This window comes from Apium graveolens, chromosome 5 (genome assembly GCF_009905375.1).
Source record: "Apium graveolens cultivar Ventura chromosome 5, ASM990537v1, whole genome shotgun sequence".
NCBI classification, from domain to species: domain Eukaryota; kingdom Viridiplantae; phylum Streptophyta; class Magnoliopsida; order Apiales; family Apiaceae; genus Apium; species Apium graveolens.
Window position 1 is genome coordinate 267,934,586 of NC_133651.1, and position 72,089 is coordinate 268,006,674.

The 72,089-nt window shown below is 36.8% G+C and overlaps 1 protein-coding gene and 1 long non-coding RNA gene across 4 annotated transcripts; both read left to right on the top strand.

The window, feature by feature from the left end:
- Positions 1 to 3,216: 3,216 nt before the first annotated feature.
- On the top strand, positions 3,217 to 4,448 carry LOC141661739 (uncharacterized). Of its 2 annotated transcripts, none has more exons than XR_012550115.1 (3): positions 3,217 to 3,473; positions 3,688 to 3,775; positions 3,848 to 4,448. It is a non-coding gene; the product is annotated as an uncharacterized LOC141661739 (long non-coding RNA). The 2 variants fall into 2 exon arrangements; XR_012550116.1 differs by lacking the exon at positions 3,217 to 3,473 and adding an exon at positions 3,499 to 3,598.
- Positions 4,449 to 30,025: 25,577 nt separating this feature from the next.
- LOC141659029 (uncharacterized) lies at positions 30,026 to 36,032 on the top strand. Of its 2 annotated transcripts, none has more exons than XM_074465749.1 (11): positions 30,026 to 30,346; positions 31,936 to 32,018; positions 32,112 to 32,247; positions 32,480 to 32,976; positions 33,070 to 33,117; positions 33,386 to 33,560; positions 34,002 to 34,114; positions 34,188 to 34,284; positions 34,433 to 34,652; positions 34,962 to 35,121; positions 35,287 to 36,032. In XM_074465749.1, exons 1-11 carry the CDS (start codon positions 30,121 to 30,123, stop codon positions 35,761 to 35,763), a joined length of 2,232 nt encoding a protein of 743 aa, XP_074321850.1. In that variant the 5' UTR covers positions 30,026 to 30,120; the 3' UTR covers positions 35,764 to 36,032. The 2 variants fall into 2 exon arrangements, with proteins under 2 accessions (XP_074321850.1, XP_074321851.1); XM_074465750.1 differs by having other exon boundaries at positions 30,027 to 30,346; positions 32,096 to 32,247.
- Positions 36,033 to 72,089: the final 36,057 nt, after the last annotated feature.

The following is a 72,089-nucleotide window of genomic DNA, read 5'->3' on the forward strand; positions in this document are numbered from 1 at the left end:
TTGCTATACTTGTTAGTGAGTTTTACAACAATTACTACAAATGCAGTTGTAGAAAAATGATGGCTGAATATTTTATTGCAGTTTTAAGATATTTTTTGAGTCTATGTGATGACATGAGGAGCTCCCTGTAAGAAATGTTTGAGGATAAACAGTAGTGCCATAATGGAAAAGTAGATTGAGAGTTTTTCGAAATTCGAATAGCTTTTACTTTGTTATTTAATCTTGAATGATGATATAAAAAAATAAGAATTTTGTTTTGCTTTTTTGCCTACATAGGTTGTGTGCTTTTTGAATAACATATATATTCAAATTTAGTTTTGATTCTAATTTTAATTTTCATGATTATTTAAACTCGGTCTAATTTTTTGATTCATTTAACTCACTTGAAAGTACATTGTTACATAATCAAAGTAATCAAGCTAAGTTTTATTTAAAATAAATTAACCAGGCTCAATGTCTTAAACAGTTCTGGACAGCAAATCCACATAGAATTTGATTGTTGAATCAATATCAATATCAATATATTCCTAATCTTTGCTAGCATTCAGGTATCCATTTACAATCTTGGGTCAACTCATTTTAGAAAATAAACAAGCATTGCATTATTATTATGGACTATCCATTACTTTGGATCGACCCGATTCCTCCATGGGTCTGGCTACACACGTATCTTAAAAATAGGATGATTTCATAAGTGTATCGTCCTATCTCTCTTCATTTACGAGCCAGCCATGCGTATTTGACATTCAAAAAACAAAACCAACTCTCTCAAACATATATGGAAACTGTTGATTTACGTCCAAGATAACTTATACCAAGAATAGATACATGGAAACTCTGAATTTTTCCAACCCTTTTCATTGTTGTTCAATTCAACGTTTTTAAGCCACATTCCAAGACGGCTCAAGTAAGACCTTCTCTTTTCATATGTTTTATATCAATCTCTTAGATTTCAGAGAAGATTTGATATTTTAATGTTTTGTATCACAATGTCGTAAACGAGTACAGAACAATCCATTATCTCCTCCATCTGCACCGAATGGTATGTCAATTCATAACGAAATAAGTCTCTGCATTTAAATTTTATAAATGAAGGATTTTTGGTCCATTATCTTGCAATATTATTTTTGTCGTATCCAGAATAAGAACAAGTATATTGTCTACCACAGCCATGAGTGATGATAGTCATTTTCCAAATTCTTCAATCTCTTAAAACAGAGATCTCAAAGTTTGTTCGTCATTAAATAATGGTTTGTTTTATTTCAATTATTATTTTATATTAGATTAATTAATTTTTTCTTATTGATTATTGATTTTGAATACAAATTATGTTACTCATGTATGGTATATTAAGTGGTTATGGCATTGAATTCAGATCGTTTATCAAAAAACCAAACTTCTCCATTGTATCCTAAGACGTTATGAACTGAAGTGATATGTCCAGCAAGTGGTACAAACCATTTACAGAGCTCCTCAGGTTTGTATATGGTGGATATTAAACTTAGGGATGTACATATATGTATCAGTGTTAGGATTTTTTTTAATTATTATGCAGGGACTTATAATTCACTCTCACACGTACTCACAATTTCTCTCAATACTTTGAACATAGGATTTAAAGGTCGTTTTGTTCTCACTGCAAATATTCTTTCTCCATTTCAGAGAAGACTGAATGGACTTGATTTTACTCAGTCAAACGGAAGATCATCGTCAGGTTATTATAGTATTTTAGTCATTACTGATTAGTAGTATGGTGTTCATTATCCTTTTACCAGGATCTTATGTTTGTACACCCGTTGTTATAATACAAAATTATGTATCAGGTGTATGTCATCCAATTTAAAATCAGCATCGCTTAAAAATACAAGGTGTATGATTAATGACACTTTTATCTCGACTTATCCAGAATGCTCCATTTGCTAAGATGAATCATCCTAATTATCAACAACCTGCATCAAGAATAAATCCAGTAATCCATCGCAAGAAGGAGAACCGTGTTCTCAACATAGGCATTTAAGATTTTTAACCTAAACCTATTTAAACTTTGAAAATTTATTCTTATTCATATTATTATAGGAGATAATAATCTGTTAAAATTTGTTCACATGTACATGATTACAAGTGCATCAGAAGTCTAATTTGAACATAAATCAGTCAACTTTATCCTTGCATGTTGGAAAGTCATGCACAAGCCAAACAAAGTCAATATAAGAGACGTGTAACGGTTCATATGCCAGAGTGTGAGCAAATTGGTATCAAAAGGCCACGTATTCCAATATACCGCTTAACCTTTATTACACAATATTGGACAAGTATTGCAACCTTATAATGATGTTTTCTTTCGGTTATACTCAGTTTGGTTTCCACATTCAGACGTATGTCCCCATCTTTATGAACCTTAACAGTTTAATCCATGTATGTGATTACAATTAGCTTAACATTTTCTAATATTAATTTCAAATAACAATAATTCACTAAGACCGCCAAATAAAAAACAGATCTTCAATGTCTGGTAAAAAGAATTTGTTTCAAGTATTCAACGATGATGCTGAGATATCAATCGAACACATGCCAGACTATGAGCAATATATTTCTGGTAAAATCAATTTAAGACAAAATTTAGTCAGTTTTTTAGTTTTTTAAAATTTTGTATTTACCAGTCAAATTAAAATCATGTATTTAATTAAAATCACTTTATTCACATTAAACAATGCATACCTAGTACAAATGTCTCTTGCCCGAGGACCTGCAATTTTTTGATACATATACATTAGATTAGATTATGGTTCAAGGGGTGAGATATTCTGTGCCTGCAACTAATGGATGTCACAAGTTTCAGTATGCCTTATATTTCCGTAGGTAGATGCTAATGCTAAAGTTGGACATATAGTAAAAAAAAACTTTCCTGATTTCACTTATTTATGTCTTTACATCAAGACCAGCCAGATTAAATAAATGAACCTGTGAATGAGGTGTTTGGTGTTATAAATTAACACTTGCAACAAGCACATACACTTTCAATAAGAGACCTTTTTTTTTTTTGAAAAGTATAGATAAGGTTACCCAAATCAATTAATCATGAAAATATAGATAAGTTATATTCCACTATTTTTTCCTTTTGACTAAGCCATAGATAATATTTCCATCAAGTTTGAACTTATATGAAGATAATGGATATGAAAAAAGATAAATATAAGTTGTAGATATCTTTGACTAGCTACCAAAATCAGCTTGAGACCATAAGAGATAGTTAAGAAGAAGCAGAGTTACAATTGGTGAAAATAAAAACAGAAAAGTACGAGTTAGAGACCGTTGTAGCTAAGCACCAAGATCAACTTGGGATGGTAGGAGGTCCATTTAAAAGTAGGAGAGACAAAGTTGGTGGACTTGCTGGCTCAATTATCTACGACAAATGAAGCAAGCAAGACAAGCCTTTGGAACAGAACTTCACGGTGCCATGTACTCATTTATAGGTGATCATGCTTGCAATGCATATCAGACACTCTCAATATGCTCAGATGTCTTTCTTACTTTGTACTATTTTATACTTAAATCCTTCCCATCTTAGAAGATGGTTGAAATGAATATATAGTTTAGAGTAATGTTTTCTTGGTTTGCCCTTCTGCTAGAAAACTTTATTTGTGTGTCTCCATTTCAGTATTGTTAACCGAAATCTATTTCTTGCAGGTTTTGTTTCTAATGACAATAGCTTAAAATTTTTCTATATCCTCTCCAGCTCTTGATTAGGAGGTTCATATGTTGTGTAAATAATTAGGTACAAGACTTTAACTTATAGCTGATGTGAAATCTTTATAAATATATCTTTTTAATTTTGTTTCCTATCCAGAAAATTGGGGACTTCATATAAAAATATATTTTATATGGAGTCCCCAATTTGAGGAGATGTACATTTGCAGGAGACAGGGTGAGAAAGTGTCAGAGACGGGGTGAGAAAGTGGCAAAGTTATGGGAGTTTCAAAGGTCCCAGGAACATAAAGTTTTGAACTTTGGGATCATATTGTCTGAAAAATATTGAGATAAATAAGTAGAGAATTGTTGAACTGCTTTACCAGCTTTAATACCATCATTAAAGCGCTCATTGGTCATAGTGGCATCATTCTATGTATAACATGTTAGCATTGGTTTTGTCAGTTCTTATGATTGGCATCATCTTTATATATATAGCAGCTGTTTTTTATTAATGCGTCAATCAGAGAGTGTACTTGTAATTTTTTTCCACTTAGATCCCAAGGTTTTGTTTTTGATTTTTTTTGCAAATTTTGAACTTCACAGGGCCTCTATTAGTATTTCACTTTATACAATGGCCAAATATTTCAAACTAACACTTTTCTGTAATTCCATCATATTATGATTGTAAATGTATTGAATATAAAATACATATATTAAACTGTTATATTTATACAAACAATTTTGATTGATTTATTATACATGCACTAGTTATGTAAATTTATAATAAGTTATAATTTTTTTAATACAATATATTCAAACTATTATAAATAGGATATTCTTTGTGTGATGCAATATTTTCAAAATATTAAAAAAATTAATTTATAATTTCAACTATTTAATTTCAAATATTATTGATTGCATCAAAGAGTTTAATGGCATATGCATTATTTTTAGTAATGTATCTCCGGATTAATTTTATGATTTTTTTTAAAATAAACACATTTATTTTATTGAAATAAAATATTGAAGGCCTAATTTTTTTTTTAAAAAACTAATGTTTGATTTTCAATGTTAGTAAAATGAGTTACACTATATTTATTTGAAAATCTAATTTTTTTAAAGAAAATCAAATGAATATATTTTATGTCCATAAATACAATTATTTGAGCAATTAACATATATACAATTATATGAGAAAGTGGGGTTGAGCAACACTAAAACTTAGAGATTCCAATATAACCATTAAATTATGATAATATTATGAATTATTTTTGATAATGATGTTGGTGAAGTTATAAAAAGTTTATAAATAAATCTCAAAAGAAAATAATTTTTTCCTTAAATAGATTAGTATTATAGATTAGTAAAATTATATTATTTATTTGTACAAATCTCATCAACTTACTATAGATATATTATATTTATTTTAAAGCATAGCCATATTAAATTTAAAACCCAAATTTTCAAGAAGATATTATTAACATTTCATTTAAATATTTTGAATAAATAAAATAATTAGGATCACAAAATTCTTCATAATTTAATAAATTCATCACATTAACAAAAATAATATTTTAGAAATATTATGAGGAAGGCTAAAATATATTTTTATTTAATATAATATGTTTATGTAACCCTTTTTATTAAAATTATTTTTATATATTCAGTTTTTAAAATTTAATTTTTATGCTTAAATACAATATATTGTTAGGAATATATGTGCATTAGTTTGATGATATGTTTAACAAAACACTTAAGTAGAAGTTTAGTGTTTGCAGCCTAAACGGATAAGACCACTTTGGCTATCCGTTGATGGTGCAGCTTTACTTAGAAATAAGTCTAGTGTTGTAGCACATTTCAGTCTCTGTATTTAAGATATAATTCTTAGAAGTTGAGAGAAAATATAAGTCATGTTGACTACTAGAAGATATGCAAATAGGAAGGCCAATTGTAAATATTTCATGCCTTGTAATTTTGTATAAATGAAGTGGTATCAACGGATATCTTAAAGACCTTCAACGGATGAGAAACAAAGCTTCAACGGATGTCTCTAAAGCTTCAACGGATAGAGCTTCAACTGCTAACACATCAACGGATAAAGCCATCAACGGATGAAGGCTTCAACGGATGTTCTGTTAAATAGCAGTTGATAAGTGGTAGTTGTAACAGCAGACAGAGACACATGGGTTGACAGAGATAACTGAAATGTGGAAGCCTAATTTCAGGAACATCAGAAAAAGCAGTCGTTCTACTCTAGTACAAAGAGGCAATAGTCAACAAAGTACTTGAGTGATATGGAGAAGAAACAAGTGGAGAACTTATTTTATTATTGTATTTTTATCTTTGTCTTCACTTGTAAACTTGGTGATATATAAACCGAGTAGCAGCTAGTAATTAGAAAAGAAGTTTTTCCAGTGCTGTTTAGAAAAATCTTGAGAGAAAAATTATTTAGTTTGTACTAGGATGCAGCTGTGATCAACATCTAGAATCACAGATTTTCTGAAATACCATCTCTGGTGGAACAACAATCCACCAGAAAAGTTTTTAAGGTCTGTTGTGTTCTTTACATTAGTACTTGAATATATATCTGTCTGTATTAGCTTAAAGCAATTCACACACTTGTTTATCTTGAACACAAAGCCTTTAAAACTGCTCAAAACTTGAAAAAGTTTTGAGATTTACATTCAACCCCCCTTCTGTAAATCTCATTGTTAGTCCACTAGGAATAACAATTGGTATCAGAGCAAGCTCTTGACACACAAAGAGTTTAAAGATCTTGGAAACTAACAAAGATGAGTAAGAAGGATATTGGAGTAAAAATCCCAGTTCTTGACAAAGATAGTTATCACCATTGGAAGGTGAAAATACACCTTCATCTACTCTCCCAAGATGAAGGTTATGTAAACTGCATTGAGAATGGTCCTCACATTCCCCACAAAGTAGCCACAGTTGCTACGGCCACAATTGCTGTTGGTCAATCCATTCCAAAACCTAGAGCAGAATGGACAATGGAAGACACAGAAGAAGTCCACAAGGATAAGAAGGCTATGAACATTTTGTTTAATGGTCTTGACAAGGATATGTTTGATAATGTGATAAATTGCACAACTGCCAAAGAGGTTTGGGACACAGTTCCGCTACTGTGTGAAGGTACAGAACAAGTAAAAGAAAACAAAATGCAGCTTCTCATTCAACAGTATGAGTATTTTCATTTTGAAGAAAATGAATCTTTAAATGACACATTCAATAGATTCCAAAAGCTGTTGAATGGACTGAAGCTGTATGGTAGAGTGTACCAGGTGAAGGATTCAAATCTTAAATTTTTAAGATCCTTGCCAAAGGAATGGAAACCCATGACTGTCTCCTTGAGAAACTCTCAAGATTATAAGGACTTCACTCTTGAAAGATTATATGGAATCTTGAAGACTTATGAACTAGAGCTGGAACAGGATGAGGTATTGGAGAAGGGAAGAAAGAAAGGAGGTTCAGTTGCCTTGGTAGCTGAAAATGAGAAAGAATGCAGACAAGAAACTGTGAGATCTACATCAAACTCCAAAGATGGCACAAGCAAATCAGAATCAAGCAAGGGTAAGGAGCTAGTTGCTGAGAATGAAGACAACTCCAGCCAAGATGACTCTGATGGTATTGATGAGCATCTTGCATTTCTGTCCAGGAGATTTGCAAAGATGAAATTTAGAAAAAACACTAGAGCCACTAAACCTCATAAGAACATGGTGGACAAATCCAAGTTCAAGTGTTTCAATTGTGGTATAAGTGGACACTTTGCAAGTGAGTGCAGAAAGCCAACTTCTGAAAAGAAGAAATTTGACCAAGTAGATTACAAAAAGAAATATTTTGATCTGCTCAAGCAAAAGGAGAGGGCTTTCATTACTCAAGAAAAAGACTGGGCAGCTGATGGAGAAGAAGTGGATGAAGATGTGGAATATGTCAACTTGGCTCTCATGGCTGATTCTGAGGAAAATGAAGTTAGTTCATCAAGCAACCAGGTAATCACTACTGATTTAACACAGCTTACTAAAGAAGAGTGCAATGATGCTTTTAATGACATGTCTACTGAATTGTATCATTTGCGTGTGTCTCTTAAATCTCTTGCTAAAGAAAATAGTAGGATTAAAGAGAACAATCTATTTTTAAGTAATAGAAATGCTGTGTTAGAAGATAAGTTGATTGACCTAGAGAAAACTAAGCTACAATGTATATCTGTTGAAAATGAACTAGCTGAATCTGTTAAGAAAGTAGAAATACTTTCCAATCAATTAGAGAGAGAGCAAGAGGTGATTAAAGCCTGGAAGACATCTAGGGATGTTAGTGCTCAAATTTCCAAGGTCCAAGGAATTAAATCATTCTGTTAGACTGCCTGGGATAAAAACAAAAAGAAACTGGAATTAATTGATGGGCTGTCAACGGATGTGGAATCAACGGATGATGAAAGTTATCCGTTGAAGGAAGAAAAGGAGCATCCGTTGAAGGTTCCTCAATTAAAACAGGCAGATGTTTCTAAAAGTGAAAATCTAAAGAAACTCAACAAAAAGTTTGGTTCAACTTCCAAGAACTTTGTCAAAGAAGAAGCAAGCACATCCAAAGATTTCAGTAAGGTGAATATAGGACACATGACCTTAGAACAGTTAAAGAATAGGCTCAAAGTGGTTGAGGATAAAAAGGAAACTAAAAGGAAATCTAATAGAAATGGGAAGGTAGGGGTTAACAAACATAACAATTACACACCTGATAAGGCTCCTAGAAAAAGCTGTGTGCATTGTAGTAGTGTTAATCATCTATCTGCTAATTGCAAATCTATTAAGAAAACTCCCATACTTGTGCCCTCTTTCATACCTAATATGTCTGCATCACCTCTGCATGCTATGCCTGTTATGTCTCAACAGAATCCTTATGCACTTTTGCAAACATGCCATATTTTAACAATCCTTATCTTGCTGCATTTAGTATGCCTCAAATGCCATACAATATGCCAATATGGAATAACATGCTTGCACAATCCATGCCTTATCAAATTCCAAATGTGCTAAATGATTCTGTGACTAACCCTACACCTCAACCAACTACATCTAAGATCAAGGTTGACTCAAAGTTACCTAAGTCTAAAGATGCAGGAGGAATGAAGTCTAGGAGAAAGGCTAACAGGAATGGACCCAAGGAAACTTGGGTACCAAAATCAACTTGATTGATTTTATGGTGTGCAGGGAAAAAGAAGAAATCTATGGTACTTGGACAGTGGCTGTTCAAGACACATGACAGGAGATTTCTCCCTGCTCACTGAGTTTAAGGAGAGAGCTGGCCCTAGCATAACCTTTGGAGATGACAGCAAAGGGTTTACTATGGGATATGGCTTGATTTCAACAAGGAATGTCATCATTGATGAAGTTGCATTAGTTGATGGTCTCAAGCACAACTTACTGAGTATCAGTCAACTATGTGATAGAGGGAATACAATTTCCTTCAATTCAGAAGCCTGTATTGTCACCAGTAAGAAAGACAGTAAAGTGGTTCTAACTGGAGTTAGAAAAGGGAATGTGTACTTAGCTGACTTCAACTCAACAGATGCAGAATCTATTACTTGTCTCTTCAGCAAAGCAAGTTCAGTTGAGAGTTGGCTATGGCACAAGAAGCTATCTCATCTGAATTTCAAGACAATGAATGATCTAGTCAAAAAGGATTTAGTTAGAGGAATTCCTCTAGTTGAATTCTCAAGGGATGGTTTGTGTGATGCTTGTCAGAAAGGCAAACAAAGGAAAGCATCATTCAAAAAGAAGCTTGAAACAACAATTGATGAACCATTACAGCTGCTACATATGGATTTGTTTGGACCAGTCAATATATTGTCAATTACAAGAAAAAGATATTGCTTAGTGATTGTAGATGATTTCTCAAAGTTTTCATGGGTCTATTTTCTTGGATCAAAGGATGAAGCAAGTGAAATCATTATCAATCACATCAGGCAAGTCAATAATCATCCTGACTTGAAGGTTAGGAATATCAGGAGTGACAATGGAACTGAGTTCAAGAATTTGTCAATAAGGCTGTTCTGTGAAGAAAATGGAATCATGCATGAGTTCTCAGCTCCAAGAACACCTCAGCAAAATGGGGTAGTTAAAAGAAAGAACAGATCTTTGATTGAGGCTGCCAGAACAATGCTTGAAGAATCAAAGTTACCCTCATATTTCTGGGCTGAAGCTGTTAATTGTGCCTGCTACACTCAGAATATTTCTTTGATCAATCAAACTAAAGGCATGACTCCTTATCAGTTGTTCAAGAGAAGAAAACCAACTCTAAACTTTCTTCATGTCTTTGGATGTAAATGCTTTATACTGAGAAATCAATCTGACCATAAAGGGAAGTTTGATACAAAGGCTGATGAAGGGATATTTGTTGGTTACTCAGCTGGAAAATCTTTTAGGGTCTACAATCTAAGAACCAACATTGTTATGGAATATGTGCATGTTGTGTTTGATGATAAAAAGATTGATGGACTAACAGATGAGGGACACAATGAGAGACTCAAATTTGACAACATTGAGATATATTGTGATGATAGTGAAGAGGAGATTGATGGAGATGACACTTCAAAAGGGATTCAAAATATGCCCTTGGATAATGCACAAAATTCTGCATCCGTTGATAGAGGCAATGCAGTATCCGTTGAAAGACATAGTGCATCATCCGTTGAAGTACAAAATAAAGCATCCGTTGATCATAGTTCATCAACGGATAATCGATTTACATCATCAGTTGATAGAACTCCAAATTCCCTGCAAAGAACCAACAACTCAGGGGGAGTTTCAACTAATCAACACTCTGTCTCACATCATGACAATACTGAGGCCACCTCATCTAGAGCACATCTTCCACCTCAAAGGAAATGGACCAAGAATCATCCCTTTGAACTGATCATTGGTGATGCATCATCTAAAGTGCAAACAAGAAAAGCTACTCAAGATGAATGTCTGTATAGTAGTTTTCTATCTCAGGAGGAACCTAAGAAAGTGGAAGAAGCTTTAATGGATCCAGATTGGATATTAGCTATGCAGGAAGAGCTGAACCAATTTGAGAGAAACAAAGTTTGGAAGCTGGTACCCAAACCAAAGAACAAGAGTCCTATTGACACAAAATGGGTATTCAGAAATAAGATGGATGAAAATGGCATTGTCATAAGGAATAAAGCCAGATTGGTTGCTAAAGGCTATTCTCAACAAGAGGGAATAGATTTTGATGAAACATATGCTCCTGTTGCAAGACTTGAAGCCATCAGAATTTTTCTAGCCTATGCAGCCCATGCCAATTTTAAAGTCTATCAAATGGATGTCAAGAGTGCATTTCTAAATGGGAAATTGGAGGAAGAAGTCTATGTAAGTCAACCTCCAGGGTTTGAAGATCCAAATTTTCCAGACTATGTGTATTATATGTTGAAAGCACTCTATGGACTGAAGCAAGCACCTAGAGCCTGGTATGAAACCCTATCAAAATTCCTTTTGGAGAATCACTTCACTAGAGGTACTGTTGATAAAACTCTCTTCTTTAGGAATGTTAATGGCTCTAGTATACTTGTTCAAATTTATGTAGATGACATAATATTTGGTTCTAAAGATAATAAACTTTGCAAAAAGTTTGCTAAGCTAATGCAAAGTAAGTATGAAATGAGCCTGATGGGAGAACTAACCTATTTTCTTGGTTTACAAGTTAAACAAGTTAGTGATGGAATTTTCATTAGTCAAACTAAATATATTCATGATCTTCTAAAAAGGTTTGACTTAATGGAATGTTCATCTGCAAAAACTCCCATGGCCACTGCCACCAAACTTGAATTGAATAAGACTGAAAGGTCTGTGGACATTACAAGTTATAGAGGCATGGTTGGTTCACTTTTATATTTAACTGCCAGTAGACCAGATATAATGTTTGCTACATGTCTGTGTGCTAGATTTCAAGCTGATCCTAGGGAGTCTCACTTAATTGCTATCAAGAGGATTTTCAGATATCTCAAGGGTACACCAAATTTAGGTATTTGGTATCCTAGAGAATCTGGCTTTGATCTAATTGGTTATTCAGATGCAGACTATGCAGGTTGCAAAATAGACAGGAAAAGTACAACAGGCTCCTGCCAATTCCCGGGAAACAAGCTTGTATCATGGTTTAGCAAAAAGCAAAATTCAGTCTCTACTTCTACAGCTGAGGCTGAATACATTGCTGCTGGAAGTTGCTGCTCTCAAGTGTTATGGATGAGGAATCAACTCCTTGATTATGGACTTCATGTTGATAGAATTCCTATCTTTTGTGACAACACAAGTGCCATAGCCATAATAGAGAATCCTGTGCAGCACTCGAGGACCAAGCACATTGATATCAAGTACCACTTCATCAGAGAGCATGTCATGAATGGTACAGTGGAACTACATTTTGTTCCAAGTGAACAACAAATTGCAGACATATTTACCAAGCCACTTGATGAATCAACATTCACAAGATTGGTAAGTGAGCTAGGTATGCTTAATTACTCATAAAATTTATGTCCTTATTGCAATTTGAATTGAAGCCTGAAATGTATTAGTTGCTAGAACAAATTTGACTTCTTAACAAAGATTATTCCATCAACGGATATTTCCTATCCGTTGAAAGTCAAAATTGTTCTGTCAACGGATGTTCATTATCCGTTGAAAGACATATACATTTCTGGAATTTTTATCCGTCAACGGATAAAACTGAAGTACCTTTCAACGGATGACAGTTTACTTTATCCGTTGAAATGTCACATCAGTCGATTCAGGTATTTCACAGCCGTTGATTCTATTTTCTTAACCGTTGATACTCATACATACAGCTGTATGTATTTGTTTTAAAGGTAGTTTTTAGAATACTTACAGTTTATTCTTAAACGGATGAAATTCACTAACATATATTTATTGTTTAATCTTTTATTTATACTTTTTAATTTGAGAAAGTATATAAGCCCTTCTGATTTTTCCTTTTTTACTTTACGCTTTCTTGAAATTTCAAAGCTTTTACCATTTTCTCTCTGCAAATCCTTCAAGTTATTCTCTGCAACTTCTACTTACAACAATGGCGCCTGTAGTAAAAATTATGTCTCAATCTGGGTTCATCTATGAGAAGAACAATTTCATAGCTTTGGTAGCAAAGAATGAAGCCCACTCAGATTATCACAAAATGATGGACTTCATCAAAAACTGTAAACTTAGCTATGCAATGCTGGAAGCCCCAACGATTTACTGTGAAGTAGTTGAGGAGATTTGGACAACTGCTGAGTTCAACTCCATAGATATGACCATCTCTTTCACTCTCAAAGGTAAAAATCACTGTGTTAACTGTGATGATTTACTAGCATGTTTTAAATTGCCTGAGAACAATGCAATGACACCACACACTGATAATGATGTATCCAACATGTTAGATTCCATAGGTTATTCTCTTAACTCTGCTAGTTTAGGGAGTATTAAAAGAAAAGGCCTTAGGAAAGAATGGAGTTTTCTTGGGGATGCCTTTATCAAGGTTTTCTCTGGGAAAATTAGTAATTTTGATGCCATAACTTCATCTCTTGTTAATATGCTCTATATGCTTGTTTCTGATAGGTATTTTAACTTTAGCAATTATGTTATGCTAGAATTGGGTACTAGATTAGGTAACAAAGCTAATAGACCTAATAACATCTATTATGCTAGATTCTTTATGTTATTGGCTAACCATGTTGCTGAAGGTTTGGTCATAACCAATGAGAATAACAAACTCAAGTGCTGGGCACAAGAGAAAAGAGTTCTTACAGATTTATTGAGAATGGATCTCAACAGCAGTGTACCATTGGTATATTTACCAATCATGGATGCACCTCAGGTAAGTGAGGTAATTGTTTCTACAACTCCTACTTCTTCCAACCCCTCTATTTCTTTATCTTCTAGTGTGCCCATGGAATCTGTGACAATGCCCCAACAGATTCCTACCAAGGTCACCAAAACTAAACTTTCAAAATCAAAGACAAAGAAAACCACCTCAGTTGTTTCTCAAAAGACAATAGTTGTAACACCTACCCTTAACCCTGAGGGGACTGAACAGGGTGTGAGTGGTGATGGGAGGGGTGAACATCAAAGAAACCCCCAGGATAAGGAAGGAGAGATAAGTGTTTCCCAAGCTAGCCAAACCACAGTTTCTCAAAAAGCTGTGGTGGTTGAAAAGGTTACTAGCACATCCCTAGCTGCATTCTCCCAAAAGGATGTAACTATTGAAAATAGTTCCCAACCAGGAACACAGATCAAACGAGGGAGGGACACAGAAGCCAAACACTCACCAACAAAAGCTTTTATTAGAAGAAAGAGGGCTATAACCCAATCTTCTACACAGGGTGCACACACTGCACAGATACATCCATCTGTATCTATGCCTTCTCAAACTCAGTTTGATGTGGCTCCAACAAATGTGGAGTCACAGCCCCATTCTCTCACAATTAACACACATCAATCACCACACACTTCATCACCATCTCTGGATGTGGATATGTTATTCCCATCAATTCCTGATTCTCCCTCTTTACAACTCAGGGAGGAGCCCCACTCAAATACAGGTGATCATCATCTTTTAGATGATTTGTTGGATCACCCACAAATTCTTTCAGATGTAATTGAAGGATCTGTGTCACCAAAACTCAAATCAATCCACACAGATTCAACAGTTATATCACTTTCAATTTCTACTTCTTTTCCTTCTTCAACGGATATCACTCATCCGTTGACAAGTGGTTGTTCTTCAACGGATAAGCTTAACAGCAGTTATCCGTTGATACCATCAGTGTCACCTTCAACGGCTATTTCATATCCGTTGATAGTCTCTACACACACAACTGAAACAATTCCAAGTATAGAAGACATGATTACTGTACAATCACTTTTAGGACTGAGGGAAGGGAGTGACAATTTGAGTGAGAGGCTGGGTTGCACCCAGGAAAAAGGAGAGATTGAGAGCTCAAATATGCATGCTATTTCTTCCATCATGGCAAAAGTAAGTGAGAGGAGTACCACCTTAGTAGGTGAAGGTGAGAAAGTGAGGAGTGTGAGCCAGGGGGAGCCCCTGATGCAAGAATATAGAGAAAAAGAGAGAAAGGCAGGTACAGCAGATATAAGGGTGGATCCAGCCATTGCTAATGAGTCAATGATTGTGGATGATGCTAAAAAGGAAAGACAATTTCAGCAACATTACAAAGCTGTAATTGATAACATTTCCTTGGATGCTGACACTTTTACTCATCTTGTGTCAGCCTATCAGTTATTGGCTGCTCAGGGCAATGAGGAGGCAGAAAAGACACTACATCTAGTACATACAACAGAATCTCTTCAAAGGGATAAAACTGCTATTAACAAGATGCCTTCTACAGCTGGTGAGTCATCTGAGGAATTTGGAGTAAATTCTGATGATGATGACTCTGTTTCTTTTGATGGAAGCATGAACTTAGGGGGAGATGAAAGCCCTAGTTCTATTCCAAATTTACCTGAATGGGCCTTGACAAAGGAGTCTACACCAGGGCAATTCAATGTCTCCTTAGTCAAACAAATCAGTACTATCCAACAGGCCATTCAGAAAACTTCACATATTGGTACCAAGGCAATCCTTACAGCTCACCTGGACTCACTGCATCTCATGAAGTTGCAGCAAGTAAGCCAGAATCAGAGTGTGGATGAACTCAAGAAGGATATTGCTGACTTGAAATCCTACAATTCTGAAAAATTGGATTCAGTCATGCCCTATGGTATAATGAAGGACTTATTGTTGAGATTGAAAAAGGATTCAAATACTGAAAAGAGGCTGGCTAAGTTAGAAGACAGAGTCCAAGTTATTGAAAATTCTGTGCTTAGCATTCTTCACAACCAACAATCTCAAACAAGTCTACTTATGCAGCTGGCAAAGGCACAGGGCTTGACCCCTCTCCTTGATGATAACAAAAAGGGGGAGAGAAAAAGGGAAGGGGAAGGAGAGCCATCTACAAAAATCCAGATATCTAAAGTGCTAGTTCCTGCCATCACTACTTCTCCAATTATGCAAATCAAAGGAAAGCCTGATGGAATTGACCTAATCCAGCTAGCAGCAGCTGAAATTCAAGTGAAATAGCAAAGGAGGAAAATTGATGAAAGGGTGCAACAAGTGTTTGGCTCAACACAAGATAAATCAATATCTGTGAAACGTAGCACAAAGGTTGAACCAATCATTATGGAGCACAAGCCAGAAAGGAGGAATAAGGTTGGAGAGACTTCTTTCAAGAATCTAAAACCTATAGTTCTCAAGCCCAACACTAGATCCAGCAAGGACTCCACAAAGAACCCCCTAGACTTTGCTCAGATGAAAGAAGTGGACTTTCCTCTTCCAAAGCCTGATGAAGACAAAGTTTTGGGTGCTAACATCAAAAAGCACAAGGAGACCAAGGACATAGTTGAAAGAATGAAAATGGCCATTATCTTTAGAGAGGGAAAGAGTATCTGTGTGATGCAAGGACATCCCATATTTCCAAAGGCCAAGAGGGAAGAAACCAAAAGGTTGAAGAAAGAAGCTGAAAAACTCAAGGCTGACAAAAGAGCACAAGCAAAGCTTGAACAACAGCTAAAGTCAAGTCAAGTTGAAGGAGAGAAAGGAATTGAAGTCAGGGGTGAAGACAAGATTGCAAACCTAGATGAGGTTTTTGGGAGTATATTTGGTGAGAGTATGGAGGAAAGAGAGGAATGGCAGAAGGGAAACAGAAGAAAGGCCAAGGCACATAGAAGGAGTGAAGATAACACTGAAGAAACTAAATCAATATCTAAACCACTACCTTCCATACCTGAACCTTGTGTTGCTGATCCCACTATAAACATCCATGGTGAACTAATCATCCCAAAAGAGGAACCTATTGATTGGGACACCATCAAATTGCCTACCTTTTTAACCACTCTACCACTACCAAAGAAACAGAAAAGAAAATCCAAATCTACACCTCCCCTAACCTCTAAGAAATTCACTCAAAAAAAAAACCTAAGCCTAAGCCACCCATTTCTAAAGATGATTATGTTCACATCTGTGACATAAAAGAAATTTCAGACATTGAACTCTATCTGGATGAGCTGGAGGATGTAAGGGGAATAGCTGCCTACAGACAGCTACCAGAGAGATTGGTGTTCAGATACAAAGGAGCTGGGGAAAGAACATGGCCTCTCTACAGGATTCTGAATGAAGGCTACTCTACCTTGATCAGAGTCTTTTCAGCCATACAAAAGGATTCTGGCTTTACCAGGACTGCCAAGACTGAAATTCTTAACAAGATTGCCAACATAAGGAAAACTTGGAGGGAGCCCAATGCTTTGCCCAGAACTTTACTTATTCAAGAAAGGGGAATTACAATCCACAAATCACCTCATTGGTTGATGGAATTTAGAGATGATAAAGGAGTCAGAAGATTTTTCAGACTTGAAGACCAACTCAAGATTGCCAGCAATGAAACTCTCAAGGAAATGCAATCTAAGTTGGATATCAGTGATGAAGATGAAGCTGAATTCTACAGAAAACTCCAACTCCAAATTGAGGAAAATGACAAAGGGCTAGGAAAGAAAACAAGGGAACAAAGAAGAAAAAGATGATTTGCTCAGACTAAAGGAGCACCCTTGGAAATTCTGTAAATCTTCAATTACCTCCTAGTACATACACTTTTACAGCACTTTTAAATTTCTACTTAGTTTCAATTCATATATTTGTTAAGTGTTTTGTTATCATCAAGTTATCCCTGAATTTATGTCTATAATTCTTATAGACATAAATAGGGGGAGATTGTTAGGAATATATGTGCATTAGTTTGATGATATGTTTAACAAAACACTTAAGTAGAAGTTTAGTATTTGCAGCCTCAACGGATAAGACCACTTTGGCTATCCGTTGATGGTGCAGCTTTACTTAGAAATAAGTCTAGTGTTGTAGCACATTTCAGTCTCTGTATTTAAGATATAATTCTTAGAAGTTGAGAGAAAATATAAGTCATGTTGACTACTAGAAGATATGCAAATAGGAAGGCCAATTATAAATATTTCATGCCTTGTAATTTTGTATAAATAAAGTGGTATCAACGGATATCTTAAAGACCTTCAACGGATGAGAAACAAAGCTTCACCGGATGTCTCTAAAGCTTCAACGGATAGAGCTTCAACTGCTAACACATCAACGGATAAAGCCATCAACGGATGAAGGCTTCAACGGATGTTCTGTTAAATAGCAGTTGATAAGTGGTAGTTGTAACAGCAGACAGAGACACATGGGTTGATAGAGATAACTGAAATGTGGAAGCCTAATTTCAGGAACATCAGAAAAAGCAGCCGTTCTACTCTAGTACAAAGAGGCAATAGTCAACAAAGTACTTGAGTGATATGGAGAAGAAACAAGTGGAGAACTTATTTTATTATTGTATTTTTATCTTTGTCTTCACTTGTAAACTTGGTGATATATAAACCGAGTAGCAGTTAGTAATTAGAAAAGAAGTTTTTCCAGTGCTGTTTAGAAAAATCTTGAGAGAAAAATTATCTAGTTTGTACTAGGATGCAGCTGTGATCAACATCTAGAATCACAGATTTTCTGAAATACCATCTCTGGTGGAACAACAATCCACCAGAAAAGTTTTTAAGGTCTGTTGTGTTCTTTACATTAGTGCTTGAATATATATCTGTCTGTATTAGCTTAAAGCAATTCACACACTTGTTTATCTTGAACACAAAGCCTTTAAAACTGCTCAAAACTTGAAAAAGTTTTGAGATTTACATTCAACCCCCTTCTGTAAATCTCATTGTTAGTCCACTAGGAATAACATATTTATATAATTCTTTTTATTGAAATTATTTTTATATTATCCAATTTTTAAAATAGATTACATCACAATCTTTATTTATTTGTTATAATTGATGAAACCCCAAACTCAATTCCAGAAATCCCCTTTACCTATTTATAATTAGTGAAATACCACTCCACGTCAGATTTAACTCTCAACTATTATTCTTTCTGTTCTTTGGCCTTTAAAAATTCTTTAGATTCCACGGCATTTACCTTTAAAGTTTTAACTTTGCACAAAAAAATTTAGGTAGTAATTAAATTAAATCATTGCAGAATTAAACCATACAGTAGTAATTTCAAATGGAATTCCATATCTAAGTTAAATAAGTACTTGATGAAATAACATAATCTATTTCTAGCCCATCTTTCTGGTATATTACATATCACGTTACTCGCATCAATTTTAGAAACAAGTGCTTATTTTAAATTCTTTCATTTGTGTCAGCTTACCAACATAAACTTAAACAACCATCTTAGAAACATACTGTTAAAATTTACATAAAAAATAAATTAGTAGCAGAATAATTAATCAAATATTAACCAAAAATATAAATACTTACCACTTTCACCTTTCACCTTATTTTCTCACCTACAATCTTCAAGAATTACTTACGGAAATTAAGTCACATAGGGAAGAATACAAATATATATACGAATTATGGATTAATATTAAGTGAATTCAAGTAAATGTGTTTTTAAATTTTCAGAATTTATTTACCTCTAGATGTATGCAATCGTACTGTCGCTTCAATATGACTATCTTCACAATTTTTTTCCAACAGTCGGGCAACTAACTAGAATTAGTGTATCTACCAACTCAACTTTGCACTCTTGAACCGATTTCAACCATATATTTTAAAAATAGTCATGTCCGATTTGCGAAATTTTTATGGTGTTGATTCGGTGATTAAAATATTTATGATGATACATTTATGGTCGATTGTTCAAAATAACAGTTGGAGGATTAAATCATGTACATATCATTTCGAAAAATCATTTTGTTGCCTATCTGAAAAGGAAGGATTCAACAGAAATATAATTATGTGTTTGTTCAATTTCGATCATACTTATAAATGCCTTTTGAATTTTCTAAATTATTTTTCTTTTTCCAAAAAACAAATAGCATCGGCCATCCTCCACTCAACTTTCCATTTTTTATTAAACAATAAAAGTTAAGCAAAATTAAAGTCATTTTCTAAACATACATTAGCAACTCTAAATTTAAAAGCCGAATTTTTTTAAGTATGAGCCTTTTTATAACTTACAAAAGTATATTTTTGGTATACAACTTTTAACAAATAAATTTTGCATTTTATGGTATGTTCTCTATTTTTTAACAAATTGTACACCTTCATTTTTTTAAATTTGAGAAAAATCATTCTTTACATATTTTTGTATTCCAATAGATCTCGTGTGCGAAGTACGGGTAAGATTGCTAGTGAATAATAACAATTTATGTCATAGGTGATAACTCCTGGTGGCGTGGCTGCTCCTTCGACGCCGTGTCTAGATCCTTCGCCGCTGTGGGGGTGTAGCTGTAGTGGGGTTCCTACAAAATAACACCGGAAAGGGGTTTGGGTCCCGCGGCACCTCCGGTGTGAGAGTAAGAACTAGCTTTTGGGGAAGATAAAGATAGATATGAATGAAGGTGGCTGTGTGTGTATATGAGTGTGGGAGAGTGATTAACCCCAAAACCTCACCTTCTTGGGCTATTTATAGCCCTAAGGTTTTGGGGTTGGTACCTTTAAATCGTAGCCATTGGTTCTGGAAGTGGAGGACATTTGGATGGAGTGGATGCTTTACACGTGTCAGTGCGGGACTGGCTGAGGAATGTTCTGAGGATCCTCTGACACGTGCCCTGATTATTCCCATGATTGATGTGTGTCAGTTGTCCCTATCATGTGCTTGGGCCAGTGTCTCTCGTGCTTGGATTTATCAAGGTTGGGCTTGCGGGACTGGGCCAGTCAGGACTGGTAGTGTGCAGGACTAGTCCTCCCAGGAGCTGCGTGGAGTTAGGAGTCCCGGACTAGTCCTTCCAGGAGTTATGTAGAGTTAGGAGTCTAGGACTAGTCCTTCCAAGAGCTATATAGTTAGGCGTCCGGGGCAAGGGCTTGCAGGAGCTGTATGTACTGTCATGTGCCCCCCACTCCCTTATGCAGATTTTCTGGATGGGGGAGTAAATTTGGGATTGTTTGTAGAACATGAGCTTTTGATTGTTTTGTTTAGAAGAATTTATGTTTTTCTTGCCCCTAGTCCGGATTGCGTTGAGTTCAGCGAATCGGGACTAAAGTGGTTGTCTTTGGAAGGAGTTGAGCTTTTCTTGCCCCCCAGTCCGGATTGCGTTGAGTTCGGCGAATCAGGACTAAAGTGGTTATCTTTGGAAGGAGTTGAGCTTTTCTTGGCCCCCAGTCCGGATTGCGTTGAGTTCGGCGAATCAGGACTAAAGTGGTTGTCTTTGGAAGGAGTTGAGCTTTTCTTGCCCCCCAGTCCGGATTGCGTTGAGTTCGGCAAATCAGGACTAAAGTGGTTGTCTTTGGAAGGAGTTGAGCTTTTCTTTCCCCCCAGTCCGGATTGCGTTGAGTTCGGCGAATCAGGACTAAAGTGGTTGTCTTTGGAAGGAGTTGAGCTTTTCTTGTCCCCCAGTCTGGATTGCGTTGAGTTCGGCGAATCAGGACTAAAGTGGTTGTCTTTGGAAGAAGTTGAGTTTTCTTTCCCCCCAGTCCGGATTGGGTTGAGTTCGGCAAATCAGGACTAAAGTGGTTGTCTTTGGAAGGAGTTGAGATTTTCTTGCCCCCAGTCCGAATTGCGTTAAGTTCGGCGAATCAGGACTAAAGTGGTTTTCTTTGGAAGGAGTTGAGCTTTTCTTGCCCCCCAGTCCGGATTGCGTTGAGCGAAGGAGTCCGGACTTGGAAGTTGAAAAGGTTTTGGGGATTTCCCCCCCAATGATTTGAATTATTACAGCTGTTGGTGGTTAAAAGGCATGCCACAATTATGACTTACATTAATCACCGTGTGCGATAAGCGGTCAGGATGCTGCCACATGGCGTGGCCCTTAGGTTTTTCAACACACCTATAAAAAGGCCCCCCTTCCTCTTTTTATTTTTTACTTTTACTCTTCTTCTAATTCTCTTCTCTGTTTTCTCTGAGGCTTTTTCTTCGTTGCTTTTGCCGTCGCCGCCGTTTGTTACAGGAGAGCTTTTGGAGGTTCTTTGTTGTTGCTTGGTCGTCCCCAACCGCTCCCTAATCTTTATCTCCTTAAGTCCCTCTTTTGCTCTTTGTTCCATTCTTTGAGTTTGCTGCCGTATTGAGCTCTTTGTTTGTTCTATATTGTGTTTTATTTTTGTTGAATGTTGTTGTATGTATGTGTATGTATATGATTTTTAGGCATGATTTTCTTTTTTGATTCTGGTTGATAGTGTTTCTGGGTTTAGGGTTTTTGGTTTGGGTCCGGACTTGGGTTCTCAGTCCGGACTGATGTATTTTTGTTGTTATTGTGGACTTTTTGTCCGAGTGATAGGCTAGTTTTAGGGTTTTGTAGTCCGGAGTGGTTACAATGTTTTGGATTTTTGTTTTGCCTTTTGGGCTTGGGTCTCCGGATTGTTTGCTTTTTGACTTAAACTAAAATTGAACATAGGATAGTCCGGACCATGTAGCTTTCAAGATAAATAAACTGTAGGGATTTAGACTAACCTTTATCACTTGTTTTAGGTTTATGGTCCGGACTAAAGCTCGTGCCAAGGTCTACATAACTTGCTATCCGGGGCCGCCTGGTTCAGATCTTGAGTCTTCTAGTGATTCTGAGCGGATTGAAATGGGTAAGAAGGCGACGACCTCTGATTCTGAAGCTATAACTAAGCTATATGTGGCTCAGATTTCCTCTAGGAAGGTTCCTTGCACTCCGGAGGGCTTATGGGTGAATACCCCGGGTTACTTCATCACCAAAAGTGATGAGATAGAGAACTGCTTCTACTACAGGAGTATTAGGTCCGAGTACGCTAGACAGCCCAACGCGGGTCCGGGGCCTTATAATAAGGAAGAATTCGACAGGAAGTTTTCCGATAGTATAGTGGCCAAGGAACATTATGAGCTGAAGGACGAGTATGCTGTTTTAGATCATGCGGCGCAGGACTCCTCTGTCCGGGCTGTGTTTCAATTGGATCCCCGGATGGAGTGGAGGTGGGCGGAGCCGGATGAGCGTGATTATCACGGACCGGATGATGGATACGTTCTTGTGTGGTTGGAGCATCTCCGGTCCGGATGGAATCCGCACTAGCACTTATTTCTCAAACATTTGTGTAAATATGAGTATAAGATATCTCTAATGCAGATAACTCCGAATGGGATCAAGTGGATGAGTTGGTTCATCGCTAGCTGCAACCAATTTAAAGTGCAACCTACCTTTAAGTTGTGGCATCATATTTTCATCTGGTCCGGTCTAGCCAGTTTTCTCTGTATGAACTTCGGTTTCGGGCTCTGGAGTGTGGGTACGGTGGCTCCTACAGGCCCGTAATTTAGCAGACTTTATTGAAGTACTGGAATGGGGAGTTGATCATGCTGAGGGGGTTGGACTTGCATTATCTCCCCCACATTGCTTCGGAGGGAGTCCGGACTCGGTTCCGTAGGGATGTTCTCCGGGGAGATGTTATCCAGATGGTGTTTGCTTTTTGCAAATGTCTAGGTTTCCAAATGACCCGTGACACTTTCATGATTTATAGGACTATGCATAGGCTAGGCTGTAAGTAGTTTATTTTTGTGTCCGGACTAGTTATGTGTTTTCTTGTCCGGACTTGTCGTCTGCTTTCTTCTAATATCGTTCTTCATTATTTTTGACTTGTGTTTTTGCTTTGTTCTTTTGCAGGCTTACCGCATTATAATCCAGATATGTCGTCTTCGGCCTATAGTGATGCACTGAAGGGTTTGGGCAAAGCTTTCAAGTTGCCGAAGAAAGCTGTTGTTGCTGGGTCCGGATCTAATGCTTCTGTGGAGGAGGGATCCCAAAGCAACGCCGTTTCGAGGCCAGAGGTTGATGCTACTAAGAGGGTTCCGGAGAGGAACGTTGATCTGGAGGTTGGGGATGAGTTCGAGAACCTTGAGGATCTTAGGCGTATTGGGGAAGTTCCAGGTGTTGAGTCCGGAAGAAAAAAGAAGAGGCTCCGGACACTGGGGACTAAACCTCCCCGGGCTGAGAATTTCGAAGTTGGTTCTGGGTCCGGAGCTGGTAAGGGAAAGGGCTTGGAAGATGAAGAGCTGAATGCAAGCAGTCCGAAGTTGGATGTTAAAGTTGCTCGCTTCATGGTCGGTATTCCTTCTGAGGCTGACTGGAAGAAAATGAACCTGGCCGGATTCGATGCCACTATGAAGGAGCGCTCCCGGCTCTGGGGTCAGGTACATTGTCTTCATATTCTTGTTTCTTCTGTTCATTTTCCTTAGAATAGTTTTCTAAGTTTCTTTATTTTCTGCAGCTTGGTGGTTATATGGTTGAATCTGCTTCTATGGTCTATAATGAGCTTAAGGGTGCTCGGACTGCTATTGCTGATAAGGACACTAAGATTGGTCAGCTCCGGGATCAGATCATTGTTAAGGATACTTCCTTGTCCCGACTGAACAAGCACCTTTCTGATGTCACTGAGAACGCTGAGAAGGAGGTTTCTGATCTTAAGTCCGAACTAGCGGAGCTCCGGAGGCAGATGTCCACTATGAGGCCGGAAGCTGAAGTCATTGCTGAATTCAAAAGGTATGAGGAGTATGATAAGGCTATGGCCAATGCTGGTGCTCCGGTGATCGCTCGTTGCTGGCTGGTTGCGGAGAGACATATTAAGACTGATCCGAAGGCTGATTGGGATAGCTTTGTGAACGAGTTTATCAAGGCGAAGGAAGACATTGAGCTAGGACTAGGGGAGTCGGAGCCGTTCGATGGGCCTTGCCCCAGTTTCCTTCCTTCTAATGTTCCGGAGCCTTTATTTTTCTCTGATCTGTAACTTTGATTTTGCCTTAAGACTTTTAATACCTTGCTGTTTGTAATATTTGTACGTTGCTGGACTTTTAATATTTGCCTCTGTTTCTGCTATTTTGCTTTGCTATTGCAGTTTGTTTTTGCCTTAGAAAAATGTTTCTAAGTTGTAGTTTCGCTCTGGTCCTGGACTAATAGCTTGTCCGGACTAGTGGTTAGGTTTTTACTTAGAGGATTACTTCTAAGTAAAAATTGTTCTACTAGTCTTGACTAATAGCTTGTCCGGACTAGTGGTTACTTTTTAGTTAGAAAATTAATTATAAGTACAAATGTTTGCTCTAGTCCTGACTAATATCTTGTCCGAACTAGTGATTGCTTTTTAGTTAGAAAATTAATTCTAGGTACGAATGTTTGCTCTAGTCCTGACTAATTGCTTGTACGGACTAGTTGTTGCTTTTTAGTTAGAAAATTAATTCTAAGTAGGACTTTTGGCTCTAGTCCTGACTAATATGTTGTTCAGACTAGTAGTTGCTTTTTAGTTAGAAAATTAATTCTAAGTACAAACGTTTGCTCTAGTCTTGACTAATATCTTATCCGGACTAGTGGTTGCTTTTTAGTTAGAAAATTAATTTTAAGTAGGACTGTTGGCTCTAGTCCTGACTAATAGCTTGTCTGGACTAGTGGTTGCTTTTTAGTTAGAAAATTAATTCTAAGTACAAACGTTTGCTCTAGTCCTGACTAATATCTTGTCCGGACTAGTGGATGCTTTTTAGTTAGAAAATTAATTCTAAGTAAACATGGTTGCACTAGTCCTGACTAATAGCTTGTCCGGACTAGTGGTTAGCTTTGATAAATGTAAAGAGGAAATGCTTTTCATTAATCATTCATACAAAATATAAGGAGAAACAAATTGGTCGCTTGCCATATTGGCTACAAGATTTCTGGTTGCTTTGTTTGTTATCATACTGGTAGAATTTTCATAGCCTTATTCCATGCCATGTATTTGGGACTTCTGAGCCATCCAAGTTCAGGAGTTTGTAGGTTCCTGGCCTCAGGACGTCTTTGACCTTGTATGGTCCTTCCCATTTGGGCATTAGCTTTCCAGTATTTGTGGGATCTGATGCTTCTGTGTCTCGAAGGACTAAGTCTCCAACTTGGAAGTTTTTGACTCTAGACTTCTTACTGAAGTGCTCTCTTGTTTTCTCCTTGTATTTTTCCATCCTTTCTATAGCTTGGTCCTGGACCTCATCAATTAGCTCCATGGTTGTTTTAAGTCCTTCTTCATTTGCTTCTTCTTTAAAGTTTATTGCTCTGTGAGAGGGAGATCCCACTTCAATAGGAAGCATTGCTTCTGTTCCATACGCTAGTTTGAATGGGGTTTCTCCAGTGCTTGTCCTGGGGCTTGTCCTGTAGGACCAAATTACACTTGGCAATTCTTCTAGCCACTTGCTTTTGCTCTCTTTGAGTCTTTTTTCAATACCTCGGAGCAGGATCTTGTTGGTAACTTCTACTTGGCCGTTTCCCTGGGGATATACTACTGATGACTTTTTGTGCTTGATCCCACGCTCTTGAAGGTAGGACTCAAATTCTGATCCGATGAATTGGGGTCCATTGTCTGATACTAGGACTCGTGATATCCCGAACCTCATCAAAATGTTGTCCATAAACTTTATGCAGTCTTGTTGATTGATTATTCTCATTGCTTTCACTTCAACCCATTTGGTCATGTAATCAATAGAGACTAAGGTACCTGAGGTCGCCTTTGGCCCGGGGGAAAGGTCCCATTATGTCAATACCCCAGACAGCAAATGGTATAGGTGACAGGACTGAGGATGGTAGGACTGGGCTGATCCGGGACACATTGTTGAATAGCTGGCATTCCTTGAACTTCTTGACGAACTCTATTGCATCCTGGTGAATAGTTGGCCAGTAGTAGCCTTGTCTTATGATCTTATGAGCTAGGGCCTTTGCAGACATGTGATCTCCACATATCCCTTCATGCACTTCCGCCAAACAGTACTTTGCTTCTTCTGGGCCAATACACTTCAGGATAGGAGATGAGAAAGTCCTGCGGTAGAGTAGTCCTTCTTCGAGGAAGAACTTGGATGCTTTTGCTTTCAGTCTTTGAGCTTTTCCTTTATCTTCTTGGACCTCCCCTTTCTCCAAGTAGTTGATGAAGGGAGTCATCCAGTTGTGGTTGTGTTCGATCTCCAAGACCTCTTCGGATTCAATAGATGGTTTGTGGAGTTCTTCGAAGTAAACTGAGCAGTCTAGATCTGATGAGTTCCGGACTAATTTGGATAGGATATCCGCTTCTTCCTTTTCTTCTCGACATATCTGAAGGACTTGATGGTTTGGTATTGAGGCTAAGTAGCTCTGAACCAGTGCTTGGTACTTCGCCAGAGTAGGGTCCTTTGCTATGTATTCTCCATTTGTTTGCTTGACCACTATCTGGGAGTCGCTGTAGATTTTTAAGTCCTGGACTCTCAGAGTCCTGGAGAGCTTTAGTCATGCGATCAACGCCTCACATTCTGCTTGATTATTTGTTGCGGGGAAGCTGAAAGATATAGTTGTTTGAATCGTGAATCCTTCAGGACTTTTGAGTATGAGTCCGGCTCCAGACCTTTCGCTTGTTGAAGAACCATCTACTTTCAAGGTCCAGGCTCCCGAACTTGCATCTTTTTCTGGTTCTGGATCCATTGGTTCTGGCTCTTCTTCTGGGAAGTTGCATTCTATTATGAAGTCTGCAAGTGCTTGAGCTTTAATGGCAGTCCTGGGAATGAAGCTTAAATTGAACTGGCTTAACTCCACAGCCCAATTGACAAGTCTTCACGAGACGTCTGACTTGTGAATTATTTTCCTGAGGGGCTGATTTGTCACCACTCTGATTTCTCTTCCTTGGAGGTGGTGCCTTAGTTTTCTTGAAGTTATGACTAAGGCAAAGGCAAACTTCTCCAATCTTGAGTATCTTGTTTCTGGGTCTTTGAGGACTTGGCTTACATAGTAAACTGGTTGTTATTTTCCATTTTCTTCCCTGATTAGGGCAGCTCCTACGGCTTGTGCTCCTGCTGACAAGTATAAGTAGAGAGGCTCTCCTGGCTGAGCTTTGGTTAGGACTGGTGGCTGAGAGAGGTAGGACTTAATTTCCTCAAATGCCTTTTGGCACTCCGGACTCCAGTTCACCTCTTTTTTGTTGCTTGCTCCTCTGAGTAAATCAAAGAATGGTAGGCACCTCTCTGCTATCTTTGAGACAAATCTCCTGAGTGCTGCTAGGGATCCTGCTAGTTTCTGAACATCTTTTTGGGTCTTGGGAGCCTTCATCTCCTGGATTGCTTTTATTTTCTCCGGATTGGCTTCTATGCCTCTGTTGCTGATCATGAATCCTAGGAACTTACCTGCTCCTACTTCGAAGGTGCATTTCTTCGGATTCAACATGAGTTGGTTCTTCCTTAGGTTGTCAAAGCATTCCTTCAGATCTTCCACATGTCCCGGTATACTTGTTGATTTGGAAATCATGTCATCGACATAGTATTTCAAGTTCCTCCCAATCTGTGACTTGAATATCTTGTTCATGGCTCTTTGGTAAGTGGATCTTGCGCTTGTAAGTTCGAAGGGTAGCATCACATAAGCATAGACTACTCTGTGAGTTATAAATGATGTCTTAGGTATGTCCTTCGGGTTCATTTTGATCTAGTTGTATCCGGAGAAGGCGTCCATGAAACTAAGCATGATGTGTCCTGAGGTGGCATCTATCAGCTGATCAATATTTGGGAGAGGGTATGGGTCCTTCGGGCATGCATCATTCAGATCAGTGTAGTCCACACACATTCTCCATTTGCCGTTGGACTTCTTTACCATAACAACATTAGCTAGCCACTCCGGATATTTGATTTCTTTGATGATTCCTGCTTTGAGTAGCTTCTCCACTTCTTCGTTAATGGCTTTTTTCCTCCCCGGGGTAAAATTTCTTCTCTTCTGTTTGACTGGTTTTCTGTTGGGGTTGACAACCAAGCTGTGCATTGCTATGGACTCATGTAGTCCTGACATGTCTCTTAGGCTCCAGGCAAAAACATCTTTGTACTCCCGGAGCAGGGATGCTAATCTTTCCTTGAAGGACTCCTCGAGTCCTGACCCAACTTTCATTTTTTTGTTAGGACTGCTCTCATCAACCTGGACTTCTTCTGTTTCTACTGCAGCTTCAATTTTTGCTTGTTCTTTATTTGAAACCATTTGATGAATTCGGGCTTCAGAGTTCTTCTTCAGATAGAAGTTTACTTGTTCAGACTCTTTGGTTGCTTTCATGGTAGGACTAGCTTGGTCTGGGACCTGATTTGCTTTGTCGACTACCATGACTTGGTTGCTTGCCGGTTCTTCCGGACTTATTATGTTTCCTTCTTGCTCCAGACTTGATTCAACGAGTTGTACTTCCTTTGTTGCTTCTTCCCTTGTCCGGGGTATGTGCTTCTTCATACTTTGTTACTTGCGAAGGACTATTGCCTTCCTTTTGTTGTCCTGGTGGGTTTCTGCCATGACTAACCCCTGGGTGTAGATTGTTTCGGCAGCTCCATAATTTCCTTTTATTTCCCCGACTCCTGTCGGGGTTGGGAACTTGATCTTGAGATGAGAGATTGAAGTTATCGCTTGCATCATGGTTAGAGATGATCTGCCAATGATTCCGTTATACTACGAAGGAGCGTTTATCACATAAAATTTGATGACATGAGTCCCCTGGTTAGGAGCAGTTCCAAAAATGATTGGTAGATATAAAGTTCCTTGGATCGGGACTAAGTTGTGGCCGAACCCATAGAGCGGGTCCTCCCGGCACTTGTTTGAGCGGACGCTTTCTAACTGTATTCGATCCACTATATGCTTGAAGAGAATATTTACTGAGGAACCATTGTCTATGAGCATTCTTCTTACTTCATTATCAAAGATGTTCAAAGGGGTACTTAAGTAAACTGAAAATATATTTATATGTATCACATATTTTAGCATGGGTGCCAAAATTTATTTTTTCAATTGATGAAAAATTGGTATGAATTGGTGTCCAGGTAGTTTGTTGTGTTTTTAATTTTTACCAATAAAAAAATATTTGTAATGACAAGTGATATTTGAAATTTGTTCCAGGGGTTTTTTGAATTTTTAGTATCTCCATTTACAAATAAGATGCATTTGAAGATTTACTGATCCAAAAAATTTAGAAATTGAAAATAAAAATTTACGAACTCCTGACAAGCCCATCTACTAAAATCATATATTTAATCTAACATATTACTTCAAAAACTTTTATAATAAAAATTAAAATTTAAAAAAATTCTTACATATACACGTACGCATTGTATTTTTATTTATTATTATATATCACTTCTCATTTTTTTTAAAAAAAAATTATTCTGAATCACGCGAAATGCAATTTTTTCGTCCAATTATATATAATACTGAAAAAAATAGATTATTACGAAAAAACTCGTGCATATCTGTTTAAATTCGTTGCAGGCTGGCAGGAATAAAATTCAGAAATACCTTTCTCCCTGTTTAAAGTTGGCATCTCTGTTTGGCAACTTTCATTCAACGAGTCGACTCACTTAAATACAGAGATTGAGCGAGTCATGAGGTTCAATTTTAATGGCGTAAATCCGAGTTTGAGACTCAGAAGATTGTTAAACACATCAAAAACAACCAGAATACATCTCAAATCACCAATAATACCACTACATAAACAATATAGATTTTTTTCGAATTCAAATAAAATAATCGATGATTCTATGTTACCGGTTCTCATCGTCGGTGCTGGACCGGTCGGACTTGTGCTCTCTCTTCTTCTAACCAAATTAGGTATATGTGGTGTGTGTATGTGTGTGTAGATGTTTAAATGTATTAATTACCGTGAGCTCAGCTGCAGAATTCCATATATTTGTCTGTTTTGATTTTAACTTCTTGTTTTGCGTATTTCGTGATTAAGAACCGGAAAAATATCGAAAAATCATGTTCGGTGTCTTATGATCATTTAGTAATGCTGTATTCATTTATTTAGCTGTGGTGTCCTCCAACTGTTTGACAAAATGACTAGAGTATACGTATTTAGGAAGGCACTACAGTAACTAAATCTCCTTATTGCTCTCGTTAATTATTTTGTACTTTTAGCGCGAGAATTTTGGACATTTAAATTTTATTTTCCCTCTCTTTGAATGCAGCGCAAACTAATAAGCCACATTGATTATTGCTTAAGACATTAATTAGGCTTGCAATCAATTAATAGTTTTCGTGGAATAAACCTGGCTGAAAGGGAAGGAGAAAATGCAGCAAAGAAATAATCCAGATAATAATTGTTTCAGTTTTGTGCCAGTGAGGAACATAGTTCTTTATTCTTTCTAAAATAATGTAAGATTATAAATGCTGTAATTTAGTAGGTTCTTCGGTAAAAATACTGCCTCCTTTTAGGCTAGGTATATTTATTTGCAGTTATTGCCGTATTCAACCAAATCACCTTGCTCATGCAGTCGGTGTGTGTCTATACACACACACCCATAATGCTCGCTCCTTATATTATAGAATAGTGCAGGCTTCTATTAATTACATACCCGTACCGCTTGATTTTCTTGCTTGATGCATATTGTGCATATGTCACTCCTGTAAAGTAAGTTTGAAAGGGTAGGGATATTCTCACATTCATGATCTGATCTCTAAAGTAGTTGGTCAATAAGTCAGTTGGTAAACAATACAAACCAATGATACGAACTACAACAAATACGCTTACGTTTGAAGCCGTTAGGAGGAGAAATGTAATAAGTTTAATTTGAAAGCATCATAATCACATCATACTATCTAGCAGCGTAGCCAGGATTTAGTTTTAGGATGGGCTAGAATACATATACTTTAATATATATTCAAGCAAAGGATATAGTAATATTTTCTCCTTTTTTTAAAATATATAACTAGAAAGATTGTTATTGTTCAAACAAACCATGTAGCAGTGAAATATATTAACTGCAATTATTTCATACTAATATTAACAAAATGTTTCCAGATTCAAATTAACTATGAACTTCATCTTAAATTTAGTTTTTGCTTTTTATACTAAAAAATTAGTTTATGGTGACGCACTTTAATAGAATCCATACTCCATTGCGAGTGCTTTTTTCCTCTTTCTGAGTTTGATTTTAGCAATTATTATGGTTTATCTCATTTATTTGCATCTCTTTGGAGGATTAGTTAACTTTCATCAGTCTCTTCAATCATGATTTAGTTTACGCTGACACACTTTTAGAGAAACCATTATTCACTCCGTTATGGGTGCTTTTTTCTTCTTTCTGAGTTTGATTTTAGAAATTTTATGGTTCATCTCATTTATTTGCATCTCTTTGGAGGATTAGTTAAATTTCGCCAGTCTCTTCATACATGCTTTTCCTCGTGCCTATTTGTAGGGGTGAAATGTGCAGTTGTGGAGAAAAATTTGAGTTTCTCGAGACATCCACAGGCACATTTTATAAATAACCGTTCAATGGAGGTTGGTTTTTCTAAGAGCTAGTTTAGACGGGAAACACAGAAGTTCAGACAATTTAAAGATTTCCTTTACTTTCCAAGTGTGTATCTCTCTCAGGTGTTTCGCAAGTTGGATGGCCTAGCAGATCAGATTCAAAAATTTCAGCCTCCAGTGGAGCTTTGGAGAAAATTTGTATACTGCACTTCACTAACTGGTCCTATAATTGGGGCGGTAGACCATATGCAGCCCCAAGGTATGATATGGTTTTTCTTTTTTCAGCACATGGTCGTTTAGAATAAACTTTCTCACTCTCAATTATTGATTGACTCCATTCTTGTTTTTTGCAGTTTCATTATCATTAATTGGATTTCTTTTAATTTACTGTCTCCTTAACCACATCTCATGAGACGAACAATTATCAAATCTATTATTATGATGTTAAACATTGTAAATATTGGTCACCTAATACATGTATTTGTGTGTAGATCTTGATCAGACTGTTAGCCCTGTTTCTGTTGCACACTTCTCTCAGTACAAACTTACAAGACTTATTCTCCAACATCTTCAAAACCTTGGCTTCACTGTCAGAAATCCTAACGGGTTGGATAATCTCATGTATGACGGTCCTAAAGAAAGGGAAATATTAATGGGGCATGAGTGTGTATCAGTTAATGCTACTAGTGATTGTGTTACCATGACTGCATCATTTTTGAATGAAGAAGGGAAGTATAGTGAGAAATGTATAAGATCCCGTTTCCTTGTCGGTACAGATGGGGCAGGAAGTACAGTTAGACAGCTTCTGGGAATTGATATGAGAGGTGAAAAGGACCTACAAAAGCTCGTCAGTGTCCATTTTATGAGCAGACAACTGGGGGAGTACCTGATAAATGAGAGGCCTGGCATGCTCTTCTTTATTTTTAATACTGAAGCTATAGGAGTTCTTGTGGCTCATGATTTGAAGGAAGGGGAGTTTGTATTACAGGTATCATGTTTAGTCTACTTTTTCCTTTGGTTGCATAAAACTGCTTATGATTAACATGAACTTGCAATTTGATAATGGGTTATTATCATGCAGATACCTTTTTATCCACCTCAGCAGAAACTTGAAGATTTTAGTTTGAAGGTACACTTTTGTGCTGAATAGTCCTCTTGTTTAAGATATTTGAGCTGTGAAAACAGCTTAATGCTAACTCCAGCGGTAGATTACTAGATTTAAGTTAAATAAATTTATAATGGTAATTATTCGCTGCATGATTTATTACTCTATGACTTGTATTTCTTGATGGACAAGTTAAAGAAAAAGGTTAGTTTTTTTGTTCGTTTTTGTAATTTGTGTATTGTGAGTTTTTCTGATTTTAAGGAATTTTTTTTATTGGTTAATTTTTTTGTAGATATGTGAGAGATTAATTGTCAAATTGGCTGGGAGAGAGCTGGCAGATATAAAGGTGGTTGACATTAAGCCATGGGTGATGCATGCTGAAGTTTCGGAGAAGTATCTATTACATGATAACCGTATAATAATTGCTGGAGATGCTGCTCATCGATTTCCTCCTGCTGGTGGCTTTGGTAATTAGGTTCTTTGTTATATCAATTATAAAGTGCGTTTGTACTTTCTAGAAAATACTTATTTTTTTAGCTTAAGATATAATTCATTCCCCTAAAGGACCCGTACTAAATAATTAAAGAGATGTCAAGGCTTCATTGAGTAATCTAAGAGGTTATTGTTGCCTCAAATTTCAAACTTCTGATTACATAGACTAAATAGCTCGAGTCCAAGAACCCAATAGGTCTATAATACTTGTCGTTGTTTTAGCAAGCCTTGGTTTGTTTAAGTTCTGAGATTCATTATTTCTTTAAATATATATTTTGTTGTTTGGGATGTTTTGTGGTATCAACAGTTGGTTTATAAATATGACTTGTGACGTTCACTTGAAATAGTTGATTCGGAACTGAAGTACCTTCTCCTAGAAGACTAATTAACTTTCAATGCCGGATTTAATTGTGCAGGGATGAATACTGGCATTCAAGATGTGCACAATCTTGCCTGGAAAATAGCTTCGGTAGTCAAGGGTACTGCTCCAAAATCAATCCTCACCTCTTATGAAGTAGAACGCCGACCGGTGTGGCTCTAGTCTTTTCAATATTCTTTTTTTTTGATCTAGTCGTGCAATCTGATTATATAAACTTTGTCAGGTAGCAATATTCAATACAGAATTAAGTGTCAAGAATTTTAGAGCAGCCATGGGGGTACCTGCTGCACTTGGTCTTGATCCAGTGATGGCAAATTCAGGTAGATCAAGTCTCGATGCCAAAGACCTTTTTCTTTCCCCTCCCTCTTTCCTGCTTCCAGAAGCTCTAGTTCATTCTCTTGTTCAATTGAGATTTTAATTTTTCCTTTCAAATAACACAAGAACATATCATATGTTCCTTTTTGGCAGTTCACAATGCTCTTAATAAGACAGTTGGTTCCATTTTACCTTCTGAACTACAGAGGAAAATTCTGGATGGAATTTTCTCTCTAGGTCGTGCACAGCTCTCTGATATAGTTTTGAACAAGAACAACCCTGTTGGATCTTCAAGACTGGCTAACGTTAGACGCATATTTGAAGGAGGAGAGAGCCTCCAACTCCAGTTTCCTGCAGAGGATCTTGGTTTCAGGTGTTACTTCAGTGTTTATAACTGATTTGGTGTTAAACATAAGCTTAGTTAGTCAGAATATCATCTGGATATGACTTAATACGTTTGGAGGGCCGTGTTAATCGAGCACTCTTTACTTTTGTTGTTTCGTTTCTCTCAAACTAGTAACAAAAATGAACTTTTCTGTTCTTACAATGCAATGTGATGTGTTGTGTCTGCTAAATTTGGTCTTCCTTTGTTTATTAAATTTTGGCGGTGATTCCTGTTTCTTTCTGCAGTTTTATTTAGAGAAACTTAAGCTACCCGTCTCATTCAAATCATTCATTTTAGGTATCACGAAGGAGCTCTTTTTATTGACGATGAGATTGAAACTGAGTTGAATGCGCCTGAAGTACCCACAGGACGTAGGCGTGAATATGTTCCCTCTGCCGATCCAGGATCGAGGCTGCCTCATGCAAATGTGAAGGCGTTGTCCGGGCCCTCAACTGAGGTATTCCAAATTCTTGTATTACTTTCCTGTTTGTGTGAAGGGGGGGGGGTGTTGTATGTTCTCAAGTTCCTTTGTCAAAATGTGCGAAGCTAGGCCAGCAAGCCTGCATATTGTTCACTGTTTCTTACATTGTTGTCTCTCTTTTCAAATTAATTTCTTTCGCAGGAGACATTCTCTACTCTGGATCTTGTATCGGGACAAAAAGTTGAATTTCTTCTCATTATTGCACCGGTGGAACCATCTTATCGTCTGGCTCAGGCAGCATTTGAAGTGTCAGAGGAATACAATGTTTCTGCAAAGGTGTGTATTGTATGGCCATATGGTACAGTTGATGGAGCTACGAGAAGTGCAGCAGAATTGACACCATGGGAAAATTTCATAGATGTTGTGGAAGTTAAATGCTCTTCAGCTTCATCCTCGTGGTGGGATATATGTCAGATGACCCATAGAGGAGCTATTCTAGTCAGGCCAGATGAGCATATTGCATGGCGGGTAAAGTCAGGGGTGGTTGGCGAAACTACTTTTGAGCTCAGAAGAGTCTTTTCAGCTATATTAGGATTGACCAATTGTAGTGAATCCGATTTTAAGGAGTGGAAGGAGCTGGCCACCCCAAATACCTTGGAGTATGGATGGGATCTTTAGGCTGATAGATGGTCTCGGCACAACTAAGAGCCATACTCTCCTAGGCCCTAGCACGTACTAGTAGAAGAATAAACCTTTCATGCAGTCAAATTCAAATTATTCATGAATTGACTCATACTAACCCTTCTAGACTCCTGGATGTTTCTTGCTTAAAAGAATGGTAGATAGCAGTAGATCACTGTATAAAGGGAATGCTATATTTATTTATATTTTTCATACACAACTAAATGTGTACATAAATTATATAATAAAATTGATTTGTTATATGATATATAAAGTTGTTCGACTAGTATTTGGTTTTATATCCAAGTGCACAGCCTCCTGGAGCTACGTTATGCGGTGAGTTATAAATGTAGTGCTTTTGGCTGTATGTATGTGTGCGTGTGTGTGTGTCTTAAACCTACTATCATAGTAGTACTATGTAATGGTTCACTTAAAAAAGCTTTTTGTACCAAGTCAGCCTTGTCATACCCCAAAGTAACTACATATCAGATGTAAATTAGTGGAACCAAATCACTGCTTGACTTAGGAACAAAGTATGCTTGACGCTAAGTGAAACTCATGAGATATTTTAAGCATACAGATAACTATCATTGCTTCAGAGTCTTCTTTAAGCATATGTAGTCTAATTTCTAGCAAGTACCGCATTTCTATCTCCTGGGAAAATGCGGAAGCAATGTTATGCAATCACAAGTGGATGCAATGGGCCGGAGGTAAATTCAGCACCAAATGTATTTCTTATTGTAAGTATATAATGCACATATTAAGATGATGAACTTCTCTTCATGCTAACTATGACATATCACAAACTTATTATACGTTTTGAGAAGGTTCCATTGGTGATAATATGTTTGTTCTTGCCTTGGGTAATGCAGAAGGCTGATGTTTTTTTAGTGTATTTTCAGTAGCTGATCTAAATTTAAGGCCATAGGTTTGTTTTAGTGAACTCAGTGATAATTAACCTAACATGATGGCCTTTCACACACTTGTCGAAGAAAAATCCTATAATTTACTTGTTGGAGCCATGACCTCTTTTCACGGGGACAAGAAGAGAATATAAATTAATTATTATGCTTGTGAAATAAAGTGTGTGGTGTGTATTAAAATAAAGTGTGTGGTGTATTTGTAAAATAAAAAGTGTAGTGTGTATTAAGTGAAAAAATATATTATTATCTTGTAAAGATAAGATATCCTTACACGTGTTTAAATCTGATTGGTTTGTAAGATTTCATCCTATCAAATTGTCCCCTCAGGACTACCATAAATAGGATTCCTTTGTATGGGTTTAAGGCATTCAAGTCTTAGACATCTATTATATTCTAAGCAATAAACTTCAGTGTATTCTTATATCTGTTCCATCTTTCTAATAATCTTACTTCTTCTTATATTTCTTGTAACCTCCTTAGTGGTTGTACTTTTCTTAATGAATTGTAAACTAATCAGAGCCAATAATTGTGCTAAAATAGATGGAGCTATTGATACATTTCATAACAGCAAAAGACTTTTGGTGCTAAAATAGCACCATATCTTTAACCAAATTTGTTTCACATTTGTCTCCAATAGCATATCATCCCCTCAATCTATTTCCCTATTTATTTTTCCACTTCCTAGGAGATGTTGCAAATGTAGCGCCATCTATATATTGTTTAATATATAGCGCCAACTATAGCGTTGAGCGTTTGCTTACGCGAAGTTAGAGTCCTTTTCGTGCTATTTTAACAAAATGTTTAGCACATCAACGGATATGTAAATTTTACTTTTTTTGTCAAATTATAGATATAGCACCTATTTGACACACCATTGGACACACTCTTAGTAAAGTTTCACCGTATTGAGTATTGTATATTATTTGTTTATTTCAGAGCTATCTGGTATATGGACTTTGTACACAACATTTGCAAGTCTTGTTATTGCTGAAGTAGCTTTGTATGCCCCCCCTCAGGCTCCACCCAGAGTCGACATAAGCTTTGAAAGTCGATGCAAGTCACCTGTTAAGGATCATCATTTGAATAGTGGTGTGCTGAAATTTTATATACAGATAGATATGTGGTTGTGTCAGTTCAGTAGTTACCCTTGTGGTATATATTTGCCCTTTTGATTCATATATCATCTGTGTACAAGTTCAGTTCCGTTCAACTTCTGCTAACAGTTGTGATACCTATCTGTACAGTAGTACATTTAGGAGACTCGCTAACAAGCAACTCTACCTAAAAGAACATCTCCTCCGTTATGACTCAAGGTTGCATTATGTATTTTCATGTATGCAAAGATACCTCTATCCTATGTAGCATTATCTCTTATTTAAATAAACACGTGATTATGCCCTCCATTCTCTTCTGCTCCCCCGTCTCTGACACCTTAAATATTTCATGTACAATTCAACATTATCACAATCAATTCTTGTGGACAACTCGGATCGACATTGGCTTCCTGGTTTTGTAGTTTGTTTAATAGCACGACATGTTGCTTTGCATACAGATCTTGTTTAAGATTTAGTTAAATAATATTACATTAAGGTAATGAAATTGATTCTTTCTCTGTGATGCGTATGCTGTTGTTGCTAAGATGTCCGAGTAGTTTACTGTAATCTGGTTGTCTTCACTGATATTGTTAATAGTGTGACTTGCTAGAATTAGCCACAGGTCAAAAATATTGTAAACACCAAGATTTTAGCATGTCGTTTTGACGTCATTTAAAATAGATTTTAATATGAAGTTTTTGTTGTGGGAAGTATGGCCGTGCTCCATCCCAGTCCATGAAAATGGTTTGTTGTTTATGACCCCTCATTTGTTTCACAGTAAATTTGTCAAATTCAAAATTCTATTCTATTTTTCTGTTTAAATAGTATAGCATTATATTTATAAACATTATCATAAAAGAATCACTGTCGAGGTATTCTTCATCGACATCGTGACAGCCTGACTGGAACTTAGTTGATGAATGTTAATATATATGCATATGGACTGGCTAGCTGTTTTGTTATTGATGCATATATATAACACATAACTTTTCTTTTATTGGTTTTGGATATTGGCTTTTATTGATGATGGTTAGATATTGGGTTCTATGAAATATCCAGAGGAGAGGAGGTGAATATGTTTTCTTAGATTTTAATTAATTTTACAAGTGTTTGGCCTATAATTAAACAAAGATATGAATTTGGAGTGATAAAATGTTTAACTGTAAACACACAAATAAATTATCAAAAACTCACTTCATTTGATGAGAAATAAAAAGGAATATCGATTGTTTTAATCAAATTTGTTTTGGTACAAATATGTATTCTGAGAAATAAGAACTCAGATACAAATCTTGAGAGAGAATCCAAGATATTTTCCAGATCTGTTTAATACATCTAAATTAAAGACCCGTACATGTTTTATAGACCAACAACACAGATTTATAAAACTTGCACACAGTTTCTAAAGCTATCTTGCATATTTCCATTTTAAGTGTTAGCAAATATGTGCAGAATTTTGTAGGTCTGTGACCCTCTTTTGTCTAGTGAATCTTGGCCCTTCATCTTGAATTCTTCAAACTGCATTTATAGTCTTTCTATTTCAGTGATAGAATTGTTTGTTGACTGATAATCTTGAATATTGAATTTGTCAGCATTCTGAATTTTGAGATAGTTTGTCGAGATCTCTTTTGTTTTATAGAGATGTCACATATCGATAAGTATAATGACTTATCGATATCTTAAGTTCTTTACATGTGTCTTTAACTTGTCGAGGTCTCCAGTTCTCTTAATGTAGAATGACTTGTCAATATCCCCAGTTCTTTACATAGACTTTTGATTTGTTGATATATCTAATTCTCTACATGAAGATTTGGCTTGTCGATATCTTCAGATCTCTACATGAAAAAATGACTTGTCAATATCTCCAATTCTCTGTATGTTCTTTTTAACTTGTCGATATCTAAGATCTCTACATGCATATTGACTTATCGATATCTCTCGGGACTTCTCTACAAGTCATTTTGGAATTCTCGACAGACTTCTCGATATCCATTGATCTGTGACTTGTTGATATCTGACTTATAACATTTTTTCTAGAACATCATTATTCAAATCCAAGCTGCTACACTTCTCTCTGAGGCATGATCAAGATCTGATCTTCTTCCAGAGTTTATTCCTTAGCTTGAAGACTGTTCATAGAAAAATCCTCCAGTCTAATCTATTTAATATTTTTACAGACTCAAGAAATATAATTACAAAATACAAATTTAGATTATCATACAACTTATTCTTAGAGTTGTCAATATGACTTAGTCTTGTTATGTACATGCATGTTTTACACAACAATCTCCCCGAATTTGCGAGAAGATTACTTGTCACAAATTCATGCCTGATAACAAGACTAACCCAAGCTAAAATCAAATAAAATAGACAAATTTATAAAGTACTATTTTCAAATCTTCTTGCAATTATATTTGAAATTGATTTTGCATGACTATTTGAACTTCTCATAACCAGGTTCTTTTTCTAATTAGATCCCCGAGTTTGACTAAAATTTCAAGTTCTTCAATTATCTCAGTTCCTCTTACAGCTTCCACCAGTTTGAGCCATTCTTCCAATGAGTAACTGTCAATCAGGTTGGTCCCGTACCTTGATAATCTGTGAGTCTTTATATTCAGAATTTCACCATTTGCAGACACCCTACTCAACCCTCTTGCCTTCAATTCATTTGACATTTGCTCAAATATTTCAATTGCCCGCAAGGGTTGGCTCAGTTGGTTAAAGAGGGGATAACTATCCTCTTGGTCACAGGTTCAGAGCTTGTGGCTTAAATACGGTTTACCTTAGTTCACGTGATTTGCAGGCTATTGCGTGAGCCCGTAGGGTTTACCCAGCGCGCACCCGAAGGGTAGCGGCTGCAGGTCACCTACGATAAAAAAAATTATTTCAATCTCCTTAGCATATTTTCTTTTAATTTCCTCCCTTTCAGCATTTTCCCTTGCATGCGTTATATTTCTCTTTCTCAACCTCTCAGCCAACACAACCTTCCTCATCCTTGTACATGAATCCATTGCATTCATCAAACTTATCACTCTCTCCAGTTCTGCAGTTAAAAATATTTCAATAACTTCTCTATTCATCAAAATGAAGGTGTCATCTTGGTAGTAGATCCCGACTTCTCCTAAAGTAACAACACAGACTTTGACTATTTTTTCAGCTAACTATTTGTGATAATCATCATCTGATATGCCTTCTGAAATTGGTAGAAAGTCATCTTGATTGAAGCAATTTTAAAGTACACCAGCTTCAGCTTGAATTATTCTAGGCTTTCTTCCTACAGTCTTGAAGTGAGTTCTAGTTGAAGGTTTGAATGAAGGTGGTTTATATATTTTTTAGTGATGTTTGGCTAGCTGTGATAGGGATTTTGAGTAGACAATTTGCGGTTGGCTTGTATACGTACTTAAGCTTAGGAGTTTGGATATTTTGAGATTGTGTTTGGCTAGGTTTTTGTGTTTGGGTTGGTAGAGTTTTTGATATTTGGATTTCTGGTGTTTTCCGTATTTTCTTTCCATCCCCTCCATCATGTTTCTTGTTCTTGCCTGCATCATTCTTCTTATCATACTTCTTACTCTTCTTTTTGTCATCCACCTTGCTACCACTTATTTTTCTAGAATGACTTGGATTTGAGCCAGAATATTTATACTCATATTTCTTCTGCTCATCATCATCCAAATCATCTTTTGTATTAGTATGAGTTCTAGGTAGCATAGCTTCAGCATTCTTCAAGTATTTAGACAGTATCTTGATCATCTCCTGATCTTCAAATATCTTGATCTTCTTAGTTTTCAGATTCATCTCTAATGTCATTATCAGCCTTAAGTTTCCCATGACACATTGTTTGGGAATTTAAAAATGTTTGCATCTTTTGGTGTCAGGACAGATGTAGGCCACTCCCTTTCTTGGCTTTAAACGTGCTTCAAGAAATGCACCTATGTCAGGACATATCTAGGCCACTCCATTTCTTGGCTTTAGATAGGCTTCAAGAAATGCACCTATTTGACCCTTTTTTAGCTCATTAAATAGGAAAGTATCCTCTGGAATCACCACCCTCACTTTGTTGATGAAGATATCCAGCACAGATGCTCTTCTTGATTGTAAGAAAGAAAGAGACACATGTATAAACCTCTCTGCCCCTGAGTTATTCACATCAAAAATTACCCTCCTCTCCTTGAATCCTTGCTTAGTCACCAACACCACCCTCTGGAAATTTATGTTTTTATCCACAGCTTTCTTTTATGAAAAATGGTTGAAATTTAGAGAGACTCTCAGGGCTTCTAGAAATTCATGAAATTCCTTGTCAAGACAAGGTCCCTCAACTGTCATCTTGAGTCTATCCAAACCAACATCATTTTTACTTTGACTTGAAACTTGGATGAATTTTAGCTTGGACTCCATCTCCCCCTTAGTCTTGGTACCATGCATAGGTGAAGGTTGAGGGATTTGGGTCTGTTAGATATATTTGTGATGTCATGTCTAATATGATTTGTGTTTAGTTTTCAGATCTTACTTAATAGGACAAATCAGGACTTAATTGGAAATCAGTACTTATACTAAGTCAGGACTAAAGATATCAGAACTTAAGTTGTCAGAACTCAAGTTATCGGGAGATAATATCAGGACTTAAGGAGGCGTTCAGATAAGGAAGGCGGCTGATTGATAGGGAAGAAGATCGAGACAAACATAAGAAGAGATATGCATGAAGAAGAATTCTATAAGGAATAGAATACTTGGAAGAAAAGATAACTAGTTGATATATATTAGGAAGCAGAATTATATTCGATATCAATTAGAAGATTATCTTGTAACTGTGTAGTATATAAACATAAACATAGGGTTTACACTATATAGGTTATGTTAATCGATATTATTATTCATTATAACCCTAACAGCTCTTGTGATAATTTGTTCATCATTGAGAGAGAACAATTCTTTGTAACAGAGTTTATTGTGTTGAATAAAATCTGTGTTCTGTTCTTGAGTTCTTCAATTCGATTTGATTGTAGTAAACACTGTATTCAACCCCCTTCTACAGTGTGTGTGACCTAACAAGTGGTATCAGAGCAATCTATTAACATACATACAGTAAAGATCCAAAAACAATCATGTTTGAAGAAGCACAAACTTCAACCAAGCCCACCAAAACTGAAGAAACTCCAAAGACTCAAATCCATAATCGATATGAGACTATTAGGGTTCCCATACTGAAACCTTCTGAGTATCCCATATGGGAGGTGAGGATGTCTATGTTTTTGGAAGCTACAAATCCAGAATACCTTGAAAGAATTAATGAAGGACCACATAAGCCAACCAAGCTCTCTGTTGTAGTAGCTGATCAGCCAGCACAGACTGTACCAAAGGAGAAAAGTGAATATACAGCTGAAGATATCTCATCTATTGCAAAGGATGCAAAGGTAAGACAATTACTGCACAGTGCCATTGATAATGTCATGTCAAACAGGGTAATTAACTGCAAGACTGCAAAGGAGATATGGGATGCCTTGGAGACAAGATGCCAGGGAACTGATTCAATTAAGAAGAACATGAGGACTGTGCATTAACTGGTTTATATGATAGATTTGTCAAACTCTTGAATGATCTGTCACTGGTGGATAAGGAATATGATCTTGAAGATACTAATCTCAAATTCCTTTTAGCTCTTCCTAAAAGTTGGGATTTGAAGGCCACAGCTATAAGAGACAACTATGCTCTTGATAAAACTACTCTTGATGAAATTTATGGTATGCTCAAGACTCATGAACTTGAGATGGATCAAAGAAGCAAGTTGCATGGGAGAAAGTCAAGGACAATTGCTCTTAAGGCTGAGGAGGAATCCCCTAAAGTGGCTGTCTCAAAGAATGGCAAAGGAAAGGCTCTCATCACAAAGTCTGATACTGAGTCATTAAGTTCTGATAGTGATGAGGATTCAGAAACTGAAAGTCTATCTGAGATGGACCCTGATGAAGAGATGATGAAGCTGTGTGCTCTTATGGTGAAAGGAATTACAAAGATTGCATACAGGAAATTCAGAAGGGGAAATAAGTTTTCCAGGAAAGGTGCAAGTTCTGATAAGAAAGGTTTCAGAAAATCTGAAGGCAAAGGAGGAAAGTCTGACAGAGGAGATTACTCAAATGTCAAATGCTACAACTGTGGTGAGAAAGGCCACATATATCCTGATTGCAAGAAAGGAAAAAGTGACAAAGGCAAGGCTCTTGTCACAAAGAGAAAAGCTGGACAGACACTTCAGATTCTGAAAGTGAGGTGAACTATGCCTTGATGGCAAATGCTAATAGCAGTTCTGAAGATGCTGAGTTAAAGGTACCTCAAACAACTTATGCTTTTCATACTGATGATATTACTGAGTTGAGAAGATATCTTAAAACCATGTTCATTAGATAAAGAGATCAAACTTTAACATGTGAAAGATTAACTTCTGAAAATCTTGCTTATAAAAAAGAGAAATGATTATTTAGAAAAAGAGTTAGTCATGTTTCATCAAACTCAGAAGGATAGAGATGATACTTTCTATGTTAGAGATGAAGTGCTTAAAATGAATGAATCTCTAAAAAATGAGTTAGAAAAGGAAAGAGAGATTATCAGGACTTGGACTAATTATGGCAGAACAACTCAGAATTTGTTAAGTAATGGAAATTGGAAAGAGGGCATAGGTTATGGAGATGATAAAAACAATAAAGGAACTGTAGAAATTGAGCCTATAGTTGTTAAACAAAAGCCAAAGTTAAATCCTGTTAAGTTTGTAGCTAAACCTGTAAATCTGATTCTGAAAAGATGAAAGATACTAAAACAGAAGTTAAGGCAGACTCAACTTCTGACAAATTGAAATATGATAAGATAATTAAAGTTAACATAGGCTTAATGACAAAGAAGTAGCTTAAGCATAAGCTGAAAGATGTTAAAAATATAAACAAGGTAATCCACCTAGGAAAAATAGGAATGGAAAGGTAGGTGTGAATAAAAGCAATAATTATAAGCCTGTTCCTAATGCTCCTAGAAAGAAATGTTATAACTGTGGAAATTCTAAACATCTGGCTTCTTTTTACAGGAAAAATAAGAACATAAACTCCTTACCTTCAAAATCAGGAATTAAGAGTCAGTCTGTTAGATATAGGCCACAAAATCCTTTTTTTCATTGTGGTAGTTTATGGCATTCCATTTATACTTGTAAGGAATATCATAGTTTGTACTATGATTATTATCAAATAAAACCTTCTTTAAAGAAAGTTAGCATTATTCCTTCTAGTATAAGTTCTGATGCAAAGTCTAATATTGTAAATTCTGATAAGAAAACTGTTAACATAAACTCTGATGCTAAATCCGCTGCAAATGTTAACAAACTTAATCAGGCCAAAGGATCCAAGCAAGTCTGGGTCCTTAAAACTAATCAATAGTGGTCTTTGTGATTGCAGGGCAACAGGAAAAACATCCTAGTTCTGGACAGTGGATGTTCAGGACATATGACTGGAAATAAAGCCCTGCTATCAGACTTTGTGGAGAAAGCTTGCCCAAGTGTTTTTTTGGAGATGGCAACATGGGAAAAATTCTGGGATATGGCAATATCAATCTTGGGAATGTCATCATTGAAAAAGTAGCTCTAGTCACATGATTTAAACACAATCTGCTGAGTGTTAGTCAAATCTGTGACAGAGGTTATCATGTGGATTTCTTTGAAGAACACTGTGAAGTTGTAAGCAAATCTACAGGCAAAGTTGTTCTGAAAGGATACATGCATGGTAACATTTATGAAGCCAAGCTTTCAACAAGTACTGATGGTTCTGCAATCTGTCTGTTAAGTAGAGCATCAATTGAAGAAAGCTAGGATTGGCACAAGAAACTCTCTCATTTAAATTTCAGCAATATAAATGAACTAGTCAAGAAAGATCTTGTGAGAGGACTGCCAAAATCAGTATTTGCTCTTGATGGCCTTTGTGATTCCTGTCAAAAGGCAAAACAAAGAAAATCTTCATTCAAGAGAAAGACTGAATCTTCAATTCTTGAGACTTATCACCTACTACATGTTGATCTATTTGGTCCAGTGAATATCATGTCTATTGCAAAGAAGAAATATGCTATGGTCATAGTGGATGAGTTCACCAGATACACATGGGTGTATTTCTTGCACACAAAAAGTGAAACTGCATCTATCTTGATTGATCATGTCAAACAACTGGATAAATTGGTTAAAGACTATGTGAAAATCATAAGAAGTGATAATGGCATTGAGTTCAAGAATTTGATTATGGAAGAGTTCTACAAAGACCATGGAATCAAACAGGAATTTTCTGCTCCTGGAACTCCACAACAAAATGGAGTTGTTGAAAGAAAGAATAGAACTCTTATTGAAGCTGCACGAACTATGCTTGATGAAACAAAGTTACCAACCTATTTTTGGGCTGAAACTGTGCAGACTGCTTGTTTTACTCAGAATGCAACACTTATCAACAAGCATGGAAAGACACCAGATGAGATGGTAAAGAAAAAGAAGCCAAATCTGAAGTATTTTCATGTATTTGGATGCAAGTGTTTTGTTCTTAAGACTCATCCTGAACAGCTATCCAAATTTGATCTAAAAGCTGATGAAGGATTTTTTGTTGGATATCCACTTTCCACAAAAGCCTTCAGAGTCTACAATTTAAGAACAAGGGTTGTCATAGAATCTATCAATGTCTCTTTTGATGATAAGAAGATTACCGGACTTGAAGATTTCAATGATCATGATCAGCTGATATTTGAGAATGAAGTTTTAAATTCTGATATTGTAAATCCTGACAGTCTAAATCCTGATACTGCAAACTCTGATGGGTTAAACTCTAATGTTATTGAAACTGTGGCAACTACGCCAAAGGAAAATGCACTTGTGCAGGGGGAGCATATTGAATATACAACTACATCTCAAGAAGCATCAGAATCTAGAACAAGCTCTTCAAGTTCTGATTCATCACATTCTGATGGGCCAAGTTCTGATAATTCTGGAAACTCAAATACTGATAATTCTGGAAACTCAAATACTGAAGGATCCAACTCAGAGAGCATAATTTCAGGGGGAGCATCAGAAAATGCTAATGGAGACAGCATGGATCATGGGGGAGCATCCAGTTCTAGAGATAATCTTCCATATGCAAGGAAGTGGACTAAAACACATACGCCTGACTTGATTATTGGAGATCCTGAAGCAGGTATTAGAACTAGAACAACAACATCAATTGAATGTCTCTATCACTCTTTTCTTTCTCAGACTGAACCAAAGAAAGTGGAAGAAGCTCTTCAAGATGCTGATTGGGTGCAAGCAATGCAGGAAGAGTTAAATGAATTTGAAAGAAATAAAGTCTGGACCCTAGTGCCAAGACCAAATAACAGATCTATTGTTGGTACAAAGTGGGTGTTCAGAAACAAGACTAATAGTGATGGCATAATTACAAGGAATAAATCAAGGTTGGTTGCAAAAGGAAATTCTCAACATGAGGGAATTGATTGTGATGAAACATTTTCTCTAGTTGCTAGATTGGAAGCCATAAGGATATTTTTGGCTTATGCTGCTCCCAAAAAGTTTCCAGTCTTTCAAATGGATGTAAAAAGTGCTTTTCTTAATGGAGAATTAGAAGAAGAAGTATATGTTGAACAACCTCCAGGTTTTGTAGATTCAAAATTTCCTCATCATGTCTACGGACTTGATAAAGCACTTTATGGCCTTAAGCAAGCTCCAAGAGCATGGTATGAGACATTAGCTCAGTTTCTTCTGGAAAGTGGATTTAACATAGGGACTATTGACGAAATATTGTTTTATCTCAACCATGGAAAGGACTTACTTTTGGTGCATATATATGTTGATGATATCATTTTTGGTTCTACAAATGACAGATTTTGTAAAAGGTTTGCCAAGCTAATGTAGTTAAGATATCAAATGAGTATGATGGGAGAACTTAGCTATTTTCTGGGTCTTCAAGTCAAGAAGAAAGAAGAAGGAACTTCTATTTGTCAATATAAGTACACCATAAATTTGTTGAAGAAATTTGGAATGCAAGACTGTTCAAGTGCATCCACTCCTATGACCACGACAACAAAATTGGATAAGGATACTGGTACATCAGCAGATATTACTGATTACAGAGGTATTATTGGCTCACTACTCTATCTAATTGCAAGTAGACCTGATATCATGTATGCTACCTGTCTTTGTGCAAGATTTCAAGCAGATCCAAGAGAACCTCACTTAATAACTGTGAAAAGAATTTTCAAGTACCTTAAGAGTACAACTGATCTGGGATTGTGGTATCCTCGAGAATCAGACTTTAAGCTAATAGGTTACTCAGATGCAGATTTTACAGGATGCAAAATTGACAGGAAAAGCACAAGTGTAAGCTGCCAATTTCTTGGAGGCAGATTAATTTCTTGGTTTAGCAAGAAACAAAAGTCAATTTCCACATCAACTGCAGAAGCAGAGTACATTGCTGCAGGAAGCTGTTGTGCACAGATTCTTTGGATGAAGAACCAGTTACTGGATTATGGGTTAACTTATTCTAAAATCCCTATTTACTGTGATAATCAAAGTGCTATTGCTGTGACAGGTAATTCAGTTCAACACTTAATAAGAAAGCACATCAGCATTAGGTACCATTTCATAAGGGAGCATGTGATGGAAGGTACAGTGGAATTGCATTTAGTTCCAACAGATCAACAACTAGCAGATATCTTCACAAAACCACTGTGTGAAGCTACTTTTACAAGATTGGTAAATGAACTTGGAATGGTTTCAGGTTCTTTCTCTAAATCTGCTTAGTTTATATTCTGATACATCAGACTTTATGATCAGTATTTACATATATTACTATCTTTGTGTATTCTGTGCTTAATTTGAAATTTTCTAAGTGCTGATTGTTGTCTGATGTGAATTTTTAAACTCTGATAGTGATATGAATGTTTCTGTGACTATTCAATCCAATGAGGATAACTGTGTTAGATGCTGACCTAGTAGTCTTTAACATACTGATGATCCTATGTATGAAGTAATTGTTTATGTGGAAATCTTTTAACACTAGCAAATTCTGATATTGAGCTTAGTTATGTTTACTTTATGTATCTTATTACTAAGTCAAAAACTAGAATTGGGCTTCTTATCTGTTAAGTTCTGATGTTAGTAAATCTGATGGATGTACTAAGTGCTGATAAGCCTCACTTATCAAAAGAAAAAGAAAAGAAAATAAATAAATATCAGGTACTCCTTTGAGATCTAGAGTAAAAATGTGGAAGGGAAGACCCAAGTGCATTGCTGGTATTAAGTAATATGCATTAGAAAAGCAAAATAAAATTTTCTTGGTGACTTTTCACATTCTCTGATTACTGGAAAAATACTCAGATAACAGCATAAATTCTGATAAGCAGTCGTGACTCACTTACACTGAGAAGCCACTGTAAACAGGAATTTCAAAAGATGCATAAAATGAGCACAAAACAATTGAGGTGGACTCATGCATGAACTCATTCTATAGTAGACTTCAGAATAATAACAGATTTTGAGCAAAGTTCTTAGTTATGCCTTATTTCTAAGATGTACTGAAGTGAATCAGACTTTACTCTTTATCTGATATTTAGCTTAGTGCACACACTTACACTCCATGTGAATGATGAAAATTACTATGGTGATTAATGTTGTTTTATATGAACAGTCTAAGTGTCAGTTGCATAAATTCTGAGGACAAGTTCTGATGGAAGTTCTGATGATTAAGTTATGATGTACCCATATCAGTATTTGTGTGAAGAATTACAGGAATAAACATTCACTTTTCGATTTAAGGAGCCATATTCTGATGACTTTTAAATTCTGATAATAATCAAGTTCTGATGCTGACGTGACAGGATTTATTTACTTGATTTATTTTTTTGGTCATTACTTGAACGATCATATTTTTACAGAATATTGGTTTATGTGAGATAAAGCAGTAATAATCATTTGTTTAGTGGGAAGAGTTTTTTTTAAAAAACTGAATGTGCAATATAATTATTACTTATTTACCGTGCCCATTAACTTTTGCCTTAACTGCTGCATGGCTGACAGGTGTAAAGGTATGTTCCACTTCTCATTAACTGCTGTCACGCGGGGTGTCTAAGTAAAAGAGATAAAAGATTTTCAAATATTTTATTTTCATTTCTATTATACTCATTCTCTCTCTTTTCTTATTCTCTCTCACATTTTCTGACGGTTTTCTATACATACATTTCGTCAAACACCTTTCAGGCAAACTAATTTCTCACTTATTTCTGATGGCGCCCAAGGATTTAATTGTTGATGGAGCCAAGTTTGTACCAAATAACCATACTGCAATCTTGAATAAGGCTGAAGCTCCATCAGATCTGCACTTTGTGCAAGATTTATTAGCCAATAGTGAGATTGGGTATGCTTTGACCCAACCTCAAACTATTTCAAGCAAACAAGTGCTGGCATTTTGGCGAACTGGGCTTTTTGATGATGGTGGTGCTACTGGTACTCCAAGCATTATTTTCACATCAGGAGATTTCGAGCATGTGGTTACTCCTGGAGCAGTTCGTAAAGCTCTCCACTTACCTGAAGGTTGCACATTCTCAACAGTGGAGGATCCTGTCTTACAGCAGCTTATGGCCAGTCTGGGCTATGAGAAAAGTTTGGGAAAGCTGGGTCAACTGAAAAGATCAAATATCAGAAAGGAATGGAGCTTTTTCTTTGATTGTATCACTAAGGCATTCACCAATAAATGCTCCAACTTTGATGCTATTCCCATCATGAGTCAGCAAATCGGGTATGCCCTTATTCATCAAATTCATTTTAATTTTGCAAGTGTTGTGCTAGGTTTCATAGGGGATAGGATGACAGAGGATAGGAATGTAGTATACTTTGCTAGATTCTGTCAGCTTATATATACTTTTTGTTGTGCTGATGAACCCCAACTAGACAGTGATTTAATTCCACCCTTTAAGCTTGCAAAAAGGGCTTTTAACGATTTGTTAAATGCTGGCGATAAGAAACAAGTTCAGAGACCCTTACAGATTCCTTAGTCAGTAAAACAAATCTTGGTAAATGCTGATCCACAAACATACACATCTGTTTACCCTGATGTCCAACCCACCAACACATCAGAGCCAACACAACAACCATCATAACATACCATCTTTCACCAACCTCAAACTTCTCAACCTCAACCAACTCAACCCTCCATCAGGACATATTACAAACCAACACAATCATCTCAACCTCAACCTTCAGCACATCCAGTGAGGCCTTCATCTTCAAAACCCAAGAGGACTAAGATAGTACCTCAGTCTCAACAGAAGAGAAGGAGAATTATTCTGAGAGATGAATCAGATAATGAGGAACATGTTCCAATATCAGAACCTATTGTTGTAGAAGCTGAGAAGATCTCTTCTCAGAAAGATACTAAAACTGGGAGTTCTAGGCCCCTCAAAAGGCTTAGAAAGCTAAATCCTGATGATGAATCTCCCAAAGTCTCAACTTCAGCAAAGAGACTTAAAAAGCAAAGAGCCAGGAGGGCTGTAAGTGAATCATCACACTCTGAAGAAGTTTTGGAAGAAACAGCTAAGGAAGGGGGTCATGAATCTCTGATCCCAACAGAACCTATAGTAATTGAATTACTTCCCACAGCTGAATCAGACTTTACTCAAGCTCAAAAGTCTCTTATTCAAGAGCAAGAGGATATTCCAGAGCAAGTGCCTACACCTCCTGTGTCTCCTATCATAAATCCAGTATATGTTGAAGACCCAAGTACAAGTGCTGAAATTGGTATTCCTAAATTGATTGTGCCTGAGGTTCTGTACTTGGAAGCTCCACCAACTCAACTCACTCCACCAACAACACCACTTTTGGATGCTGTTTTCAATGCAGATATTCCATCAACACCAGTTCTAAATCTAGACGATGAATATCAGATTTTAGGTGGGCATCAAAATTTGGATGTTGATCAGAACTTAGTTGCAGATCAGAATTTAGAGGATGATGTTGAAGCCTCTATAGCCTCACATACTGTTATTTTATCAGAGGATGCTAATACTGCAGGCTCTGTAAGTTCTGATGCTGACAATGCTAGAATTACTGGTGAAGCTGTTAGTCCCTTAACAATGTAACAAGAATTATAGAAGGGGGTTGAATGGAATTCTTGAAACTTTTTCTTGAATAAAAATGTTCTAACTCAAATATATATATAATTGTGAATTGATTAGCAGAATGCGGAATAATTACTTGAAATGAATCAAAACACAAGTAATTAAAAACAAGAGTCTTTAAAAACTTTCTGGTGGATTTAAATGATTCCACCAGAGATATATAATATATATCGAGAGAACTCTGTGTGCAAAAAGCTCACAGCTGCTTACAAAATGATAACAACTAAGAATAAGAGAAATGCTAAGAGTGCAGCTTACAAATGTTCCTCTCTTGGTTGCTTAGTTCCTTAGTTACTATTCTATTTACTGCTTCTCGGTTTATATATCACCAAGATCACAAAGCAATAAGACAAGATAATAAAATAAAAACTATCAAGTCTAATATAATGCTACTTCATTACTCTATTCCAGCATCTTTGAATATCTTCATAATAGCATGAAAATGGCAATGCTTCTTTGTTCTCAAAAACCCAGTTGAATAGGCTACCACATTCCATTTGCATAAACTCGACGCATGTGACTATGTTGTCACTGTCAACAGATATTTGAATTCTTTATCCGTCGGGTTTATGATCATCCGTCGAGTTAATGATCATCCGTCGGGTTGTTGATCATCCGTCGAATTCATTGTTATTTATCCGTCGGGTAGCAATCAGGCACTTGACTTCATTTCATTTATGCAGAATTACAAGATATCATCTATGTACAATTAATCAACCTATTCTGCATATCTAGTTACAGTCAACATGACTTAGGTACTACTACAGATTCTAAATAATGTGTATGCAGAAATGTGCTACAGACTTATTGTTACATAAGCTACTCACTCGATGGATAATAAGTCATCATCCGTCGGGACTAAAATGAGTTATCCGTCGGGACTATATTCCTCATCCGTCGAGTGCTACATTTTCACTAAGTAAAATCTACCTAGGTGTTTTGTTCATGAAATCATCAAGTACACAATATATACACAACAATCTCCCCCAATTTATGTCTACTGAAATTGTAGCCATAAATTAAGAGATACTTGATGATAACAAAACACCCCTAAAAATATAACTTTAAAAGAAAGTAGATAATACTGAAAAGTGCTTTAATTAACAAAATGTACAAAGTTTTGCTCATAGTCATTTTCAAGATGCTCCTCTAGCCTGAGCATATTTATCTAGTTCCTTGAAGGTCTGGATCTCTTTCTAAGCTTTCTCTTGTTTTCTTCAATCTGATTTTGGAGCTGCCTGTGGAATTCTAGTTTATCAGATTCTGAGAGATTTAGCTTTTCTTGCATTTCCAAGAGAGTCTCATTGCTAGAGATGCTCAATTGGTCTTCAAATCTGAAAAATCTTCTCACTCCTTTGTCATCCATGAACTCCATCAGCCAGTAGGGCCTTAGATGCACTCTTCTCCCTGTGTAAGGGATGATTAGAGTCTTTGGGAGTGCATCTTTAGCTCCAACACTCCTTAGTTCTTCAATCTTCTTCAGTACCAATCTTCTTGCAGTAACATTGAACCCAAAGTTCTTCTTGAAAGATGAGTAAACCTTAATCATTATAACTTGGCTTTCTTGAGGGATCCTGTGAAGTGGCTACTGAATCTCCTTTCCTCCCTTGTACTTGAACACTAACCTTTTAGGTAGGTTTCTGTATGCATCAATTCCTCTCACTTCATCTAGTTCATCTAGATAGATGTTTAGATCAGAAAACTCCTTGATGTCACACAAGTACATATAATCTCCTTTGTTGACTTTAGATTGAGCTTTGACTAGAGATTTGGATTTGAGAGGTGACAACTTCACTTTCTTGACTACTCTTGACTTTGTTCTCGTTGGCTTATTAATGATTGGCAGATTGAAGTCAGGAATTGGTATGTTCTCCCATTCTATTGGCTCATCCTTAGGCACAATAGGTTTACCATGAATATTCCTGTAAGGATCCACCACCTTGATATCTTCAAATACCATAGAGGGTTTTGATGCTTGAGTTGTAGTTGGAGTGGATTCCTTAGGAAACTGATTCTCCAATTCCTTATCAACAATGTCCAGTTTCTTTTTGGTTCTTTTAGCCAATTCCTTGATTCTTGGAGACTTCTTCTGTTGTTCAACTTGCTTCTTTGGATCTTGAGATTCAATGATTTCAGATGGCTGAGCAGGAATTTGTTGTGATGAATTTACAGCATGTAGGCCAAGATAGCAATTTGCTCTTTCTTTTATTTAGCCTTTTTAGCATCTAGAGCAACTTGCTTCTTTTCCTGCTTCAATCTGGCCTTTTCTTCTCTCTTTGCTTCATCAAATTGAGGGTGTCCAGCCACTACCCAAATTTCTTTCCCATTCCTGAAAACTTTAGCAATTCTCTTTTTCAAAGCTGAATCAGTTGGATCTTTGTAGAAATCAATTGACCTTGACAGAAGCTTCTTTTCATCAGGCTTAGGTGTCTCATACACAGTATCCAAAGGGTTCTTCAATGATGATTTTGGATAGTTTACCCTTGGTTTCAATATTATTTTAGCCTTTGGAGATTTAATGCAGGATGACTGTTCCCTTTCCAGATAGTTCATGCTCATCTCATTCACAAAAATTTACTTGACTTGAGAGTGATGGATGGCTGACTTTACTGGCTCCTTGACTAGTCCAAACTTCTTTTGTATATCCTCATCAATCTTCTCCCAGTTGATTAGCTTCAACTGCTTCATTTCAGCTGCTCTAATATTGGCTGCTGCTGCATTTATCAGATCTATAATGTCTATAACTGGTGGCTTTGAGATAGTAATTGAAGGCACAATTACTTTACTGATTTGAATTTGAAGCTTCTCCCCCTCACTTGGTCCTTTCCCCCCCTTTATGTTATCATCAATTTGAGTAGAGGAGGTGGTTTGAGCAGCCACCAGTTTTTGAAGTAAATCTGTCTGTTGGGTTTGATTAAGATGAATGGCTATTAAAGATGCTTCCATGGCTGACATTCTTGTATCCAAGGCATCTATCTTGGTTGTAAGATCAAAATTTTTCCTTAATTGCCTCTTGATGTCAAGCATTGTAGCTTCTGGAAGCTTAGAATCCATCTTGTCTGAAATGGCCTTCTGCATCTCCTCAATATCACCCTTGATGGTGTTTACATCCCTAGCATGTTGGAAGCCTTGAATTTGTTGAAGTTATAGAGAGGCTAGATGTGCCTGAAGGAGCTTCTTGGTGCTGCCATTTGAAGTGGTTTGAAGAGCAGTATTTGTCTGATTGATTAGTTGGATCAAGGTTGTCTTGAAGTAGTGCTCATCACAGTGCTTTGAAAATGCCCATGATGGCATACCTGATCTTGAACTAGAACCTACTTCTCCCCCTATGTCCATTACTTCATCTTCACGATCCCCACTTTCATCACCAAAGAAATCAGCTGGGCCACCAGTCTCATAATCCACATCGCCAGCTGTAGAGGGCAAAGCTGTGATGGCATCCTTAGCTCTTATCATAGAAGTTGATAAGCTGGAACAGGGTGAGTAAATGCCTCAACATCAAGGGAGGTGGAATCTATAACAGCTTTAGGTTGCTGAGATAGTCCCTCCCTGTCTGCATCCTGGACATTCATTGACTCACTAGCAATGACATCCATCCTTTTAGCTCCAATACCTGCATTTCTCTCGTTTTCTCTCTTTTGTTGCATCAGGGTCTCACCCTGGCTCCCCACCCTCACCCCCTCACTTCACCTTCTAAGGTGGGACTCCTTTCATTTTCTTTTGCCAATCCTGAAGAAATGGATTGCATAATTTCACTCATTTCCTCTCCTTTTTCCTGGGAGCAACCCAGACTCTCACTCAAAACACTCTTCTTTCTCAATCCTAATAGTGACTGTACAACCACTAATTCTTCTGCACTTGAAATAAATGAAGTTTGAAGCTGTGCAGAGATACTCGACGGTTGAGTGATATCCATCGGGTGAGTGGTTTTGCTATCCGACAGATAACTGCTGTTAAGCTTATCCGTCGGGATACAATCACTACTCGACGAATGAGCAATATCCATCGAGAGAGTAGAAATGAATGAACTAGGAATGGAAACTATTGTGGACTCTGTGCTGATTGAAGATATTTTGGGCACAGATGATTCAACACTTCCTGAAAGAATGGGCAAGTGAGCCAATAAATCATCTAAAAGATGATGCTCACTTTCACTAGATTTTGGCTTCCCCAACAAAGTTAAAGAAGGGGAATCAGGAATTGATGTGTTTGTCATATCCACATCCAGTGAGTTTGTGGGTGAGTTTGGTGTTTGAGGTGCTTCTATTACTAGAGATTTTGGCTGTGACTCCACATTTATTGGAGTCACATCAAACTGAATTTGTGAAGGTGCAGTGACTGTGTCTTTAGCACCAGTTTGTACAGTGTGTGTACCCTGTGCATCTCCAAGAGTTTTAGATTTCTTCTTTCTGGCATAAGTTTGGGGTGAGCTTGTGTCCCTAACCCTCTTGGCCTGTGGTCTTGGTTGAGAGCTTTATTCAATAACTACATCCTTTTGGGAGGATGCAGCTAGAAATGAGCTTTTATCCTTTTTAAGCACTGCAGTTTGTTGGGAAACTGCAGTGTGGCTAGGACGGGAACCACTCAACTCTCCATCTTGTTGGGAACCACGGACTTAGGGTGTTACTACGTTTTACGATAAAGATTACGAAAAGAGGATTACCTTGTTAATGGTTGATTTCACGCTCTTCTACTGTATTCCCAAATTCCCTTGAGCGAAGTGTGACCTCCGTCTTCTCAAGTTATCCTCTCTTCTTGCTCCTTGGTTGCTACAATATGTTTTCACACAATTCCAAGCAAGAAGATAATACGAATATATATAGGCTACAATAGGGACCATGGATATTTAGGTTGGGCCTTCTAATTACATCTTGAGCCTACCCCAATGTAATTAAATATTAATTCAATCCACTAAAGAATTAATATTTGCACTACCTTTCCTAATACCGTAATTTAATTAATTCGGTTCCAATATTATTTGCTTATTAAATTCCCCATGTTTAAAATATCATATATCCATTAATTAAATAAATTACTGATAATTTATTTAATTAATATCTTTTATCCTTGATCATCCACTAAACCTTTATTTAATTATGCCAGAATAAATTCCACCTGCAGAGTTTCACATAATTAAATCTTTTTGAGCTTTCAAGGGGACATTATTAACCCGAATATTATCAGGACATGGATTCCTTCAATAAATAATATCCACCATGTATATAATTCCATCACCCAAAATATAATGATATAATTCAAAAGAATTATTTCATATATAAATCAAAGCATGTAAATAATATACACGTGTCAATTACTATTTCCGGATTAAGAACCTAAGCATTAATAATAACATAGAATCTTAGTTCTCCTTCTTAATCAGTATTAAGGGAACAATTCTAAATTTGATCTTGTTCAATATACACATAGTATACTTGTATTATTTATTAGTCAATATAAACTAATCTAAATAATACTACAGCCATACCAGTGGATTGTCCAACACCACCTGTGCTGTGAACCTTATTATATTATATAACCGCATTTAACAATCTAATATTCTGTATCCCATTTGATACTAGATTGTTCACAATATATAATATTAGACAACATGTAAACATTCAAATGATTCTCAAATAAACTGGCCAGAAATAAATGTACATACTTCAAATAAATATTTTCAGTATACACTAACAATCTCCCACTTATACTCAAAATATTCTATGTGTACATCAGTGTTTATTTAATCCACTATTACATAAAAATCTATGTGTCCATCCATCTGACTCCTATCGCTTCCACATGCTTGTCAAAAACCTTGGTTGGCAAGCTCTTTGTGAAAGAATCTGCTCGGTTGTCTTCTAATGATATGTGAGCCACAACTATATCCCCTCGCTTTACGATTCCTCGTATGAGATGATACTTATGTTCAATATGTTTAGCTGCTTTGTGGTCTCGCGGTTCCTTTGAATTTGCCACAGCACCAATGTTATCACAATACACCGTCAAGCTCCTAGGCAAATTAGGTACCACATCTAAGTCCAAAAGGAAGTTCCTGAACCATACAGCCTCCTTGGCAGCCTCAGAGGCCGCCACGTACTCGGCCTCCATGGTGGAGTCTGCAATGCATTTCTGCTTTACACTCCTCCATATAACGGCTCCACCTCCCAAAGTAAAAACATATCCCGAGGTTGATTTCCTCTTATCCCTATCTGATTGGAAATCTGAATCAGTATATCCCAAAGGAAATAGATCTGAGGCCTTGTAAATTAACATATACTCCTTAGTCCTTCTCAGGTACTTGAGTATAGTTTTTACTGCACTCCAATGTTCCTGACCTGGGTTCGACTGATATCTACTAACCATGCCTACAGCAAAGCAGATGTCAGGCCTCGTACATAACATATCATACATTAAGCTTCCACATGCTGAAGCATAAGGAACTGCTTTCATGCTCTCTATATCCTTAGGTGTCGAAGGACACTGCTTCTTAGATAGAGCAACTCCATGCTTAAAAGGTAGAAAACCTTTCTTGGAGTTCTGCATGTTAAAACGAGCTAATACTTCATCAATGTAGGGCTCTTGAGATAAAGCCAACATCCTTTTCTTGCGATCCCTTATAACTTTGATCCCAAGGATGTATGCCGCTTCACCTAAGTCCTTCATGTCAAATTGTTTGAACAACCATGCCTTTACTGATGACAACATCTCAACATTGTTTCCAATGAGTAAAATATCATCTACATATAGTACTAGAAAAACCACTGCATTACCTTCACTTCTCTTATACACGCATGATTCGCTTGGACTTTGATCAAATCTATATGACTGGACTGCCTGATCAAAATGAATATTCCAGTCTCTAGAAGCTTGTTTAAGTCCATAAATAGACCTCTTAAGCTTACATACCAAATGCTCTTGGCCTTCCTTAATGAATCCTTTTGGTTGCTACATATAGATGGTTTCTTCAAGACTTCCATTAAGAAAAGCTGTCTTGACATCCATTTGCCAAATCTCATAATCGAGATGAGCTGCTATAGATAAAAGAATACGGATTGACTTAAGCATAACTACTGGTGAAAAGGTTTCCTCATAATCGATACCTTCTTTTTGAGTATACCCTTTCGCAACAAGTCTTGCTTTCCAGGCTTTCACCTTTTTATCTAATCTCCTCTTTTTCTTGTAGATCCACTTACATCCAATAGGTTTTATACCTTTGGGTGGTTCCACGAGCTCCCAGACCTGATTAGAATACATTAATTCTATCTCAGATTCAATCACCTTTTTCCAAAGATCTGTATCTTTGTCTTGTGCTGCCTCTTCGTATGTACGGGGATCATCATCATGTTCACCAGAGACCAAGTCTGAAGACTCACCCAAAAACATGAATCTATCAGGCTGTTGAAAAACCCTCCCACTACGACGAGGCACTGGTGCGGTATTAGTGACAGGTTGTACATTATATTGTGGTTGTTCTACTTGTACTACATCTTCATGGGTATTATTTGTCCCTCCCACTAGTTCCTCTAAAATGACACTACTCATGGGTTTGTGATTCATTATATATTCCTCCTCTAAGAATCTTGCATTGGTGCTAACAATGACATCCCGATTCTTCGGACTATAAAATAAATATCCTTTCGTTCCCATGGGGTAGCCTACAAACAACCTTACTTCTGTACGAGATTCTAACTTAGTCGCGTTCTTGTTCAGCACATGTGTTGGACAACCCCATATTCAAATATGTCTTAGACTCGGTTTATCCCCGGTCCATAATTCTAAGGGGCTTTTAGGATCCGACTTAGAAGGTACTAAGTTCAGAAGATAAGCTGCTGTCTCTAAGGCATGTCCCCAAAACGACTTGGGTAACTCCGAATAACTCATCATCGATCTAACACTCTCTAAAAGAGTCCAGTTCCTTCTCTCTGCTACACCGTTCTGCTGGGGTGTGCCTGGTGCAGTTAACTGGGATTCTATCCCATTTTCTGATAAATATTCCCTAAATTCTCCAAGCAAGTATTCGCCACCACGATCTGATCATAGTGACTTGATACTTTAATTAAGTCGCTTCTCCGTTTTAGCTTTGTACTCTTTGAACTTATCAAAACACTCAGACTTACGGTGCAACAAATAAATGTACCCATATCTAGAATAATCATCAATGAAAGTGACGAAATATTCATAACCACCTCTTGCTTGGATATTCATGGGTCCACATAAATCAGAGTGAACCAATTCTAACAGTTGTCTGGCTCTATTCCCTTTTGCCTTGAAAGGCCTATTAGTCATTTTACCTTCCAAGCAGGATTCACAAACTGGAAATGGCTCCACTGCCAATGAGCTTAAAGGCCCGTCTACTACGAGTCTTTGAATCCTCCTCAAGTTAATATGACCTAATCTCAAGTGCCAAAGATATGTTTGGTTCAAACTAGAAGGTTCCTTTCTTTTAGTAGAGTTAGAAGATGTGTTGTTCAATTCCCTAAATTGCAGTTGCAGTGCAGGTTGACTAGGATTAATTATATACAAATTGTCTTGCAATGTACCAGAACATATAATTCATTTATTCACCATAATAGAAACATTACGATCCAAACAAACATTATAACCATCCAAAGCAAGTTTAGAAATCGAAATTAAATTCCTTCTAAAAGAAGGTACATAAAGACAATTGTTCAAAACCAAAATCCTATCAGAACCAAAAGATAAATGAATAACTCCTACTGCAACTACTGCTACTTTCGTAGCATTTCCCATGAACACGTATATCTCACCATCTCTAAGCATTCTGGATAGTTAGAACCCCTGCATAGAATTACAAACATGATCAGTGGCTCCTGTATCTACACACCAAGTGCTCGTAGATATAGCCGCTATAAATGTTTCTGTAACTAGAGAAAGAGACATACCAGTATTGTTTGTCTTCTTAGGAAGAGGACAATCCTGTTTCCAGTGACCTGACTGTTTGCATCTAAAGCACTTTTCCTTAGGCTTTTTCACACCACCCTGAACTCCCACTGCCTTCACAGCTTTCTATGTCTGAGCCTTTTTCTTCTTCTTAATACCTTTCGGCTTAGAGGAAGAACCTTTCTCAGCCACATTCACTTGAACACTCTGCCGAAATAATCCTTCAGCTGCCTGAAGTTCTGTCAGCAGTTCCGCGAGACTATACTGCCTCTTGTTCATGTTGTAATTCAAGCGGAACTGCTCAAAACTCTTGGACAAGCTCATAAGGATAATGTCAATCTGGGTTTCCCCGTCAAGTTCAGCACCAAGGATCTCTATCTCATTCAGATGCGACATCATCTTGAGAACATGATCCCTTACAGGTGTGCCTTCAGCCATCCGAGTATTCATTAAAGCCTTCATGGCTACTTGCCTAGCAGCCTTATTCTGATCTCCAAAAAGTTCCTTGAGATTAAAGAGCATATCCGAAGCAGTGGCCATAGACTGATGCTGATGCTGCAAAACACCCGACATTGCTGCCAGAATATAACATCGTGACATCTCATCAGCCTTAATCCACCGTTTATAATACTCTTTCTCATCTTCAGGAGCATCAACAGCAGGCTGTTCAGGCTTGGGTTCATAAGTACAAAACTTGTACTCCTCAGCAGTCAACACAATGTCCAAATTTCGTTTCCATTCAATATAGTTAGGTCCGGTAAGTTTGTTATCCTTAAGTATGGTGAATAGCGGATTAAAGCCCATTTTATCCTGAGAATCATGCATAAAAACATCACATAAATAAGGGTGAATTAATTATTAAGATCTAAATTATTAAAATTTAATGCACTAACATCTAAACACCATAAGCTTCTGGTACGCCACAATGTGTGACATGTATACCACCTAATTTTGTTTAAATGTTACTTCGGTCCTATTACTAAACAATATGCCATGTTGGGGTGGACTATATTATTTTTCATAGCTAAGTGTATACCATCATCAAATCTTAAATTATTCGAAATCTATGGAACTTGGTACGCCACGATGGGTGGCGTGTATACCTTCCAATATTCGTAATTTTGCCTTGAATAGAATACTTCAATTCAATATTCATCAATGGTTTGATTTCCAGGTAGTGGAGGAGTCACATCGGTCTCGCTTAAAACCCACAGCCTTACAAGTTCGATGAACCCGTTTTTGACAAAATCGCCCCAAATCAGAAATAAAGAAAATTCGTATTTATTCCTTTCAAAATTTATTAATTTAAGAAGTTTGTTCTAGTAATTTCTATAACATTCTAGACACCACAATTTACATGCCACGATGGGTGACGTATATATAATTTATATTCGTCTTTATGTTAAATTACCTACAACCAATAATGGAGACCATGGGATTTAATTTCATATTAATTCCCTCTCCCACTTAGAATTTGATTATTAAAATTGAGGAATTTTAAAATTAAATGGGGCCCTATGTTGTTATAATTATGTCTAATCATGCATTCAAAATACACACATAATTTTAGCAACATATAACATTTAATTAAAGCAATAAATAAATTTTATGTCCATGTCGTCCTAATTAAGTTAAACATGCAATTTTAAAAGAATTACAAACATAATTAACGACACACATAATCAATAAATTAAAGCAATAATTAAAATTTAATGGAAAAAATTAAAATAAAATTTCCACTATTATGGCCCTTGAAAAAAAATCCAACACTCAAAAAAAATCTGCCCCAAGCGCGCCCCGACGCCCCCAGCAGCCCCAGCAGCCCCAGTAGTCCCAGCTGCCGCAGCCGCAGCGGCCGCAGCGTACGCGCGCCTGTTGCTTTTCTGTGAGTTTTGTTTTGATTTTGTTCGATCCAAACATCAACAGCAGCCCCTTGTAATCGCACAGCGGAACAAAAAACTACCGGAATTGATTTTCGATCGCACATAACTATTACAAAATACCCGGAACAATTACAAAAAAAATAGATCTAATACAAAACTAATTTTGTAAAATCTATTCTAACACGATCAACCCTCGTGTAAATTATAACCACGATTAAACCACGTGGAAACCAAAACAAAAATTAACCACGATTAAACCACGTGGGATCCAAACACATAATTAAAATATACATGGCCATAATAGTGGATTAACAACCTGCATCAAAACCAATACAAGCAAAACACTATATACATGCATATATAATTACGACATGGACATTATATCATAAAATGTAGAACCCATTACCAGGCTCTGATACCAATTGTTGGGAACCACGGACTTAGGGTGTTACTACGTTTTACGATAAAGATTACGAAAAGAGGATTACCTTGTTAATGGTTGATTCCACGCTCTTCTATTGTATTCCCAAATTCCCTTGAGCGAAGTGTGGCCTCCGTCTTCTCAAGTTATCCTCTCTTCTTGCTCCTTGGTGGCTACAATATATTTTCACACAATTCGAAGCAAGAAGAGAATAAGAATATATATAGGCTATAATAGGGACCATGGATAATTAGGTTGGGCCTTCTAATTATATCTTGAGCCTATCCCAATGTAATTAAATATTAATTCAATCCACTAAAGAATTAATATTTGCACTACCTTTCCTAATACCGTAATTTAATTAATTCGGTTCCAATATTATTTGCTTATTAAATTCCCCATGTTTAAAATATCATATGTCCATTAATTTAATAAATTACTGATAATTTATTTAATTAATATCTTTAATCCTTGATCATCCACTCAACCTTTATTTAATTATGCCAGAATAAATTCCACCCGCAGAGTTTCACATAATTAAATCTTTTTAAGCTTTCAAGGGGACATCATTAACCCGAATATTATCAGGACATGGATTCCTTCAATAAATAATATCCACCATGTATATAATTCCATCACCCAAAATATAATGATATAATTCAAAAGAATTATTTCATATATAAATCAAAGCATGTAAATAATATACACGTGTCAATTACTATTTCCGGATTAAGAACCTAAGCATTAATAATAACATAGAATCTTAGTTCTCCTTCTTAATCAGTATTAAGGGAACAATTCTAAATTTGATCCTGTTCAATATACACATAGTATACTAGTATTATTTATTAGTCAATATAAACTAATCTAAATAATACTGCAGCCATATTGTGGATTGTCCAACACCACCTGTGCTGTGAACGTTATTATATTATATAACCGTATTTAACAATCTAATATTCTGTATCCCATTTGATACTAGATTGTTCACAATATATAATATTAGACAACATGTAAACATTCAAATGATTCTCAAATAAACTGGCCAGAAATAAATGTACATACTTCAAATAAATATTTTCAGTATACACTAACACATCCTTATCCTTAGGGTTTCTTTTATGTTCACCCCTTCCCTCACCTGTCTTACCCACCTGCACACTCCCCTCTTTGGTTTTGGTGGATTTTGCAACTGACATCTTTTGAGAGATACCATAGGGGGCTTTCTTTGATTTGGGTTTTGAAATTTTTGCAGGTTTGGTAGCTTGGGTAGGCAACTGTTGGGTCATTGACACAGTTGCCATAGCTACACTGGAACTCAAAGAAATTAGTGAGGTTGGAGTAGTAGTAGGGATAGATGAACTTACCTCACTTACCTGAGGTGCTTCCATTACAGGGAAATAGAACAGTGGCACCTCCTTGTGATGATTGGCCCTGTTCAAATCTGCAATGAGCCTTCTCTCTTGAACCCAACAATCTAATTTGTTGTTAGGGTTCTCAAGCACAATACCCTCAGAGAGATGGTTAGCTAACATCATAAAAAATCTAGCATAATACACATTCTTACCTCTCTTATTTAACTCTCCTAGTTTGAAACCCAACTCAAACAAAACAAGGTCACTAAAATTATAGAACTTATATGTAACTAGCATGTAGAGCATGTTAAGCATGGAGATATTGACTGAATCAAAATTACCGACTTTACCTGAAAAGACCTTTGTCACTACATCACACATAAAACTCCATTCTTTCCTAAGGCCCAGTCTCCTAATATCACTTAACTTAGAAGTAGAAAGAGCATAGTTCATGGAATTAAGCATATTGATTATGTCAGTGTCAGTGTGTGCTAAGGTCACAGTGTTATTAGGAATCTTGAAACATGCTTTTATAACATCACTATTGATACATAATTCCTTACCTTTAATGGTGAGTGTGATTGTCTTATCTGTTGAGTTGTATGTAGCAGTGGTCCACATCTCTTCAACAACTTCACAAAAGATTGTGGGTGATTCCAGCATGGCATAGCTAAGCTTGCAATTCTTCACAAAGTCCATCATCCTGTGATAGTCACCAGATTGCTGAATACCCTTGTTTACTAGTGCAGTGAAATTATTCTTCTTATAAATAAACCCAGTTTGAGACATAATCTTGACAACGGGCGCCATTGTTAGAGAATGAGAGCTTGAAGAGAAAGAGTAAGTGCTTTGAAAGAGAAAGAAATTTGAGCAGTTGATTTGAGAATGATAAAAGAAAAGCAATTGAAATAAAATAAGATTTTATACTATCTCAAAAATAAATGCTAAAAATAATAAAGTAAAATAAAGTAACCAATTAAAATTTCCTAAAATAGTCGTTTAAAAAAAAACTGTAAAAATTCCACCCATTATCCGTCATGTCATGCTTACAAACTGTAAGTATACTCGATGGATAATGTTCAGGTAATTAACGGCTGAGATTAAGACAATTCGACAGATGATGATAGACTGTTATCCGTCGAGTCATAAAATATTCCAGAAAAATAATTGATTTTTATTAGCAAATAGTATACCGATGGATGATCAAACTCGATGGATAAGGATCATCCGTCGAGATGTAAATTTTGACTTAGCCAAAATTTCATCCAAGACTGAAAAATCAATTAAATTTCTGACCTCATATAGATTTAAGAATAATTAAGCATACCTAACTCACTTACCAACCTTGAAACGGTGGATTCAGCCAGTGTCTTGGTAAAGATATCTGCAAGCTGCTTCTCACTTGGAACAAAATGTAGTTCCACAGTACCATTCATTACATGTTCTCTTATGAAGTGGTACTTGATATCTATGTGCTTTGTCCTTGAATGTTGTACTGGATTTTTAGTGATGCCAATTGCACTTGTGTTATCACAGAAAATAGGAATCCTCTCAACTTGCAAACCATAGTCTAGCAATTGATTTTCATCCATAAAATCTGTGCACAGAAACTGCCAGCAGTAATATATTCAACTTCAGCTGTATAAGTAGAAACTGAATTTTGCTTTTTACTGAACCAGGACACAAGCTTGTTTCCTAGAAATTGACAGGTTCCTGTTGTACTTTTTCTATCAATTTTACAACCTGCATAATCTGTATCTGAATAACCAGTTAGATCAAAACCAGAATCTCTAGGGTACCAAATGCCAAGTTTTGGTGTTCCCTTGAGATATCTGAAAATTCTCTTAATAGCTATTAAGTGAGATTCTCTAGGATCAGCCTGAAATCTAGCACATAAACATGTAGAAAACATTATATCTGGCCTACTAGCTGTTAAGTACAAAAGTGAGCCAACCATGCCCCTATAACTTGAAATATCCACAGACTTTTCAGTTTTGTTTAATTCAAGCTTAGTTGCAGTAGCCATGGGAGTTTTTGCAGATGTGCAATCCATTAGATCAAAATTCTTTAAAAGATCAAAAATATATTTAGTTTGACTAATGAATATTCCATCACTAACTTGCAAACCAAGAAAGTAAGTTAGTTCTCCCATCATACTCATTTCATACTTACTTTACATCAATTTGGCAAACTTTTTGTAAAGTTTTTCATCTGTAGAGCCAAAAATAATATCATCTACATAAATTTGAACAATTATACTAGAGCCATTAACATTTCTAAAGAATAAAGTTTTATGTACAGTACCTCTTGCGAAATGATTTTCCAAAAGGAACTTTGATAAGGTGTCATACCAGGCTCTAGGTGCTTGCTTCAATCCATAAAGTGCTTTCAAAAGATAACAGACATGTTCTGGAAAATTTGGATCTTCAAAACCAGGAGGTTGACTGACATAGACTTCCTCCTCCAAATCTCCATTTAGAAAGGCACTTTTGACATATGTTATTCCCAGTGAACTAACAATGAGTTTTACAGAAGGGGGGTTGAATGTAAAACTCAAAACTTTTTCAAGTTTTGAGCAGTTTCTAGTCTATGTGTTTTGATGAGCAAGTGTGTGTGAATTGATTTGAGCTAATGCAGACAGATATATATTCAACCACAAATGTAAAGAACACAACAGACTTAAAAACTTTTCTAGTGGATTTGTTGTTCCACCAGAGATGTGTTATTTCAGAAAATCTGTGATTCAAAGAATTAAATCACAGCTACTTCCTAGTACAAACTAGATGATTTTCTCTCTGGATTTTTCTAAACAGCTCTGGAAAATTCACATCTAATTACTAGCTGCTACTTGGTTTATATATCACCAAGTTTACAAGTAAAGACAAAACTGTAAAATACAATTAAAAGGTTCTTCACATGTTTCTTCTTCATTTCTCTATCCAATGCAATTTAGGTTTGGCTGTGAATCTTTGAATACTTCCTTGTTTGCACCAGAATGGAAATGCTGCATTTTCTTGATTCCTCCTAGAGGCTGCCACATTCCAGTTTATCTCTGTCAACCCATGTGCCTCTGTCAGCTTATGAATTATCACTATCAACTGCTATTTGAACTAGGCATCCGTTGAAGCTTTTATCCGTTGATGCATTAGCAGTTGAAGCATTATCCGTTGAAACACTCACCCGTTGATGGATGTTATCCGTTGAAGCTTTAGAGACATCCGTTGAAGCTTTGTTTTTCATCCGTTGAAGGCCTTTAATATCAGTTGATGCTATTTCACTTATACAAAATTACAAGGCATGAAATATTTACAAATAGCCCTCCTATTTGCATATCCACTAGTAGTCAACATGACTGATAATTTCCCACAACATCTAAGAAGTACAACTTAAATACAGAGACTGAAATGTGCTACAATACTAAACTCATTTCTAAGTAAAGCTACTCCCTCAACGGATAGCCAAGATGGTCTTATCCGTTGAGGCTACAAACACTAGATTTCTACTTAAGTGTTTTGTTTAACTTATCATCAAACTAATACACATATTTCTAACAATCTCCCCATATTTATGTCTACTAGAATTGTTAGGCATAAATTTGGGTTTAACTTGATGATAACAAAACACTTAATAAACATATGAACTGTAATAAAGCAGAAATTCAAAAGTGCTGCAAAAATGTGTATGCAGAGATGGAATTGAAGAATTACATTATTTCCAAGGGTGCTCCTTTAACCTGAGCAGATTAATTTCTTTTCCTTTGACCCCTTATTTTCTTTACTAGCCTCCTGTCATTCTCCTCCATTTGGAGTTGGAGTTGTCTGTAGAACTCAGCTTCATCTTCTTCATTGATGTCCAACTTAGATTGCATATCCTTGAGAGTTTCATTACTGGCAATCTTGAGCTGATCTTCAAGTCTGAAAAATCTTCTGACTCCTTTATTGTCTCTGAACTCCATCAACCAATGAGGTGATTTATGAACTGTAATTCCTCTTTCTTGGATGAGTAATGTTCTAGGCAAGGCATTGGGCTCCCACCAAGTCTTCCTTATGCTGGCAATCTTGTTGAGAATCTCAGTCTTGGCAGTCCTGGTAAAGCCATAATCCCTTTTTATGGCTGAGTAGACTCTAACCAAGGTAGAGTAGCCTTCATTCAGAATCCTGTAGAGAGGCCAAGTCCTTTCCCCACTTCCTTTGTATTTGAACACTAGTCTCTCTGGAAGTTGTCTGTAGGCATCTATTCCCCTTACTTCCTCCAGCTCATCCAGATAGAGTTCAATGTCTGAAAATTCCTTTATGTCATAAATGTGAACATAATCATCCTTAGAGGCTTGTGGCTTAGGCTTAGGCTTTTGAGTGAATTTGATTGAGGTTAGAGGAGGTGTTGATTTGATTTTCCTTTTCTGTTTCTTTGAAGGTGGAGAAGTGGTTAAGAAGGTGGGCAATTTGATGGTGTCCCAATCAATTGGTTCCTCCTTAGGAGTGATTATTTCACCATGGATGTTTATGAAGGGGTCAGGCACAATGGGTTCAGGAATAGAAGGTAGTGGTTTGGATTTTGATTGGATTTCTTCAGTCTCATCTACCATCTTTCTTTTTGCATTGGCCTTCTTTCTGTTCCCTTTCTGCCATTCCTTTCTTTCCTTACTCCTCTCTTCCATATCATCACTAATCATGTCCCCCATACCTGCATCTTCACTTTTGTCCTCAATTTCTTTCTTATCTTCAGCTTGACTTTAGCTGTTTTTCAAGCTTTGCTTGTGCTCTTTTGTCAGCCTTTAGCTCTTTAGCTTCTTCCTTCAACCTTCTGGCTTCTTCCCTCTTGGCTATTGAGAATTTGGGATGTCCTTGTATCATACATATACTCTTTCCCTCTCTAAAGATAATAGCCATGTTCCCCCTTTCAACCACATCCTTGGTCTCCTTGTTGCTTCATGATATTACCACCCAAAACCTTGTCTTCATCAGGCTTTGGAAGAGGAAAGTCCACTTCTTTCAGCTGAGCAAGGCTTATAGGGTTCTTTGTAGAGTCCTTATTGGATCTGTTGTTGGGCTTGAGAATCATAGGTTTCAGATTCTTGGAAGAAGTCTCTCCAACCTTATTCCTCCTAACTGGCTTGAGCTCCATAATGATTGGCTCTACCTTTGTGCTATGCTTCACAGATTGTGATTTAAAAGTTGTAGAACCAAAGATTTGTTGCATCCTTTCATCAATTTTCTTCCTTTGCTCTTTGACTTTCATCTCAGCTGCTGCTATCTGGATTAGATCAATTCCATCAAGCTTTCCTTTGATTTGGAGAGTTGGAGAAGTGGTGATGGCAGGAACTAACACTTTAGATATTTGAACTGTTGTTGATGGCTCTCCTTCCCCTTCCCTTTTATTCTACCCCTTTTTGTTATCATCAAGGATAGGGGTCAAGCCTTGTGCTTTTGCCAGCTGCATTAGTAGATTTATCTGAGATTGTTGATTCTGAAGAATGGTGACCATAGAGTCTTCAATAATTTGAACTCTGTTTTCCAACCTGGCTAGCTTCTTGTCAGCATCAGATTCTCTCCTCAATCTCACCAACAAATCTTGCATAGTACCATAAGGCATAACTAAATCCAACTTCTCAGCATTGTAGGATTTCAGATCAGCAATATCCTGCTTGAGTTCATCCATACTTAAATTCTGTCTTAGATGCTGTAACTGCAAGAGATGCAGAGAGTCTAGATGAGCTTGAAGTATAGCCTTTGTACCAGCATCTGTAGTCTCCTGAAGGGCCTTTTGAATAGTCATTACTTGCTTGACCAAGGCTACACCAAACTGTCCTGGTGTAGATTCCTTTGCCCATGCCCATTCAGGTAGATTTGGAACAGAACTTGGGCCTGCATCTCCCCCTAAGTTCATGCTCCCATCCAAAGAATTAGAGTCATCATCATTAGAATTTGCTCCAAATTCTGCAGATGGCTCACCAGCTTGAGAAGGCAGGCTATTAACAGCAGCTTTGTCTCTTACAAGAGATTCTGAAGTGTGTACAATGTTCAAAGTTTGTTCTGCCTCCACATTGCCCTGAGTAGCCAATAGTTAATAAGCTGAAACATGATGAGTAAAAGTGTCAACATCCAAGGAAATGTTATCAATTTCAGCTTTGTAATGTTGCTGAAATTGTCTTCCCTTGTCAGCATCATCCACAATCATTGACTCACTAGCAATGGCTGGATCCACCCTTATAGCTTCTGTACCTTCCTTTCTCTCATTTTCTCTATATTCTTGCATCAGGGGCTCCCCCTGGCTCACACACACCCTCACACCCTCACCCTCACCTACTAAGGTGGCACTCCCCTCACTTACTTTGGCCATGCTGGAAGAAATAGCATGCATGTTTTGACTCAACCTCTCCTTTTGCCTGGGAGCAACCTAGCCTCTCACTCAAATTATCACTCCCTTCCCTCAATCCTAGAAGTGATTGCACAGTAACCATATCTTCTACACTTGGAATTGAATCAGTTATGTGTGTAGAGACCATCAACGGATAGGGAGTATCCGTTGAAGTGGAAACTGATGATATCAACGGATAACTGCTGTTAAGCTTATCCGTCGAAGAACAACCACTTGTCAATGGATGAGTGATATCCGTTAAAGAAGGAAAAGATGTAGATATTGAAAGTGACATAATTGTTGAATCTGTGTGAATTGATTTTAAGTGAGGCGACACAGATTCTTCAACTAAGTCTGAAAGAATTGGCTGATGATCCAACAAGTCATCTAACAGATGATGATCACCATGATTTGAGTGGGGCTCCTCCCTGAGTTGTAAAGAGGGAGAATCAGGAATTGATGTGAATATCATATCCACATCCAGAGAGGGTGATGGAGAATTTGGTGATTGATGTGTGTCTATTATGAGAGAATGGGGCTGTGACTCCACATTTGCTGGAGCCATATCAAGCTGAATTTGAGAAGGCAAATATACAGGTGGATGTATCTGTGCAGTGTGTGCCCCCTGTGTGGAAACTAGGGTTTTAGCCTTCTTTCTTCTTGAAAAAGCTTTGACAGGTGAATGTGTGGCTTCAGTGTCCCTCCCTCTTTTGTTATGTGTCCCTGGTTGGGGACTATTTTCAATAGCTGCATCCTTTTGGGAGGATGCAACTAGGGATGTGTTTGACTCCTTTTGAACCACCACAGCCTTTTGAGAGACTGTGGCTTGGCTGGTTAGGGTACCACTCACCTCTCCCACCTTATCCTGGGGGGTTTCTTGATGTTCACCCCTCCCCTCACCACTCACACCTTGTTCACTCCCTTCAGGGTTTTTGGTAGTTGTTACAACTGTTGTCTTTTGAGAAACAACATAGGTGTTTTTCTTTGACTTGTGTTTTGGAATTTTAGTTTTGGTGGCTTTGGTAGGAATCTGTTGGGACAAAGACACAGATTCCATGGCCACACTAGAAGGCAAAGAAACAATGGGGTTGGAAAAAGTAAGAGTTGCAGAAGTATTTACCTCACTAACCTGAGGTGCATTCATTATTGGTAAATATACCAATGGCACCTGGCTGTTGAGGTTGATTCTCAAAAGGTCTGCAAGGACCCTTTTCTCTTGTGCCCAA

Excerpts from the sequence above, each read along its gene's own strand:
- LOC141659029 (XM_074465749.1), top strand. The coding sequence starts at position 30,121 with ATGAGGTTCAATTTTAATGGCGTAAATCCGAGTTTGAGACTCAGAAGA. Across the intron at positions 32,019-32,111 it reads TAAATAACCGTTCAATGGAG|GTGTTTCGCAAGTTGGATGG; the intron begins GTTGGTTTTTCT and ends TATCTCTCTCAG. Across the intron at positions 32,977-33,069 it reads AAGGGGAGTTTGTATTACAG|ATACCTTTTTATCCACCTCA; the intron begins GTATCATGTTTA and ends ATTATCATGCAG.